This window comes from Antechinus flavipes, chromosome 4, assembly GCF_016432865.1.
Source record: "Antechinus flavipes isolate AdamAnt ecotype Samford, QLD, Australia chromosome 4, AdamAnt_v2, whole genome shotgun sequence".
Classification (NCBI taxonomy): Eukaryota; Metazoa; Chordata; class Mammalia; order Dasyuromorphia; family Dasyuridae; genus Antechinus; species Antechinus flavipes.
Genome location: NC_067401.1, coordinates 188958814 through 189030902, shown reverse-complemented (window position 1 = coordinate 189030902; position 72089 = coordinate 188958814). Strand labels below are relative to the sequence as shown.

General features: G+C 39.1%; 2 protein-coding genes across 5 annotated transcripts in view; one reads left to right on the top strand and one right to left on the bottom strand.

The window, feature by feature from the left end:
• Positions 1 to 6564, bottom strand: part of TRIM15 (tripartite motif containing 15) — a 17412-nt gene extending 10848 nt beyond the window's left edge. The window contains exons 1-4 of the mRNA XM_051996108.1: positions 5714 to 6564; positions 4867 to 4962; positions 1503 to 1733; positions 391 to 413 (exon numbers count right to left, since the gene is read on the bottom strand). Of these exons, the coding sequence (XP_051852068.1) occupies positions 391 to 413; positions 1503 to 1733; positions 4867 to 4962; positions 5714 to 6106 (743 nt within the window). The 5' untranslated portion in view covers positions 6107 to 6564. The remainder of the gene's footprint in view (positions 1 to 390; positions 414 to 1502; positions 1734 to 4866; positions 4963 to 5713) is intronic.
• A 21563-nt stretch (positions 6565 to 28127) lies between these two features.
• TRIM10 (tripartite motif containing 10) lies at positions 28128 to 48310 on the top strand. 4 transcript variants are annotated; one of them, XM_051996106.1, is made up of 8 exons: positions 28128 to 28319; positions 31332 to 31847; positions 35068 to 35163; positions 35518 to 35748; positions 37591 to 37613; positions 40552 to 40667; positions 41742 to 41774; positions 43840 to 48310. In XM_051996106.1, the coding sequence occupies exons 2-8, from the start codon at positions 31422 to 31424 to the stop codon at positions 44355 to 44357; spliced, it is 1443 nt and encodes a 480-aa protein (XP_051852066.1). In that variant the 5' UTR covers positions 28128 to 28319; positions 31332 to 31421; the 3' UTR covers positions 44358 to 48310. The 4 variants fall into 4 exon arrangements, with proteins under 4 accessions (XP_051852066.1, XP_051852065.1, XP_051852064.1 ...); XM_051996105.1 differs by lacking the exon at positions 28128 to 28319 and adding an exon at positions 28340 to 29922; XM_051996104.1 differs by lacking the exon at positions 28128 to 28319 and adding an exon at positions 29980 to 31186.
• The last annotated feature ends 23779 nt before the right edge of the window (positions 48311 to 72089 follow it).

Genomic DNA, 72089 nt, shown 5'->3' with positions numbered 1-72089 from the left:
ATCTGGGTTCTTATCTTGCTTTAGATATTTACCATGTGACTCAGGACAAGTCTTGTTAGATTTAAATTCAGAAGATCTTAGCTTGAATACTACATACTGGAATATGAAGAATATTTGACAGAGTCCTCTGCAATTGCAAGGCAGTCACATACCTGCTTTGAATTTAATTATAAAAATTCTCCTCATTTTTAAACCGGGAATGACAATACTTATATTACCGACTTCACAGGGTTGTTTGTGATGAAACCCCTTTTTAAACTTTAAAATACTATATAAATATGCGATATGACCATGAGAACGTCAGTTTGTCAGTATGTATGTGTGAATGCTCATTTAGGTTTGTATTTATGTTATATATGAAGAAAGTAGGACAGAGGAAGGAGGACTTACCTATTCTGGGTCATTTTGACATCCTAGGAAAAAATAAAATAAGAACATGTACTCAGTGTCTTTCCTCTTTGGGAGCTCCCATCCACCTTAAATAGTCTGTTCTCTCTTTACAAATCTACCTGTAAATCTTCTTCTTCAAGGAAACAAAAATCACAGAATCTGAGTATTGAAAGGGCCTTAGATATAATGTAATCCAAGCTTCTCATTTTATAAAAGAGGATACTAAAATCCAGATTACAGAAAATTCACTTTGAGATCATTGAAAGTGAATGGCAGACCTAGGACTAAAGCTGTCATTCAGTCTAGTAAAAGGGATGCAGAAGTCAGCTTGGACGGGCACTTGGGAGCCAATTGTTAGATTTTTCAATGTGAGTATTTACATTTCAGAAATTGGCAAACATTAAAAAACATAATTTGATTTATTGTTTTGTTGATTGTCCAGACTTAAGAAAGTGATGAAGAAAATCTTAATAATACAGATTAAATTTTAAAGCAGGATTTTTTTCCCCCTAGAGAGCCGGTCCTTTCCACTATGACATATTGCCTCTCCCTAATTTAATACCAGTCTTTTAAAATTTATGTCAACTTATCCTTTTGCACTTGTTTTGTGTTTTCTATGCTTTATATAATGTTCTTGGGGTGTGTCAAGTTTTCATCATTTTCGGAATTCCCTGAAGGGAGAAACAAGTTAACAGAACAACACATCATATATTTAGAGCTGGAAGGGACCAGAAAGGTCATTGAGTCCAACTACTTTTTATAGACAAAGAAACTGAAGCACAGAGAGGTTAAATGACTTCCCCAGAATCACACAACTAATAAATGTTTGAGGCAAATTTCAAATTCAGATTTACCAGACTCCAAGTATACAAGTTCAGGATCTGCCACTAATCCACTGTGTGACCTTATTAATCTAAGCCTCTATTTTCTTCTCTGTAAAACAAGATTTCTAGACTAATGATCTTGGTTCCATTTTTGATATTCTATGACCATTTTCTTCTTACCATTAATTCCTTCTTCACCTAGGACAAGGAACTAGGTTCCAAAGTACTGATAGAGTGACTGATCCACATTCTTATTCATGTGGATAAGAGAGAGGAAGTATCACTTACCTTTAGGAGTTCATTTGCTGACTGTTGGCACTTGCCCTCTAACTCCTTTATGTGAACACCCAACTGGACAATCTCTTCAGAGACTGTGTCAATGTAATGATCTCTCTCCTTCCAGATCTCTTTTTTTAGCTCCCCCAGTTTGTCCAGGAGAAGGCGCTGTTGCCCCTCAAGTATTTGCTGCAATTGTCCAAATGCCTCTTCCACCTGCTGCTTCTTGGATTCAATCTGGGTCTGCAGTGAAAAGACAAGGAATAGGAGAAGATGATATGTAATTGGGGGCAGGGAAGAGGGGGTGGAAATTGAGGGAAGTCGTAAGTCCTTATGTCCCAGAAAGTTTTCCCCTTAGGAGCAGATGAGAATGATATAAGGAAACCATTTCCAAATCTGAATCCCCAAATCACTGATTCACCTGTGGTTCCAAGAAACTGTAGCATGCACAGCAGCCACACCCTGGTAAACCCATCTCAGCAGATAAGCTAAACCAGTTTAAGGGTAATCAACAGGTCTCAAACTTGTCAGTGAGTTGGGGGATTCTACTCCAAGTCTGTGAAGACCTGGTGAAATAAGAAGATGAGACTAATTCGTTACAATGGTCATGAAGATGGCTGAAACACTTAGTGTTTCATCAGATCTCGAAGATGGCAGTCATCTACAGCATCCTAGGCCATCCCTACTCATCTTGACTTTTTGTCCTGCCACTGAACTTCAATGACTCTGAAAAAGAGAGTGAGGCTGAAGACTCTGTGCAACTTTGCCTCACTTGAATCCAATTTACTAACAAATCAAGACATCACCCATGATGTCATTGGTCCTCTTTGTGAAAGAGGGATAAATACAGTCAAGTGTGTATTGCTAAAATAGGAGATACTTTAGCTAGATTCTATAAAGGATTTACTAATCAATCTATGGTCAAGATTTGACATCATTTGTTCATCTATGCTAAAATTTTTTAAAGGTTTTTAATAACATTCTTTTGTCATTTTGATGGTCCTTTTGAATTTTTAATGATTTTATATGTACAATCTATTAACGTCATAACATCTTTGTGTGATATACTATTATATCTTTCCATTTCATAGTTGAGGAAACTGAAGTCAAGTGAATTACCCAAGATCACAGTATGTTTCAAACTGTAACAATGGGAAGGGAACAAACATTTATTAAGTGCCTACTATGGGCCAGCCATTGTACTGAATGCTTTATAGATATATTTCATTTGGTCCTCACACCAACTCTGTGAGGTAGGTCCTACTATTATTATCCATTTTATAGGTGAGGGGATGGAGGCAGGCAGAAATTAAGCCACTTTCACAAGTCACATAAGTAGTAAATGTCTGAGGTCATATTTGAACTCAAGTCTTCATGACTACAGGCCCAACACTTTAGCCACTGTATGACTTAATTGATTCTACTATTACAGTAACAGAATAGGCCAATTGCTCTTAAACACATATAAAGTATTTGGCTTTTTACATTCTGAAATATGAAAATATTTGGCAGGATCTCTTGTACCAAATTGTACCAAATAATTTTCTCAACCCCCAAAACTTTTATAACTGGTATTCTACTGTAAGTGGATAATTTATTTTAGTTTCAGAGACACTTTAAGTCTTTTTTTTTTTTTTAAATCTTTCAATCTTATACAATCCATAGTATTTAGACAGGATTTAAGGAATGGAAGAAATTTTCTATGGAAAGTGAAAGTATGGCACATATTTCACTATGGCAATGAAAATCAGCAGCTCATCTGCAACTTGTATGTCATCTTAATAGACATAGCTAATATTTATTTAGCACTTTCTATATGCCAGGTACTATACTAAGTACTTAACAATTATTTACTTTGATCCTCTCTACAACTCTGGAAGGTAGAGGCTGTTAACCCCATTTTACAGTTGAGGAAACTAAGGCAGGTATTGATTAAATGACTTGCCCAGGTCACACAGCATCTTCCTGACTCCAAGTCTGGTTGTCCTGATTGTGTCACTTAGCTTTATGGAATACAGAAACATAACAGATATCTGGAGTACAGAGAAATTACTTGTCATATAGTCACATAGCTAGTATGTATCAGAAGTAGGACTTGAATTCAGACCTTGCTGATGGCTTTCTATACTACATCACCAATCCAAAGTCTCTGAGAATATGAATACCTTAAGATACAACTAAGCAGAGAACAGAAGTCCAAATGACTAAAGCCTTAAAGAATGAAGGGTAGATATTATTTGCATTTTATAATGAGGAAAAGAAAGCTCAGAGAGATTGAGTAATCTTTTATGATCTATAAGAAATAAGCATCAAAGCTGGGATTTGAACCAAGGTGCCTTCATTCCAAATCCACAGGATTTAGACTTCCTAAATGTCATCCCAGAGATCTTTCCGCTTGACTAGCTTTTCCAGAATGAAAGTTCCTTGACCTCTTGCTCCTCATCTAAATCAATTGATTTAATTAGATTATTGGATTTAAAATCAGGAGACTTGGGTTTAAATCTCAATCCTACTACTTATTTGATTTGTGGCTTTGGAAAAGTCACTCTCCCTCTCTAGGGAGATTTACTCACATAAATTTTCTTATCTATAAAATGAGGAGGCTGGACCAGGAGATCTTTAGTTCCTTTTTTACCCTAAATCCTATGATACTGTCACTTTAATACTTTGTAAATATAATTTTATTTTTTTCCCCAATTACATATAGTTTTCAACATTTTTTTTTTAAAACAAGGCAATGACTTGCTCAGGATCATACAGCTTGGAAATATGAATGTTAAGTGTCTGAGGTTGGAACACTCAGAGCACACTGAGGTTTGAATTCAGGTCCTCAACTTCAGAGCCAGTGCTTTATCCATTGTACCATCTAACTGCTCCTTAGCACTTTGTTTCTGGACATCATTTTCTTTCTCTGTAAAATGAGAGTTAGACCAGGTGATCATAAATCCCCCTTCCAGTTCAAATCCTCAATTTTAAGGGTAAAGGGAATTTGTGAGAAAGACTGGTGATGTTTTTGAGCTTGAAGACCAGGGCAATGGCAATGTCAAATTTTCAGACTCCCCATTAGTATTGTAATAATAATAACAATAGTTGGTATTTGTATAATGCTTTAAAATTTGTGAAACACATAATATGCCTCATATCATTTGAGCTTTACAAACTTTATATATATATATTATTTCCATTTTACAAATGAGGAAAATGAAGTTTTAAAGAAGTTAAATGTTTTGCTCATAGTTATACAAACAATAAGAGGGAGAGATAGGATGTGAAGGTCATTCTGATTTCAGGACCAGTACGCCATCAAAAACAGGTTTTGATTGAGTTTGTGAGGGCAGCTTCCAAGAACAACAGCTGGTTGGCAATGCTTCCTTACCAATAACACCTGGAGTTTCTGTTCTTCTCGAGATTTCATGCGCTCCATTTCTTCTTTCTCTTCATGCAAGATCTCTAACCTACTTTTTAGTCGTTCCTGGTGGAAGCAAGCAAGAAGAGTTCTTGAATTAGTGATAATTCTTATGTATTTGGAAGATAGGTGTGGTGCTGAAATAATCTCAAAACCAATGGTGAAAGTTGTTATTGTTGTTTTTAACAAAATCTGGGGTGTAGTATGACTTCTGTTGCCTATTACTATGACTTTGAGTGAGATACTTTCTCTGTACCTCATTTTTCCTATCTACAAAATGAGGGGACTGAACTACTCTCCAATCACAGATAGAAGTAGTCATTTCAAGCTATCTTTAAAATCATCCAAGGGTATTATAAAATCATTAAGTCAAAGAGCTTCAACCTTGAGATAACCTCTCAAACAAATTGGATAATTTATTAATTTATGTACCTAGGCTTTCCTTCCAGTATTTCCTTCCTTCTCTCCACCTCCTACTTCCATCTCCACTTCTTTTCTAGGAACTTTTCATTTTGAAGAAAGATCTCAAAATTCTTCCAAGGTACCAGAAGTTAGTAATTGTGGTTCTTCTATTTGGGAGCTTCCTACGAGAGGAGAATATCTCCCCCTGTTTTCTTCCCTATATCTTGCTATTCTTATCTGACTAGGAGCTTTTTCAGTCTGGGGAAAGTGTTCCTTTCCTCTGGATTCCTTCCATCACTTGTACTCAGGACAAGACTCTGCTGTTCCTCACTGACTGGGAAAATGGGGGCCTCCAAGGTAAACCTAAGACTATCAAACCACCCTTACCAAATCAGGAAAAATAAGAGTTTCCTACCCTGTAGGGTTGAGTGGCTTCATCCAAGAGTACCACAGCATGAGCCTGGTGATTGGAACTCTCCCGGCAGAGCACACAAAGGAACTCCCCATCATTCTTACAGAAGAAGTAAATTTTCTCACCATGCTCATCACAGTGAGTCTCTCCTCCTTGGCCCAGGAGCTTAATGTTCTTTGTGGCCCAGCTCTGAGGCTGAAGGACCTCTGGCGGCTTCTTCTCCTTGCAGACTGGACACAGCCTAGGAGGATGGGCACCCTTTGGCGAGGGTGGTATGAGACAGAATCTGCAGAAGATATGTCCACAGGGGTAAGTCACTTGATCCTCAGGGAAGCCACTACAGATGGAGCAGCATACCTCCTCATCTACTATCTGCAAGGGGGCTGAGGGCATCATAGTTTATCCCAGCTTGAGCTCCTTCAGGCCTCTAGACCACCTTTTCCACAAATTCCTTCTCCTCTTAATCGATCTTTAAATAGTCAGTGAAGAAAAGAAATAGGAAGGGGCCTGAGTCTCTGTTTCCTTATTTGTAAAATGAGGGGGTTGATCTAGAGATGATATGTAAGGTGTCTTCCAGCTCTAAGGCCTATGATCCAACAGAAATCCGGAAAGAAAACTGACTCTGTCCTTTATCCTTCCCTACACCCCAGCCTCCAACAGTCACCTGAGAAAGTTCAAACTCCAGGGAATCAATCTTTCTTTACCCAGCATTCCCCAAGTTCCAGAAATGAAAGCTGTCTCCAAGTGAGTCAATCTCCTATTAAGATTTTATTGTAAGGTCTTTCTGAGAGATGGGGAGGGGAGGGTGATGAGCGATGCAAGGGAGACATAGTTTTCTGGAATGCCTCACCCTGATGATGTGTGTGTGTGTGTGTGTGTGTGTGTGTGTGTTTTGGAGGATGGGATGTGGGGCAGGGGAGGAGATCTAAAGAACAGGAAAGGGGAGGAGAGGAGAGACTCTTTGTTTAATTTAACAAACAAGTGAGAGGCCATAAACCTAAAACAGGAGGGAGTGCCCAGGACTGCAAAGTCCAAAAGATGATGATTTGCTTCCGGCATTAGGGGAGGGCCTCACTGCAGCTCGTTACAGATTTGGAAAGTATATAGAGAGATTAGCAGCTCCTTCTTTTCTCCTTTCAACTTCTACCTCCCTTCCTTTACCTCCTATTTTTCCCTTCCCCATTTTTTTCTCTACATTCCATGTCTCTTTCTCCCACCCCTACAGTTTTTGTAACACTTTATAAAAGGTGGCAAAGTACAGTGAAAAGAGTAATAGTAGTTATGGCATCTCTGCTTCTGCATTTAGTCTGTTGTGATATATTTTGAGAGAAATGATTATCAATAACCAATGATTTGAGGAAATCTAGAGTTCCTCTCCCACCTTTTTCTAAGGTCCTGATTTTAAAAGCAATCTCTTGAAGAACATTACTGATAATGAGATTGGACTAATTTAATGATCTTGGTCAGACCCCACTTGGTGGGGAAGCAGTTTTGCTCTACTCTAGTTGGGTGGGGATAAATTCTTTGAATAAATTGCCTAAGGTTGGGGATAATTTAGAAGTAAATAACATAATCAAAGTTTTTTGAATTGGATCTCATCTTTATAATATTCATTCTCTCATTAGTTATTAATCAATCAGAGTTGATTTGCGACCTTGTGAACAACCTTTTCTCAATGGGCATATAAGTCTGAGCTTGCCACCATGATAATCTTTGATCTAAGAGAGAGGTGCAAATGATGTATTTTATTAATAAAAATACTGGCATTGTTAATAAAACTATTAAAGTACTGATAAATTATGTCTTTTGAACTTTTTAAACATCACAATTGTTTTGAAGGAAGCATATACAGAAAATTCTGCTTTATACAGATAAGTTGGGAAAGGTAGGTGGTATGCAACTCACCAATAAATCTCAGAGATCTCTCAGGATGTAAGAAGAAAGTTTATTCATTTCTCATGAGAAGCAGGCAGTCATTCTCACCATATGGAGAGGTGAAAGTGAGGGCTCTGAGCACAGACAGAGAGGCATTATATAATTTCCCTAACACAATACTGACCCTCCCCACTGTAACCTTACATTCAAATGGAGAAGCAACCCCTAGATTCAAATTTACATAAAGACAATCCTTTTATTGACTCTGAGACAAGTGCTTTCAACTTATGAGAGATAAGGGTTGAGTCAGTCCACTCCACACCTTCCCAGACCTGCTCCTCTTCCCTATATCCTGGAAACTGTTTGCCAATGAGGAAAGAAGGGGAAAATTGGAACCTGATCCCATAGATTAGTTAATTTATAATTTGTTTTTTGAAGAAATATCAAATTTTCCATTCAAAGGGAACATTGTTTTAATAGGCAAATAATGTCTTACTATTATGAAAATAATTTTGATCTTAAAGATTCCCCTGGTCTGGGGCACCACCAGTGAGAACCATTGGAGAGTGGTGAGAGTGTCAGACTTGGTTTTAGGATGGCCTCCATTCAAATTCTCTCTAACATTTATTAATTGAGTTATCTCAAGCAATCACATATACTCTCTAGACCTTGGTTTCTTCTCCTATAAAATAAGGAATTTAGACTATCGGGCCTCTGTAATTGCATTCAGCTGAACACTGGGTCTGAAAACCAGAAGATCTGAGTTCAAGTCATGCCTCAGACATGTGCTATGTGACCCTGGAAAAGTTATTTAACCCCATCCAGCCCCAGTTTCCTCAACTAAGAAATGAGGACTAATTTCTCTAATGAATATTGATGCAAAAATCTTAAATAAAATGTTAGCAATGAGATTACAGAAAGTCATCCCCAGGATAATACACTACGACCAAATAGGACTTATACCAGGAATGCAGGGTTGGTTCAATATTAGGAAAACTATCAACATAATCAACTATATTAAAAATCAAACTAACAAAAAACACATGATTATCTCAATAGATGCAGAAAAAGCATTTGATAGAATCCAACACCCATTTCTATTCAAAACAGTAGAGAATTTAGGAATAAATGGACTTTTCCTTAAAATGATCAGTAGCAGCTATTTAAAATCATCAGCAAGCATCACATGTAACAGGGACAAACTAGAACCATTCCCAAGAAGATCAGGAGTGAAACAAAGCTGCCCATTATCCCCATTATGGTAAAGGGATGAAACTCTGAATAAGTGCACTTGAATCAGACAACCAAGCTCTTAAGGCTAATTACCTTTTGGACAATTAGCATTGGAATATTAGCATGTTTGGAATTTCTCTTCTCACAGTTAATGCTAGCTCAATGCTTGGGGTTGAGAGGGTAAGAGGGGTAAGGAGAGATTAGGGGGTGGAATGAAACAAGTCAGAGTCACTTTGGAGGTGAATAAAGAGAAGGGAGGTTGTGGAGAGCTTGTGGCAGTCTTGTCCATCCCCTTTACTTCTCCCCCTAAAAACCAAGGACTTTTGCTTATCCTGATTCTGGCTGATTTTGAGGCCTCCAGGGAGCTAGCTTGGACTTCACATTTGGTGCCCAACATGTGAACCAAGGACCCTAATTTCACTGAAGAAGTCCCAGGTGACCAGGAAATAGGGTGAGTATTTTAATAGACAAAAAGGGAACTTACTTTATTAAGAGCTAAACTAGTAACTCTCTCATTTTCTAGCTGAAATGCGGCAGATATTAGGAAAAGATTTTCCCCCACTTCTACCCCCAACCCCACCCCAAAGGAGATCTATAAGAAGCATACTCAGACAGATAAAGAGACAGGGTTTAATTGTGACTTGGGAGTAGATTGATGTACTCCTGGATACATTAGAATGTACGTCCCCTTGGTTCTTCAAGGAAGAAGGCAGATAATTGGAAACTAGTAGGAGATCAACTATGTGAATATTAAAATGATAACGGTCCTGATTCAATTTCCAAAGAAACATTCTATGTATACAACATAATACAATTGGCCTTAAAGAATCCCATAAGTTATAGAAAAAGGAAAAGTTTGAAGAATAGCCAGATGAGGAAGTGTGAGGAAAAAGAGCAAGACAAAGGACAGATTAATGGCAATATTGCCAGAGGGCATGAGGACTTAAGTGAACTTGAAGGGTGTGGTGATTCTCACTCTCATAGCCAAGCTTCAACCCCGCCTACACTGGAGCAGGATGGAAGGAGGAGGAAAAGTAGGAGGGGCAGTGATATCACCAGCACCTCCCTCCCAACAATCACCCCCTCCTATGACTAGATTGCAAAAGGCAGTACTTAAAGCCACAGAAGAAGAGCAGAATACAACAGTTTAACTCTTCAGGTCAAGAAAGGAGAAGATACACTTCTTTTGATTTAGAACTACTCAAAGACTTGAAAAAGATTTGTACTCTTTATGGGGCTATATCATCTTATGTTAAGATATATTACGAATTTGGCTTAGGAAGTATTAACCCCTAGTGACTGGAAATCTATTACAAGGGTATGCTTAGAACCTGGACAAAACTTGTTGGGGCTTTCTGAATATAGTGAGCTCTGTAGGATACAAGTCCAATGAAATAGTCAAAGTGGAATTAATATTCCAATCACCTATGACCAACTAACAGGTGTAGGTTCTTATGCAGACATTTCAGTACAGATTAATTACCCCATAGCAGCATATGAGCAAATTGCTTCTGCTGCTATCAGAGCATGATGTTTTATCCCAGGTAAACAGGACAAAGGAGAGGCCTTCATGAAAATAGCACAAGGGCCCAATGAACCCTTTGCTGATTTTGTGGGTTGTCTGCAGACAGCTGTCATACAAACTACTGGTGAAAATGCAGCAACAGAAATTATGATAAGGCAACTCACTAAGGAAAATGCTAATGAGGTTTGTAAAAGAATTGTACTAGGACTACACAAGGATGCTTCTTTAGAGGAGATCATAAGATGCTGTGCCTCAGTGGGCACAAATATCTTTTATAACCAGGCTATGATGCAGACTTCCCAAGATCCAAACATGGGAAGACAGGGTCTCTTTTGGCAAGGGACTTCCAGAGAGACTCGTCAATGCTTTCACTGTAGTAAAGTAGGGCATCTGAAAGTTCAATGTAAAGTGAGAAAACAGGGTAGGAGAACAAGACCCAAAACCCCATGTCCAAAATGCAACAGAGGCTTCCATTGGGCATCAGAATGTAGACTGATTCAGGAAAACAGGATGAGGGGCCCAAAGCAAAAAATACTTGGGGCATGATGGCAGCCAATGTTACACCCAGAGAGTCTTTAGAAGTTCAATAACTAGACATGACCAATCAGCCAGGAAGCAACCTGATGGGAGAAAGGGATTACAATTAGGGAGAATAGAGTTATATGCAGCTGGGACTACTGAGATACCCCCTGGAGAGGTGAAATCTGTTCTTCTCTAGCCTTTACCCCCAGGAACAGTAGGCTTGACCATTTTACCTCCTGAGAGTCCTTACAAAACAGAGTCCATCCATATACTGATGTGGGAAACTGGGGAATGTGTAGATAATATCCCAGTCACTAATGTAGGTCAACAATGTGTGACTTAACCGGGAGAAGGTAGTAGCATCAGGTTTACTGATACAGACTCCTAATAAGCAATCTGGTGATAGTTGCCCAGATTCTGACTCCAAGCAACAAAATCCAGGAATATACTAGACAGCAGCTGTGACAGATGACCAACCTATGCTCACTATCTATATAAATGGCATACCATTAGAAGAATTGGTAGACACAGCTGCAGATTGTACAGTCATTAGAGGTGCCAACTGGCCCAGTCTCTGGCCAAAGATTAAGTCAGATACCTACATGTCTGGTGTAGGAGGATCAATAGCAGCTGAAGTTAGTGCTACCCCTTTGAGATGGATTTTTGAAGGTGAAACAGGAGTTTTTACTCCTTTTATAGTTGAAAAAATCCCCATCAATCTAAGGTGAAGAGACATTTTACAACAATTAGGATTACAAATAAGTACTTTGGTTTTTTAGGCAGGGCTGCTGTTGAAGGCCTGCCAACCCTTTCACCTGTTCCTATCCAATGGAAAACTGATACTCCAGTGTGGATAGAACAATGGCCCTTAGCTAGCGATAAAATTCAGGCCTTATTAGATATAGTACAGGAGCAACCTGACCAATGACACCTATAACCTTTTCTAAGTCTTTTCTAAGTCTAAGAATTTCCCTGTATTTGTTGTAAGAAAGAAATCTGGAAAATGGAGGATGTTGATTGATTTAAGAAAAGTAAATGAACAGATGGAAATTATGGAAACACTTCAGCCTGGACTTCCATCTTCTACTCAATTGCCTAGAGAATGGCCTCTTTGAGTTATAGACATTAAGGATTGTTTCTATTCTTTCCCTCTAGATAAGGAGGATATGAAAAGATTTGCCTTTTCAGTGCCCAGCATTAACTTAGCTGAGCCTTATAAAAGATGTGAATGGACAGTTTTGCCATAGGGAATGAAAAACAGCCCTACAATGTGTCAAATGTATGTTGCTGCTGCTCTTACTCCAGTAAGAAAAGCATTTCCAAAAGTTATGTTGTTACATTACATGGATGATATATAAGGATGTGTACCTGAGGAACAAATGTTAGAAGCATGTCTACAAAAGACCATGGAAACACTAAGATACTACAAATTGCACATAGCTCCAGAAAAAATTCAAAGACATGCTCCTTTTCAATATTTAGAATATGAAGTATATCCTAAGGTGCTCATAGTACAAAAACTTTCTTTAAGAACAGAGAAGCTAAATATCTTAAATGATTTTCAGAAATTGATAGGAGATATCCAATGGATGCGACCAGTGTTAGGCTTGACCACCTATCAATTGTAACCATTATATAACATTTTAAGGGGAGACAATGCTTTAAACTCACCACGTCAGCTTACAAAAGAAGCTCAAGAGGCTTTGAGAGAAGTTGAACTGGCTTTATCCAATGTGATTGAAAGAGTCACTCAAAAACCCTTGGAAATATCAGTTTTTGCTATACAAGAGGCACCCACAGCAGTCCTTCATCAAGGAGACAGTGTGATAGAGTGGGTGAACCTCCCAGCACAACCAGAACAAAGTCTTATTCCTTACCCAGTGCTTGTGGCTAGAATTTTATTAAAGGCCATTAAGCAAGCAGTACAATTATCTGGGATAAGATCTGAAAGATATACACCTTTTATACTGATGTACAAATTAATGTATGCTGTGAAACCATCCCACAGTGGCAAATTTTATTAGCCATGGCTTCAAATTTTACACACAGGTCTCCATTAAATATAACCAGACTATTACATAATTGACCCTAGATTCTTGAAGAAAAGGTTTCTAAAGTTCCTCTTAAAAGGACCAACTATCTTTACAGATGCATCAAACATAATATTTATGCTGTATACACTTGTGACTTAAAATATAAAGAGAGTAGTCAGAACTCCTTTTCAGTCCAGTCAGCAGAATTAATTGTATGCAATCATTCTAGCTCTTACTTATTATCCAGGAGATATAAATATAACATTTGATTTGGCCTATTCAGTAGGTGTGGTACAAAGAATTGCCATAGCCCAAATAAAATTTGTAGCCTCTAATATATATTAGCTCTTTAAGGACCTTCAAGAGCAAGTGAGAAAGCATCCAGGTAAAATTTATATCTTGCATGTCCACTCTTATAGTGGACTTCCAGGTCCTGTTTTTCATGATAATTCAAAGGCAGATAGCCTTGTAACCATGTTGGCCAATACTCCTTTATTTCAGGCAGCCCAATAATCTCATTCTAAATATCATCAGGCTGCTCGAGCTTTAAGTTTACAATTTGGAATAACAAGAAAGGAAGCTAGGAGCATAGTAAAAGCCTATACAGCTTGCCCTCCTTTCTACGCTCCTACGCTCCCTCCAGGGAAGAACCCTTCTGATTTGAGACCCAGTGAAATTTGGCAAATGGATGTGACCCGTTATAAATCTTTCAGTTGTCTGTCTTTTATCCATATTATGATAGACGCCTTTTCAGGATTCACTTTTGCAAAACCAGCAGCTAAAGAGACAGCCTGAGTGGTTACTGAATTCCTTATATAAGCATTTGCAATTATGGGTGTGCCACAAGCAATAAAAACAGATAATAGACCTGCATATACTTTTAAACATTTTGCACACTTTTTGCACAGTATAAGATTTTACACACCATTTGCATACCCTTTAATCCTCAAGGACAGGCAATAATAGAGAGGAGAAACAAAGACATTAAGATGCTCCTCCAAAAACAAAAGAAAGGGGAAGCCACAGATAATCCTAGAGAGCTTCTAAATCTAACTCTTTATACTATTAACTTTTTGATTTTTGACAAAGATGCACTGGCTCTGGTAGACAAGTTTTATAATCCACCAGAAGGGCAGTGTCCAGTGCGAGCAGCTCCATTATCTTTAGATAATTGCCAGGTGATGTGGAGAAACCCAGAAAGTGGCGAATGGAAGGGACCAGATAGGTTAACTGCTTGGGGAAAGAGGTTTGCTTGTATCTCTATAGATGGAGAAGGAATCAGATGGGTGCCTTGTCCATTGGAGGGAGACAGAGCAGAATCTTGAAACAAAGGAGAAGACCCAAGAAACATCGGATGGTTCCATTGCTGACTGCCCACCACTGAAAGAGCATGGCAGTTATGGCGTTTGACTCATTGACTTCAAAAATTGTTGGACTTCCAAACTCTCAGGAATCATTGGATTCTCTGAGACATGATAAGACTATTGTAGGACTTGGAAATCCTCAGGAATTATTGGATTTTCTGAGAAATGATAAGACTGTTGCAGGACTTCAGGATCTGCAGGCATCATTGGATTTCCTAACACATAAAAAGACTGTTCCAGGACTTCAAAAACTTGTGGGATCATTGAATTCCCGGACATGTGAAGTAATGGACAATAGATTGGTTTTGGACTATGTCTTGGTTGCTGAAGAAGACATATGTGATTGTTGTTTACATACCCTCCTTTCTAGTACTTCTGGAAACCTCTTACAACACCATGTTGATTTATATTCTTTGTTATATCATTACTTGCATGTACAATTCATGTTTGTCACACCACATTGAGCTTGCAACGGCTGTTGGGAGAGTCATCACTTCTAGCTTGTGCTTTATTGCTATGTGCTTGTGTAATACCTCCCATGCTGATGGGTTTGTGCATACTGTTTCTAATAAGACCCTTCAGCCCAGAAACCCACAGCAATATCTGGCTGGACTCCCTACTTCCCTTTGGTGTTTTTCATCTCTCTTCCTGAGAAGTCAGGTAGGGCATGATTATCTCTTTTTATTGCTTTCACCTCCCTTCCTAAGAAGTCAGGGGGGACGTGATCACCTCCTTTTCAGTGTTTTCATCTCCTTTCCTGAGAAGTCAGGGATGGCGTAACCACCTGTGTTCTAAAACAAAAGAAAGTGAGAGATGTAAAGGGCTGAAACTCTGAATAGATGCACTTGAATCAAACAACCAAGCACTTAAGGCTAATTACCTTTTGGACAATTAGCATTGGACTATTAACATGTTTGAAATTTCTCTTCTCACAGTTAATGCTAGCTCAATGCTTGGGGTTAAGAGAATTGTAAGGAGGGATTGGGGGTGGAGTGAGACAAGCCAGAGTCACTTTGGAGGTGACCAAAGAAAAGGGAAGTTGTGGAGAGCTTGTGGCAGTCTTGCCCATTCTCTTCACTTCTTCCCCTAAATTTCAAGGACTTTTGCTTATCCTGACTCTGACTGATTCTGAGTCCTCCAGGGAGCTAACCTGGGCTTCACACATTATTATTAATATTGTATTAAAAATGTTAGCTTTGGAAATAAAAAAAAAGATTTAAAGTAATTAGAGTAGGTCATGAGGAAACCAAATTATCATTCTTTGCAGATGATATGATGGTATACTTAGAGAACCCTAAATGATGAGGAGAACCCCCAAAACTTTCTCTCTGATTTTGGGGGGAATGCTAAGCTCTTTCCTGAGAGACCCACCCCAGAGAATCAAGATAAAGTAGTTTCATTCTGTTATCTGGGTGGGATTAGTTGAGTCCAGAACCACTCCTACTTAGTCAGAGCTGGAGATCTAGATTTCTATAGACCTCTATTTAGTTGAAAATTAACTCAGGACCACTCCCAGTAAACTGTTTCAATCTATTGGAAATCTAGGCCTGGGGCAGTAATCTCATTCAATTGAAACTTCTATTGAAACATTTTGTTCTGATTCCAGCTCAAACTGCTATAAGCCCCCACCAAGAGCTGTCCGTAGCTTCTAGCCAAGGTTTCAATTATAAAAAGGGGCAGCTGGGTTCAATCCTTGGCAGCAGAGGACCTCAAAGCAGGAATCATGCCTGGCCAAGGGACCTCCCTTGGCATAGCTATCTGCAAATAGGTTAGGATCACAGGACAAAATAGGCAATAACTATAGCAATCTAGTGTTTGACAAACCCAAAGACTCCAGCTTTGGGGATAAGAACTCTATCTGACAAAAACTGATGGGAAAATTGGAAACTAGAATGGAATAAATTAGGGCTCGACCGAAACCTAACACCATATACCAAGATAAGATCTAAATGGATTCATGATTTAGACATAAAAAATGATATTATAAGCAAATTAGAGGAACATAGGATAATTTACCTCTCAGATCTGTGGAGAAGGAAGGAATTTGTAACCAAAGAAGGACTGGAATTCATAAATGAACACCAGATAGATAATTTTGATTATATTAAGTTAAAAAGTTTTTATACTGTAATGCTGGAGAAGCTGAGGCAAGATTAGAGAGTTTTTAACATTTTATTTATTGGAGAGCTTAATTAATTGGATGAGACTTGCGTCTCAAAGTATCCAGTATTGAATGTGAGATTCCAGAGATTCTTTATAGGACTTTAGTGATAAGGGCAGAAAGGGGGCGGGGGAAGTGCTCACTGGACATTCTGATAAAGTTGGGAAGGTGAGGAGCCAGGATGTCTGAAATAAAAGATCTTCCCCCTTATTTGAGATTAAACATTTACAGTTTATGACCTTAGAGTAGCCAGCCCTAAGTTCTATCAGTCTTAATAGTCAAGGGGGCTGGGAGGAGGTGGGGAGAAAAGGGAGAGGGGTGTTTGCAACCAGGGGGGACTGAGGCAGAACAATTCAAGGAAACTGAGGTAGAACAATTAGTGAAGCTGAGGTAGAACAATCAAAGGAAACTGGAGCAACAATACAAACAAAACTAATGCAGATAAGATCAAAAAGGAAGCAATAAATTGGGAAATCATTTTTACATTTAAGGGTTCTGATAATGTACAAAATCAAATGGATCCATGGTTTGGTCCCAAGGCTGAATGAGACTATCGTTTCCAAGAATCCAGCAGTGAATGGCAAATACAAGATTCTTTTATGGGCTTACAAGAACGATGACATATTTGGGGAGATACCTGGATGGGAATGACCTAATGGGGGGAGGAAACTAGAATGAGGATGACATAATGGAAGCAGGCACCTAGGATGACATAATGGAGGGAGGTACTGGAGAGGCTCCTGATATTCTAATATCTAAAATAGATAAAGACCTTTATCTCATCAAACATTAAGAGGGAATGATTATAGCCTAAGATCTAAGATATAAGACCTTTATCCTAACATTAAGAGGGAATGATTATAACCTGAGGCAGAGTAACTAAATAGGACAATTAGGGAAACTGGGTCAAGACAGTAAAAGGGAACTGTGGCACAACAAAAAAGGCTTCATTTCTAAAATATGTAGAGAATTGGAACAAATTTATAAGAATCTAAGCCAGTTGATAAATGGTCAAAGGATATAAACAGATAATTTCCAGATGAAAAAATTAAAACTATTTTTAATCATATGAGAAGGTGCTCTAAATCACTATTGATCCGAGAAATGCAAATTAAGACAACTCTGAAATACTATTACAAAGATTGGCTAAAATGACAGGAAAAGACAAGGAAAAATATTGGAGGGGATGTGGGAAAACTGGGACACTAATACATTGTTGGTGGAGTTGTGAATGGATCCAGCCATTCTGGAGAGCGATTTGGAACTATGTTTAAAAAATTATCAAACTGTGCATACCCTTTGACCCTGTAGTGTTTCTATTGGTCCCATATCCGAAAGAGATCTTAAAGGAAGGAAAGGGACCCACATATGCAAGCCCCTTTTCATAGTGGCAAGAAATTGGAAACTGAGTGGATGCCCATTAATTGGAAAATGGCAGAATAAGTTATGGTATATGAATGTTATGAAATATTATTGTTCTATAAGAAATGATCAGGAGTTTGATTTTAGAAAGACCTGGAGAGACTTACATGAACTGATGCTTAGTGAAATGAGCAGAAGCAGGAGATCACTGCACATGACAATATCAATATTATCAATTCTGACTAATGTGACTCCAACAATGAGATGATTGATGCCAGTTCCAAGGATCTTGTGATGAAGAGAGCCAGAAAGAGGACTGTAGGAACTGAATGTGGATCATTCATCCTCACTCTTTTTTTTGTTGTTCACTTGCATTTTATTTTTTTACTCATTTACTTTCCTTTTTTTATCTGATTCTCTTGAGCTGTAAGATAATTGTATAAATATGTTTATACATATTGGATTTAACATATATTTTAACATGTTTAACATATATTGAATTGCTTACCATCAAGGGGAGGGGGTGGGGAGAAGGAGGAGAAAATCTGAAATACCAGGCCATGCAAAGGTCAATGTTGTCAATGTGTATGTTTTGAAAATTAAAAAAAAAAAAAAGAAATTAGGAAAATAATAACACATACTTCACAAGGTTATTGTGAAGAATAGATGAAGTATCACTATACATAGCACACAATTTGTACTTTTCCTTCTAAACTCTGAATGTATAATTCTATAATAAAAAGAGCTTCTGTTTAAATAGCACTCAGTAGGTTCTAGGCACTGTGCTAAGTGCTTTATGATTATTATATCATTTGATCCTCATGACAACTATGGAAATATAGGTGCTATTATTAATCCCATTTTATAGATAAGAAAACTGAGACCAATTGAGGTTTTGACTTGCCTAAGGACAGATTTGAATTCAATTTTCCCTAACTTCATGCACAGTGTTCCCTTATCTATTGCACATGTGAGTTACTATGATTCTGTGTTAGGGATCCAGAGGGATTAAGTGGGGAATATTTTTGACCTAATTAAATTCCACTTTATTTCCCTTGCATTCTCTTTTAATTAAATGTTTCCTGCTCTGATTTAATGAAGTGTTTCACATATTTTGGCAGAGAGTTAGAGCTAAGGGCTTGAATAGATTTGAATAGATGCCTACCAAACACAGAAACTTGAGGAATCTTAAGAGTTATGTAGGGAACTGTGGAAGGCCTTTGGTGCAGTTAGGGGCTTATTGAGAACCTATTTTTAGAAAATTTGAATAAAGCTCGTTTCACCAAACTAAGGCTACTATTAGAGATTTAGTAGAGATTTTTTTTTGTCTAGACTATAAGATGATATGAAAATTTTCAACACAATTCTGAAAGGCTAGATAAATTATTGTTATACTGTTTTGTGCATCAGTCTTTGGAATTTTATTGCTCATTGCTGAAAAAAAATTGTGAAATTATCATAATACATAGTCTATGTTAGGAATGGACTGAATAGTCACTATGGCTGTTCAGTTATCAGAGAAATGGGACAATTGGTTTTATATGTAACACAGGCTACTCTGGACCTAATGTCTGAATACAACATACTTTAAAACCTTCTTCAAAGCTCTGACTATTAAGTGATTAAATGAACCTGGCTAACTGAACCCCTACAATTGGTATTTGGTGAGTTGAAGGGTTTCTCAGCTCTACTGTTTGGCTGGGTCTTTGTAAATTACTTTCTTCCAAATTTATCCATTTAATCATTTAATAATCAGATTTGCTTTTATAATTTTTATGCTTTTTAATTATATTTATTTATTATATATTTTAATTAGACATATCCTCTATATTATTTATTATATAAATTTTTATATATTTAAAAATTTTTAAGTTTTTTTTTTAATATTTGTTGATATATTTAAAGCATCAAGAACATATAAACATTCTCCCCTGGCAACATTTCAGAGTACAGGGACTATTTTTTGCCTTTTTTTTTTTTTTTTTTTTTTTTTTTTTTTGCCTTTCTTTGCATCTCTTGCATTTAGCTTGATGGCTGGCAAATGTTTAATTAATATTTGTTGCATGATTGATTCATTCCAGGGACATAATCTCCTCTACATCACAATGAGACTGAAGTCATTAAGGAGGGAGGCAGGATTAGGTTTACAATTTAGCTTTATTCCTAAATAGTATTAGTCCCACCACGTTCCAAGTACAAAATCCTGAGCATGCTTCCCTGGGCTCTGGCTTCTCAGGTTTTCCTTGCTAGTTTGGTTGGAATATCTGTCCTGAAATCCCGGACTCTAAAGTCCTTTTGGCTTAAACTCCTAGGTCTGTTATTCCATTTCCTCTATCTCAAACTAAAAAGAACAAATGAAACAAGACCAAAACCCAGGACCCATTTCTTGAGTCCACAGAACCTGAGAGGTAGGGGCAGGGAGAAGATGGTCTTTCTCTCCATCTAGCTCACTACATGGAGAGATAGAGAGAGAGACAGACACACAGAAACAGAGATACAGAGATAGAAAGAAAGAAAGAGAGACAGAGAGAGAAAGAAAAAAAAAGAGAGGGGGGCGGTGAGGGAGACAGAGGGAGAAAAAAATTGAGAATAAGATTATCATAGACTAGTTGTGTAACTAGTGGAACAAAGCTCCCTCTAGAGGCCAATGCAGGATGTCTCCTCACAGAGGAAGTTCTTGATATTTCCATCATAGGTTGTCTGGACATGTGTGAAATTTTACATTGTGGAATATTGCTTGTCTGTTCCCTTCTAATTCCATCATTAAGGATATTGTCTGGACATGTGTGAAATTTTACTTTGTAGAATATTGCTTGTCTGTTTCCTTCTAATTCCATCATTAAGGATAACATCAGGCAAATGTAAGTTATTCTTTAAAAAAATTTTTTTTTAATTGTAGCTTTTTATTTTAAAAATATATACATGACTAATTTTTCACATTCACCCATACAAAATCCTGTGTTCTCATTTTTCCCCTCTCTTCTGCCCCACCCCTAGTCAGCAAGTGATCCAATACATGTTAAACATGTGCAATTCCTCTATACATGTTTCCACAATTATCATGCTGCACAAGAAAAATAAGATCTAAAAGGAAAAAAATGAGAAAGAAAACAAAATGAAAGCAAACAACAACACAAAGAGTGAAAATACTATGTTGTGGTCCACATTCAGTTCCCACTGTCCTCTCTCTGGGTGCAGATGGCTTTCTTCATCACAAGACCATTTAAGGTCTGAATTGAGGTCTGAATCACTTCATTGTTGATGAGAGCCATATCCATCAGAATTGATCATCATATATTCTTGCTGTTGCCATATATAATGATCTCCTGGTTCTGCTCATTTCACTTAGCATCAGTTCATATAAGTCTCTCTGAAATCATCCTTTCTTACAGAACAATAATATTCCATAACAATCATATACCATAACTTATTCAACCATTCTCCAATTGATGGGCATCCACTCAGTTTCCAGTTTCTTGCCCGTTTTTGCCTGAGAAATTTTTATGCAACCCTGGATATATAAGGTGTATAAAATATATACATAATCAAACATTTACTGATAACAAATCTTAATTTTGCAATCCCCATATTCAGTTGTATGACCCCAGATGGGGTTGCAAACCTACAGTTTTTTGTTTTTTGGAGAGGCAATTGGAGTTAAGTGACTTGCCCATGATCACAAAACTATTAAGTGTTCAGAGGCTGCATTTGAACCCAGGTCCTCCTGACTTCAAGGATTGTTCTCTATCCCATGCAACCCATAGTTTAAGAAGCTTTGAAAAGCTTCATTTTACAGATAAAACTTCAGAGAAGTTAAGCCTCTTTCTTTTCTATAGGTTTGTAACTCCTGTTCAAAAGCTTAGTGCTAGAACCCTTTCCTTATTGATAAGAGATGAATGCTTTGCCTTGTGTGAGGCATGGGATGAAGAAAATAAGAATCAAGAGAATTCAGATCAAAGTCAATTCCTCTTTGGGACTCAACAAGTTCCAAGTCATTTTTAAGTATTTCTGTCTTTGAGTTTCAAGAAAGAAGATGGAAAAGGCCAGCCTCATTTTAGGTTGCTGAGGGAAAAGACTCTGGGAAAATATGAAAGGCGCTTATGGTCTCCATTATATGTCTACCCCCATCTTGCTATAATAGAAACTACAGAGAAACATCTCTCTTGGTTGAGCTGAATAATCTTGCTTCCAATGGAAGTGCTCCTTCACTCCAAATTGTCTATATTTATATTGTTTATATACTCTATATTGCATACAGCCTCCTATGTAGGATGTCTACATACACTATCTCTGATTTCTATTTTGCTATGATTTGGATACTTTTTTTTTTTTTTTTTTGCTATTTGTTATGTGTGTTTACTATAAAACTGAGAAGCCAAGCCTTGGATATAGAGCTTGGGGTTCCCTTTACCTCCAAAAGAACAACATGCTTGAAAGTTAGATGAAACCTGATCATATCTTCTAGATGAATAATATGTAAGGGAATAGATGAATATGCTTCTAGCCCAGTATTCCCTTTCCCTGAAGAGAGCAGAGAGGTGGCCTCCAGCTCCCACATCTTGCTTCCTCTCGTGGCAGGAATGAAAGTCTCCCTTGGAGAAAGGTGAGGGGAAAGAGGTAGAGCTAAATGTTCTGCCTCCCTTTGAGTCACACAAGGCTATGGCTCTCTGTGGACAGGCCCCCTCTATGTGGGGTTTACTTTTATCAAATATAGTAAATGGCAGAAATAACATCTGAACTCAGTGTACTTTGACTCAAAACAGCCCTCTTGTCTCTGTACCACACTTCATCCTTACACTTGCCTTACTTGCCTTAGAGGGGATTGTTGTGAGGAAAATGTTAAGGACCATACCTAGGTGAAGGGGCAGGTCAATTCTCTGAGAGCCTCCACAGCTGTGAATCATAAACTTGAAGGAGTTGCAAAGCAGCCTTTGCTGACGCAGATGTTCTTTGTGGACTGGGAATGAAATAAATTGGAGGCAAGAGGGAAGAGGAGAGAGGTCAGAGGTCAGAGAATGCAACTGCCTCTCAGTCTCCTTGTATCATCATCATCCTCTCACATGAAGAGATCCATTCTACAGGTCTGAGTTAGACCTCCAGCAGCCACTGGCAGGTGGCTCCTGTATCACAACAGGAAAACACTTTATAAACTTTTAAAAAAGTCAAGTACTAGTGTTGAGGTTGCAAAAGGGGACTCCAAAAGTTTGGGGCTACTGACCGGTGTTGCAAGGTCTCAAAAGAATTTGCAGGCTTGAACCCATATCCAAATCAAGGGGCAAAATTTATTGTAATTGTAACACCAATTGCAGCAGACTAAGTTCCAAAAGAAATTAGCAAAAGACCTAAGAGCATGGGATAGATTTATAGGGCAAAATTGGTCAGAGATTCATGTTACTTATTTGCTAATTTTATGGCTTTCAAGTAGGTTTGAGGGGTGGTCTTATTCACTATTGTCTCAGGTTTGGCTATTGTTGACCAACAGATTAGCTATCTGACAGTCAGTAATGTTTATAGGACTATTCTAAAACCAGAAAAATCTGAAATCATTGACAGATGTTGGAACAAAAGCATTCTTAGGTCAAAGGGCTTCAGGATTACTAATATATCTTTCCTAAAATCCAAGGGAATATATATTATTACATTCCTAGGCCAGAGACTTAACTCTTAGGTCAGAGGGCTTTAAGATTACTAATCCTCTACAATTATTGACAGACAGGATTCTTAGAACAGGAGCACTCCTTGGTCAGATTACATCATATTTCCCCTCTCAAGCAGTTGAATACAAATTCATTTGGGACAAAGGGATGGAGGTTTCATCTTTTGGAGCTGCTTCATGCTGATAGAGTGTAGAGCTCTCCCTGCCTAGTGGGATCCAGACTGAGGTGGGGAGACATATGACTTGAAGATGGAGGCAGCAAAATTCAGAGGCATCCTGGGTGTCAGAATCAGTTAGTCGATGGTGTTCAGGGTGAACAAATAGTTAGAAGTTCATAGATTGGAGTCTGGAGGAAACAAATCTTACAAGTAGGTTAAAAATGCAGAGGCCAAATATGAGCAAAAAAAAAAAAAAGAATAATTAAAAATGGAGTTAGTACAAGGTTTAATAAAAACAATAGCTAGAAACCCTACCCAGAGGAAGGCTGGGGTGGCTTGGGGTGGGGGTGGGGAGAGATGAGGCTGTCATGAATGCCTCCCATCCAAACATCTTTTCCTAGGATAAATACCAAAGAATGTTTTTTCCCCCTAAATCCCCACTTTTGTCTCCTTGAAGGAGTGGGGGCAATATTTGAAGCAGTGGCATTATATACAATGAAAGGAGTACTCAGAAGACCTGAGGTGCAAACATCATAACAGATCCCTCAGAAACATCAAAGTAGAATGGAAAACCCATTTTACAAAGAAAAGCACTTCCTGTAAGTTCACAGATGGCACCTGAAGTCAAGTTTTGTAGTGTTTTTCTAGTTATGGGCACTTCAAGTTGTTCCCAAGTGTGGTGTTCTTCCTTTTTATAATAAATGATTGTTCTCTGGGAGCAGGTTTCTTGGGGAGGTTTTCTGGAGGCAGCCTTAGTTTTAGTTCAACATAATAATCACCCCAAATGCACCAGCTGTTAAAATCCAAACATTTATTTTCTCCTTCCAAGTCTTGTCTTTTTCCTTGGGCCCAGTTAGCTTTCTTAGAGGCCTCTCTCCCTCCTTGGTTCCAAGAGCTCTTGTTGCTAATCCTTTGCTTCTGCCTCTCCCAGCCTCAGCCTCTCCTCTTCTGAATCCCCAGAAACTGACTGACTGACTGAAGCTCTAAGAGGTTCTTTATATATGATCTCTTAAAGGTGGGAACCCAAAGGTTGACTTCTCCTCTGAGAGAGTGGGATTGTGGGTTTTTGACTTGTGAATCTCCCGAACTTGTGAACTCCAATGTGTGAGCTAATGTGTGAACTCTCAAAGGTGTGAGTTCTAATGTGTGAATTCTCCCAAAGGTGTAAATCCTAAGCACACAAGCATTATTTCCATCAACTCTAATGAGTTAACACTTTGTAAGGATTCTAACACCCAAGGATGATTATAATTATATGACATTATCAGGTTAAAATTATTCCACTAGGGGGATAAGGTAGTACAAATAGGATGGCATCCAGGGTGGGGATGGGGCCTTTGCAAATAATAATGCATCAGGTCACAGATGTGGCTCCCTTGAGGATGCTGAGGGCACACCCCTACAATCCTGAATGCCCTCATACCCACGGAGTTCCCTAGCCTGATGAAACACTATTGTGTTAATCTCCCCACTGAAGGGGCACCAAGAGAGCTAGAGAGAAAACACTAAGAGAAAAGTTCTCAGGCTTGGAGTGTTGTTAAAATTACACCTGGAAAAAGTGGAAAATGAGGAAGAAAGCTAATCTTAAGTGCCTCAGGCATCTTTTGAGTTATTTGAAAAGTGAAGGCTGGGCCACTGTGGCTCTACAAAGATCTGAGCAGGCCAAAAGAAGTTCCCACTGGCTTGCCTCTGGGATTAGAGGCTGGGCTGAGGGTGTTAGAAACCATCCAGAAGGGGTGTGTCCCCTTTCTTCAGCAACTAGCTATATGAAGGAGTAAAAGAGTCGCAGCTGAGGAAGTAGAGGTGCCATAGTCAGAGGCAAAGGGGCAGCAGCACAAGCAGCTGAATCTGCCAACCTGTTTCCCTTGACCTGATGTGAATCTTCCTTCTGGTCCATGGACAGCTTGCATATTTCCCTTGCATATTTAAAAAGAGAAATTTTTTTGCTGTCAAAAGTCCCCTTTCTATCTAGCTCCATGGATGTGCAAACTATGAAAAATTTGGAGTTTGTATAGAAGTTCACTCTCATTCCTTTCCCTGGTTCCGAGAAAACGAGACTCATCTGTAAACCATTCACCATCTGGGTTGTAATGTCACCTGACTGAGGGTTGTCAGGAAGCAGAGTGGCAGGGTTGAGGGTGTGGCACACTAGGAGAGTCAAGTCAGACGCATATAGCAGGAGAACATGATATCTGCTATGCCCCCTCCCCCAGCAAGCCACTGATGACCTTAGGCTTCAAAAATGCTCTGAACCTGATGGTGAACTTAGAGGCTTCCTCAACCAGAAGGGCTGTGGAAGCTAGTTCTAAGGCAGGAGGGTCACCCCAAAGACACCAAGTTTCTTTGAGAAGAAAGCAAGGGCTCTGGAGTAGGGTTCCAAAGACTCCTAGGATCAGGCCCTGCCTTCCATCAATGTACAGTATGAAAGGCTTTAGGTAAGGCTAAGGCCTGGGCAAGAGATTAGTTTAACCTTCAAGGTCTTTATCAGACTGGCAAGACTGTGTGGGCCTTTAGACAAAGAAACTCCATAGCTCTGGGTAAGGGAAGGGAGGTGGAAGTTAAGGGTTTCTATGGTTGCAGCCAGCGAAGCCTCCTGGTGAGATTGCAGATCAAGATATCATCTAATCCATACTGGCTATGTTCACTGGTGGAGGGGCTTACGTTCCCCTGGATTTGCCCCTTCAAGGGCAGAAAGAACTTGTGAGTCTTTGTTCAATGACACGCAAAAGAAAGCATCTTTAAGATCTAGAGTAGAAAACCATTGGGTTCCCTACGATACTTATATTGAGCTCATGGCTTCTACTGACCATTTGTTCTGATTATAGAAATTTGGTATAAGATAAAAAAGACATGATTATAATAGTATCAAAACAGGGCCTTCAGGCTTCAGCCTGAGAGCACATCTATGACAGGATAAAGCATCCTTAGTTAGAGCTGTTTGACAACTGACCATATAGTAATAATTCTACCTCAGACTCAGACTCAGGAATAATTATGTAGGAAACAAAAAAACAGAACTGGGAAACTGAGTCAGAAGGATCCCATCTTAAGCAGAGATTAAGGGTGTCCTTCCAACTCTTACCTAGATAAGATGTTCACCTAAACATTTCAGGAAGGCATTCTTTGAGTAATTTATGACATTTCTCTTGAATGTGGGCTATTGACTCAATGATCAGGCAATGAAATTTAGAACTCAAAATATCAATTATTGCCACAATTTATCTCTAATATCAAATTCAACCAATTGCAGCTTAGAGTGATATCCATTATTTTAAAAGTTTACTAGGATTTACATACACACTTAGGAGATTTTGTTTAACATGTTTTATATGTTTAAACTTATCTTGATGCAAAGGATCAATCATTAAACAAGCTTATAAATTCTCAGTAAACACATTCCTGATTTAGAAACTATAAATCCTAAACAGGCTTATTTCTCAGGACTGATGACTTTGCTTACCCTGATGGTTTCAAGAAAACTGACAAGGTTACAAATTAAGGGGAGTTGACACAGACTCCAGGGAAGGGACTGAGTTTGCTGTTGCCCATTCCAACTATTCTTAGTGTTTTTGTGGTCTATGCTGTTTGATACTTCCGTAGGTCTGTAAAGGGGGAAAAAGTGTTGCATACTTCATACTTGGAGGTGACTTGATAACATGATGACAATAACTCCAAGTAATTTAGTTAACAATTTTAGGATTTTCTTACGTAATAGCCAAATGGTCTTAGCTGTAATTTCTATTCCCTTAAATAAGTTTCCCCTTTTGTTTTAGGGAGAAAATGAGACAATTCTTAAAATTAAGACAGAACAGATTTTAAAATTGACTTAATTTTAGTTAATGAGATTCCATAGATTCTGATGAAATGTCTTAGGCAAACTGAATTGCAATTTGGTCATCTTCCAATTTATGAAAATCATTTTTCTTTTCTCAGGGGAAAAAAAAAGGTTAAGGTGCCAGTTTTTATTGACAGGGCTCTCAGAAGTCTGACTCTAGATAACTTAAAAGCAGGTTATTTGCAGCCAGAATTAACAAATTGCTTTTCTGTTTTCCTAAAATTCCAAAATTATCTTATTAATATTAGTGCAAATAAATTATAATTTACATATCTTTTAAGGGCTTTAATTAGAGCTTCTTTAAAATTGTTTTTACTACCATATTGCAGAGAAATTTTCGAATTACTTTACTCACGCATAAAAATCATTTATCTGTTGGTCACATCTAAAAAACACATAAAGTTATCAAATATGAAGCAATTATATCCAATAAAGCAGTTAACATTCATATAGCCCGTTTTATGCTAAGCACTTTTGCAATCATGTGGTCTTCACAACTATTATTTCTCTTTACAAATCAGGAAACTGGGCAGAGATAAAATAATTTGCCACAAATTACATAGCTAATACATATCCACAATTGAAACAGAGAATGCTGATCTTACCAAATGTAGAGGCAGACTGGTTTTCTTATCTCACACTGCCATGCTGGGTGGTGCCAGGGGTACCCAAATTCTTCTCAGGCAGATCCTGGACAGAACCTGCTGAAAGATGGGGTGACTGGTGCTAGGATATACCTGTGATGGTAGTTTCAGGTGCCAGAGCTCAGGGAATACTGACCATGGAGCCCGACTCCCACTTCATCTCCATTCTCTCAAGCTGAGTTGGGGAGGTGTTTGAGCAAGGTTGTGTAGAATCCCCAGGCTGCTTCCCCTATTTCTACAGGTGAGGCAGAATTTGAATTTCCTTATAATTCTGAGATGAGAAGAGTTAGCAAAAAGAGGGACTTGGGTTATATTGATGTTGTTAGCAATTCCCAGAAGTCAGGACCACTCCGGGGAATGGAGTGGAGAGGGTCCCTTAATACCTTCTAGGTTGCTTTCCCAAAGGAGCAGAAGGGAACTCTGGACAAGATAGGAGTCAAGGAGAGGTTAGCAAAAAGTTGCTATTTAGGTTTATTTTTCCTTTCCTTTTCTTTTCTTTTCTTCCAAAATGGGTTAAGTTTCTGGAATTATCCCCAGTGTTTCAGGTATTTTTCTTGCCATCTTAAAATGACTAATTGTCAAACTACTATTTAATCATTGCTTTCAAAACTTTGAGAATCTGATAAGATATTATTTTAATTTTAATTAGCTAACTTTATTTCTGTAATTGGCCAGACCTGTAGTCCACTGAAAAACTGTTAGGCTTTTAAAGAAATTTTTCCAGCATTCTAACTATAGAAATTTTTTTTTTTTCATGCTGGTTGCATTTTAAATCTTTCCTGGGAACAAAATCTAGCTCACAGAACAAATGTGACACAGATTTTCTACACAAAGATATAGATATAAACAAAATGACATGAAAGAGAACTGTTCCATCTTTACCAAAAGTCATAAAATTTTGCCAAAACCTATCCTATAGCACTTCATCTTCTTTGGTGTCCCAGAGAAGGTGAGAGGGTGGCAAAGTTAATTTTCCCAAAAATTGCAAAATTTCCCAGTCTGGGCATCCCAGTCGAGGAAAATTTACTGAGAATAGAGCTTATGACAAGCCAGACAAGCCTTCTTCCAATGGCTTGGGGTATACCAGCTATAGGTTTAAGGGAGAAAAAAATTGGGAGACTTACCTTGACAAGGAAAGAATCAAGCCAGGGGAAGTCACACTTTCCCCATATTGGGCCATCAAATGTTTAGGTTGGGAAAGGGGACTCCAAAAGTTTGGAATGTCACACAAACCAGTGTCACAAGGTATTTGAAAAGAATTTGCAGGCTTGAACCCATATCCAAATCAAGGGACAAAGTTTATTATAATTGTGATGCCAATTGTAGCAGACTAAATTCCAAAAGAAATTAGCAAGGGACCTAAGAGCATAGGATAGATTTTTAAGGCAAAATTGGTCAGAGCTTCATGCTACTTATTTGCTAATTTTATAGATAGGTTTGAGGGGTAGTCTTATTTACTATTGTCTCAGGAATTTGGTTATTGCTGACCATTAGATTATCTATCTGACAACTGGTAATGTTTGTAGCACTATTCTAAGGCCAGAAGACTTTGAAATCATTGATAGATTGTTAGAACAAGAGCACTTAGGTCAAAGTGTTTCAGGATTACTAATATATCTTTCCTAAAATCCAAGGGAAGAAATATTATTACATTTCTAGGCCAGAGGACTTCCTCTTAGGTCAGAGGGCTTTAGGATTAGTAATCCTCTACAATTGTTGACAGACAGGATTGTTAGAATAGGAGCACTCCTAGGTCAGATTACATTACTAGAAAGACTGTGTCTGAAGAAAGGATAATAATGCCACATTGGTCTGAATACAGGTTGTATTTTCCCTCATACCTGGTAAGTTGAAGATCTAAATGCAGTCTAAAATTGTATTTTTTTTCCTAGCTAATACTTCTCTTTTTTCTTATTTTTCTCTCTCCCTAATATTTTTTCCTAAATAAATCTGATTTTAAGGATATAGCTTATATTCAGGTATGGTGAATATTGATAACAATATCCTGATGTTAACAATAATTATTTATATTAATATGTTACTTTATAACAGGGGTTCTTACCATAAGGACCAAGAATTTTTTTTCAATTTTAATACCTCTATTAGATTATTACTGGTGTCTTTTGTCATCTATGTATTTAATTTTATCCATTTGAGAGCATTATTTCAAGAAAGAATTTTTTTGGCTTCAAAAAAATTGGTGTCTTCCCCCTCAGACACCAAAAAGGCCCATGAAACAAAAAAAAATTAAGAACACCTGACTTACAGATATAAATCCAAAATCCATTCTCTTCTTTAATCCTAACATTAATGTTGCAATATAGGTAATTACAGTGATTTTCACTCCCATTTTACATATGAGAAATTTGAAGCTCATCAAGGTTAAATAAATTGTCCTTGCTCACTCAGCTCATAAGTGCCCAAATCTTTCAACTCCAAGACCAAGATCAAGGTTCCGGTAAATATCTAGCTATCTCCTCAAGAACAAATTCTCAAATCATCTCACTTTCCTTTTTCGTGTTCGTGACTGTTTATGCTACTTGGTCCCATACCCCACCTCCTTTCCCAACCTAATTGGCTTCACCTCAGAACCTATTTGGAAGCCAAAACAAGTTTAATCCCTTGAAAACACCAGGGATTAGTTCCCTTATCAGAACTCCTTCACACCCCTTCCATACAGTTGACAGCTGTCAACAGCCTGAAGCTGTTGATATAACCAATCTTCCTGGAGACATCTGGCCCTCTTGATGGGGGCTGGGGTTGGGAGAGGTCAGGTTTGTCATTACCCCGTGTGAACCAGTTTTCTCCCCTTTCCTATTGCCCCATGCATTGAACAGGAGATATTATTTTTGCAGTAGATAATCTTTGCTGAATTAAATTTGGGCTTAACTTCTCTAGTCATGGTTGTCCAGACTGACAAAGGGGATGGGGAGCACTAGATCATGGAACCCAAAGCAGAGAGCAGTTAAGGTCACCTCTAAAGTCTCTGCAAGTCTCTGCACTACTACTTCCCAGTTGTTGACTAGCATGGTGTGTTGGCTTGGGTTGAAGAACAGGACAAAGAAAGCCGGAATCCTGAAGTTCCAGACAGAAAGTGGTCACTTCTGTGTATGTACTGTCTGTGTGCTGTGGGATAAATATGTGACTGTGTTGAAATTTATATGTGATTATGTGCATAAATGTGTGCACATCAGTGTTTGTGTAGAAATGTACACTTGAGTTGTGTTTGAAGTGTTTTTGACTGTGTTTTCAGGAGACCTAGTTCCTATCCCCAGCCAATCAGAGAGAAAAAGGTAAGACTAAGGACCAACCCTGAGGGCAGTAAGGGGCTACTGAGATCATTATGGCCTCAGCTACTTCCCTAACCACCCTGGAAGATGAAGTCAATTGCCCCATCTGCCAAGACATTCTGAGAGAACCTGTTACCATTGACTGTGGCCACAACTTCTGTCGGGGATGCCTTACACGCTACTGTGAAATCCCTGGTCCTGGTCCTGGTGAGCAACCCACCTGCCCCCTCTGCAAGGATCCCTTCTGTCCTGGAGGACTCCGGCCTAATTGGCAACTGGCTAGTGTTGTGGAAAACATCGAGAAGCTAAAGTTGGCACCTCCTTCAGGCCTGGAAGAGGACCTCTGTGAAGAACATGAGGAAAAAATTTACTTCTTCTGTGAAGATGATGAAAAGCAGTTGTGTGTGAAGTGCCGGGAAGCCCTGGAGCACAGGACCCACACTGTGCGTTTCCTGAAAGATGCAGCCGATCCTTACAGGGTAAGAAAGATGGGAAAGGGGTGTTACCATGTCCAAGAGTCCCAGGACCATATTTCTGGGCTTTAAGTAAATAACCCTGGAACTAGAGATAGATGCTGTCTAGTGCCCGTGGATAGTCATCTCTGTTATCTTTTTGTGGATTATTTATAATGACTTAGGACCATTTTTCCTACCTTCTCCTCCTTCCCTCACCTCCCTGTCCATTTGGATGCTATGCTCCCAGAAGAAGAATTGGTCATAGAGCACAGTAATAATATATCAGTGCATTTACATAAGTGACTGTTTATAAGGTGTATTTGAACAATGTGCTATGTATGCCTGTATCTGAGTGTATAACTGATTCCAAAAGAATCAATGTATGAGTTTGAGGTTGAATAAATACATTTTTTGTGCTATGAATATACTTAAGATTTCTATAACCCTCAATGGTTACAAAACATTTTTGTGTTCATTATTATGTGGAGGCAGCATAATATGAAGTGTCCCAAATATTTTAGTAAAGACTCTTGGGACTCCCTATACATTGGAAAGAGCATGGGCTCTAGATTCAGAAAATCTGGATTCATATCCTGGCTCTGTTAATTTATTGTGTGGCTTGGCAAGTATCTTTACCTCTTGGTCTAGATTGTTCATCTGTAAAATGAGAGAATTGGACTTGACAATCTCTAAGGTCCCTTTCCAATTGTCAGCCTTTGATTCTACAATTTTATTTGTTTTTTCTGACTGTTAAAGATTATTATCCTTATTTTAGGGATGAAGAAATTGAAAATCAGACAGATCTGTTGAATTCCACAAGTTCACACAGCTAGCATGGCTGAGCTAGGATTCAAAGCTAGATCTTTTGAGTCTGATTTTAGGACTTTTCCCATTACATTATGCCCATAGAATCATGGATTCCTTCATTTTACAGATGAGGAAATTGAGACCCAAGTGACTTGCCCAAAATTATATAGACTGTAAGTTAAAAGATCTGGTAGTTGAACCTAATTACCCCATCTCTAAGTCCATTGTTCTTTCCCCTCTACCACTCCAAATGATTTTTGTTTTTAGTATGTGTATGCGTGTGTAGTTGTAACTTCTCTGTTAATGAGGGTGAGAGGGATGTCTTTTGCTGAGGTTTAAAGAATACCTGTTGGGAATGTTGAAAGAATTTCTGCTCAGGAAAGGACTGGACTAAACAAGATCTATGATTTCATTGGTGTAAGGAACTCTCACTTCTTTTTAAATTATTCTGCAATATTACTTATCTAAGTAGTCCAACTAATCCACATTCTGGCTTCAATCAATTATCCAGGATTATTTCACATTATCTCCTAATAAAATGTATATTCTTTGAAAACAGGGACCGTTTTTTTTCTTTTGTCTTTATTTTTGTATCCTCCATGTACCCAACAGAGCCTTGCACATAGTAGTAATTGTGTTGACCATTCTCTACTGAGGATCAAACTAGAGGAAATAGGCCTAAACTTCATTGTGATGAATTGAGGTCAGCCTTTAGGACAAGCTCCCCAGTAGGGTAGGGTGCAAGGTAGATGCAAGGTAGAGGTTGGGGGATGGGACCCAAAAAGGAAGAGTCATCTGAGGGAGAAGAACCAAAGGAAGATTGTGACAAGGGTTTGAGGAAAACTGGGCTAGTGACTAAGGGTCTGAGAGAATCAGATTTGAGAAAAGGAACCCAGGCTTTGAAAGTTCTCTACAAAACTTTGGAAATTTCCATACAGTATTTTGAATCTTATAGAATATGAATCTTGGCCAAAACTGTTTAATTTTTATCTTTGTTTCTACAGATGCTTAAAGCTTTTTGAGTTGAATGGGAATATCTGATTAAGAATGTTGATGGAATTTTCTTGTTTGGGACTATTTAAATATGTGATTAATTAGTCAATAAGCTTTTATTAAGCAATAAGCTATGTGAAGTACCAAGCTAGAGTGCTTGACTTGAAGCCAGGAAGACCTGAGTTCAAATCCAGTCTTAGACACTTATTAGCTGTATGACCTTGGGCAAGTCAGTTAGCTCTACTTTAATCCACTGAAAAAGGAAATTGCAAACCATTGAAGTATCTTTGTCAAGAAAACAGTATTGATGTACTATGATGAGAGAGAAACAGAAAGGGGGGGGGGTGGGAAGAGAAGGAGAGAGGGAAAGAGGCAGGAAGGGAAGAAAGAAAATAGAAAATCATTTTGAGGGAGGCACTGGGAACATCAGGAAAGACCTCATGTGAAAATGGTGTTTAAAAGGAACTTTGAAGGAAACTAAGGATTCCATGAAATTGAGGCAAAAAAAAGAGAACATTCTAGACATTAAGAAGAGACAATGCTAAGGATGGATGGGGCCTATATAAGAGGAACAGCAAAAAGATCAGTTTGACTAAATTGCACTTAGATGCTGAGAGGAGTAATGTGCCATAAAACTGGAAAGGTAGTTGAGGGCTATGCTTTCAAGGGTTTTAGATATCAGACAGAGGGATATATGTTTGATGCCCGGGGGCCACTAAAATCTTGTCAGGAGTCAGGAGGAGTCAGGAGAACCTTAATTGTCATTAAAATTGTGAACTCGGGTGACTGGAAAGATGGTGATGCCCTTGACAAAAATAGGGAAGTTTAGAAGACAAGTGAGTGTGGGGGAAAGATTATGAGTTATGTTTTAGATGTAGTGAGTTTGAGGCACTTACGGGACATCTTGTTTGTAATGTCTTATAGGAAGTTAGTGAAGTGGGACCACTTCTAGTGAAGAGAGGATCTAGAACATTTTCTTGGGGAACACCTACATTTTTGGGTCATGTTATATTTATCAAAGGAATTTGACAGGAAATGGTAAAATAGAGCATAGCATTAACTAGCATTTACATAGCATTTTAAGGTTTGCAAAGCACTTGACATAGGTTATTTCATTTAATCCTCAAACAACCTTGGGAAGTTGGTGCTATTATTATCTATATTTTATAGATGAGGGAACTGAGGCAGAAAAAGATTAAATGACTTGTGCTCAGAGTCACATAACTAGTAAGTATCTGAAGCAGGATTTGAATTGAGGTTCTCCTGATTCCAAGATTCATAATGTAGACACTGAACCACCTAGCTGCCCTTCAGAAGAGAATCAGAGGAGAATAATTTAACTGTCAGGGCCTGCCTAAAGGGAAGTGGCTGAAAAAGATAACTTCTCTCACTCTCAAAGAATTCTTCTGATTTTTCATTCTAAGTACTCCTTCCCTCTTCTCAGGAACAAATCCATAGTTGTCTAGAATCTTTGAAGAATGAGAGAGAAAACATTCAAGGAATCCAGTCCAGGGAAGATCAAAGAATCCAGATCTTATTGGTAAGTCATTAATGCACCATCCTCTCTTTCCCTCTAGTGAAATCCTGTTAGCGATTCCTTCACAATGACCTCCTAGGTCATTTTATGTCTTCTTGTTACCTCTAGACCATACTGCATTAAGCAAGGGAGAAAGGAGATGAGTTCTCTGGGACTTTTACTTGTGTCTCCTGCAGGAAAGTATCAGTTTGAATATCAGTATTAAGGAACATGAGATGGTAGAGATGGAGGAGATGGGAATGAAAGAGGAAAAGGAAGAGCAAGAAAAGGAAGAGGAGGAGGAAGAGGAAGAGAAGGAGGAGAAGGAAATGGGTCATTTCTTGAGGATCTTTCTGTTCCCTCTCCCTGCTCCTCCAGACTCAGGTGGCCACCAAGAGAAAAAAGGTCATCTCAGAATTTGAGCATATGTGCCAGTTTCTGGAGAGGCAGCAATACTTAATTTTGACCCAGCTGGAAGAATTGGATGGAGACATTTTGAAGCAGAAGAATGAGTTCGAATCCCTTGTCCAGAGTGAGATCTCCCGTTTTAATGCTTTGATATCAGAATTGGAGGAAAAACTCAAGCACCCAGAAAGAAAACTGCTGAAAGTGAGCAATGTGAAAACACTTTTCCCCATCTATGTTATTTGGATAGGCATTGGGGCACACTGCAAAGAACATTGTGTTTAGCGTTTTAAAACAATAACAAGTCACTTAATTTTGAGCCTTAGTTTCTTCTTCTGTAAGATGTATATAATATTATTTGTTGAGGTAAAGAGAAACAAATAACCAAGGGAGCCCTTTTCTGGGAATTTTTAAAGAATCAATGAAAAAGCATTTATTAAATACCTACTTCACAGTCAATAAACATTTATTAAGTGCCTATTTAATAAGGCTAAGTATTAAGGCATTGTGCTTAGTGCTTTGTAAAGAACTATAAGAATGTGAGTTATCATTACCTCTTATTTTTGTCCCTCCTGTACTTTATTTTTCCCTTCCCTCATTTTTAGGGCCGAGGTAGGACCATTAAGTTCAGGAAAACAAATTATCTTGACAAAGATATTGGAGTGGTTTGCCATTTCCTTTTCCAGACCATTTTACAGATGAAGAAACTAAGGCAAACAGGCAGGATCACACAGATAGAAAGTATCTGAAGCTAGATTTGAGCTCAAGAAGAGGAGTTTCCTGATATGAGGTTCAGCACTCTCTCCACTGTACCACTTAGCTGCCTGGTAACAGAGGAAAAGAATGACAAAATGCTCTACCTTGTGCAATAGTCAGTCACTTTATAGATATTCAGGGTTTCAGAGCTCGAAAAGACCTCACTACCTCTTTCAGCAGTGAAGATATGTTGGACCTGCACGTAGGCAGTAGGAGCACGGGTAATACCATACCTTCCCAAAGGTAGGAAGACCTAGCAAAAATAATAGGTGGAAATTATGGGAAAAGGAAATGAAATAGTTGTTTGAAAGCCAACTACTAAATTTTCAATGTGAGCATTTTACTCTTCAAAAATTGATAAATGTTACAAATGAGGTCTTAAGTTTGGACAATCAGGTGGTGCAGTGAATATGATGCTGGCCCTGGAATAAGAAGGACCTAAATTCAAATTCAGCTTTAGACAATTGCTAGCTGTGTGACCTGGATCAGGTCACTTAATCCTGTTTGCTTCAGTTCCTTGTCTGTAAAATGAACTGGAGAAGGAAATGATAAACCACTCCAGTGTCTTTGTCAAGAAAATCCCAAATGGGGTCAAGAAGAATCAGATACAAAACAACAATAATAAAAGGGCCTAATTTATTATTTTGTACATTATTATCACTTAATAAAGTGATAGAGAAATGTTTATAATGCAAATTAAATTTAAGAGTATATATTTTTTTCTTCTGGAGAATTAGTTGTTAAAAATGTATACCTAGAGAGAGATTAGGAATAAGATTTCTCTTCCCCTATCTTCCTATCCCAGCCCTGTTCCTGATTCCTGGAATGATGAAAAAAGAACAAAAGAAAGCTCAGAGAGAATCACAAATAAGTCAACTTTGAAAGTTACATATTTAATTTTTTATAGTAAAAAGAAAAGCAAGCTCAACATAATGGAGATTTACATTTGATATATGATGCTGGCCTTTTCTTCCACATTGAATGTAGAAGTATTATTTTTGTTATTTAAGTTAAGAATAAAAATAAAATAAAATGAGGAAAAAAGCCTCATAATGTAATAAGTTCAATTGGATAACTACTAAACTCTAGTCAGACATATTATAGGTGAGATTCATGCTTCAGATAATAAGCCCTAAATTAGATGTGACTTTTGGAATCTCTTCTAATGATGGGATCCTATGATAGTGTCCAGGACAGTTGCCCCATGACTGTGGGGCTCAAGTTTTCTAGTAACCTTAAGGAAAATGGCAAACATGAGAACTGAATGCTTGGTATTTCTCTTTCTTTTAGGACATCAGGAGTACCCTGTTCAGGCAAGTGGGATTCTTCCCTTCTTCCTCTCATGTACAAATACTACATACATACACATGAATTGTATACATATATGTATTATACATATGCATTACACTTATACACACACACTTTTAATTTAAAAAATTTATCATCATTATCTGGTTCAGACCTGTGATTTTATTGGGAATTCCCAATGAGGAAACTATCTACCAATCTAACTATTTTTTGAGAATTGCATAGAGGCACTGTGGGCTTGCCTAGCAGTCAGTACAACTAACAAAAAACAAACAAAAAACCAAAACTGAGTAAAAGCCTACTATGTGCTAAGTACTAGAGAGGTTCCTGTCCTTAAGTTGTTCACAGTCTAACAGACTGAATAAAATACCTACACAATAACTGAAATACCAAATAAAATATGAGAAAATCATGAAAGAGCTATATAGAATGTTGGATCTGGAAGATTCAAATCTAGTCTCAGACACTTCTTAGCTGTGTGATCCTGGGTAAGTTACTTAACCCTGTCTCAGTTTCTTCATCTATTAAATGAGCTGGAGAAGAAAATGGTGAACCATATCAGTATCTTTGCCAAGAAAACCTCAATAGGGACATAAAGAGTCATACACAACTGAAAATGGTTGAACAATAGCAACAATGAAAGGGTACAAGGAAAGGGCTATGTAATGTCTAAGAAGGAACATACATGCACTAGACACAAGTAAGCTCATACTATATACATTTAAAGAGCTATATAGAAGTATTCACATATTCACATAGAGAGAAAGTTGAGTATAGTGAAAAGAATCCTAGAGGTTTGAGTTCCAGCCCTGATATTCATTAGCTATGTCTCCTTAAGGTAAGTGACTTCCCCTTTTTGAGACTCAGTTACCTCTCTAGAAAATGGGAATAATAATACTTACACAGTGCTGTTATAAAGGAAAGTATGTTTTAATTATTTTTTGAAGCTTTTTATTTTCAAAACATATGCAAGGATAATTTTTCATCATTGACCCTTGAAAAATCTTGTGATCCAATTTCCTCCCTTTCTCTCCATCCCCTCTCCTAGATGGCAAGTAATCCAATGTATGTTAAACATTGTAAAATATATGGAAATCCAATATAGGCATATGCATTTATACAATTATCTTGCTGCACAATAAGAATCAGATCAAAAAGGGAAAAATGAGAAAGAAAATAAAATTCAATTATGGAACATTATTGTTCTGTAAGAAATTACCAGCAGGATGATTTCAGAAAAGCCTGGAGAGACTTACATGAACTGATGCTGAGTGAAATGAGCAGGATCAGAAGATCATTATATACTTCAACAATAATACTATATGATGATCAATTCTGATGGACATGGCCCTCTTCAGCAATGAGATGAACCAAATTAGTTCCAATAGAGCAGTAAGTAACTGAACCAGCTACACCCAGCAAAAGAACTCTGGGAGATGACTATGAACCACTACATAGAATTCCCAATCCCTCTATTTTTGCCTGCCTGCATTTTTGATTTCCTTCTCAGGCTAATTGTACAATATTTCAAAGTCTGACTCTTTTTGTATAGTAAAATAACTGCTTGGACATGTGTATATATATATATATATATATATATATATATATATATATATATATATATATATATACACATGTCCAAGCAGTTATTTTACTTATACTTCAACATATTTAACATGTATTAGTCAACCTGCCATCCAGGGAGGGGGTAGGGGAAGGAGGGAAAAAGTTGCAACAAAAGGATTTGCAACTGTTAATGCTGAAAAATTACCTATGCATATATCTTGTAAATAAAAAGCTATAAAAAAAGAAAAACAAAACAACAACAAAAGAAAGAAAATAAAATTCAAACAAACAACAACAAAAGAAGTGAAAACGCTATGTTGTGATTCACACTCAGTTCCCACAGTCTGCTCGCTAGGTGTAGATAGTTCTCATCATCACAAGATTATTGGAACTGGCCTGAATCATCTCATTGTTGAGATGAGTATGCTCTAATTCTTAAAGTGCTATTTAATGTGAGTCATTAGTATTGTCATGAATCTATATAATAAGAAAATTAGCATATAGTAGTGAAGTGTCCAGGTGAGAGAAAATACAGGACAGCCAAAATAATGAAAATTTAAGAGTGTTTATTGTCACTGGACAGGACTGAGTCCTGTCAGTGACCAGGATCACTATTAAGTGGTTTCAGAGACACATATTTATAGGAAAATTCTACAAAGGAATTCTTTGAAGCATTCAATATAATAATAGGGTTCTTTTCCCAGACAGGAGGCAAAGGTTATCACATTTAAGAATTACATTCCCAGATAGGCAGTAAGACAATAGTTCTTTAAATTTTATGTTTGCCAAGTTGTCAAGATCTGGGGGCTGTGTGTGCCTGCAAATGGAAATAGAAAATACCATCTGCGTTAGGGAGTGAAGAGCTGGCAACATAGTTGTGACTGCAGACAGAGCTGAAACCAAAATAATGTTCTCACGATCTCAGGAGTGCATAAGCAGGTTAGGGACAGCATCCATTTCAGTAGATGGAAACCTGAGCTTGAGCCAGGAAGACCTGGGTTCAAGTTCTACCTAGCTGTATCTCCTTCTAAGACGATAAGTTACAAAGATAGTATTGACCTGTCTTGGTAGAGGGACTTTATTTACTTGGAAGTGAAATCATATACCTATGAAATCATAAATCCACTCCTTGTATTTATTGCATATATATTGCATACACACACACACACACACACATATATTCCCAACTTTTAAAAAACCTCAAAGAGAAAATGAGGTTAATCCCAATTAGGGAAGGCATTTTGGAGAGAGTGTCCCTGGACTTGAAACTCCAGAGTTAAAAGAAACTAGTGACCAGCTCGGAGTGTCCAGAAAATTTCTAATCAGGAAAATCTCTATGATTTCATTCTTTTTCTTTTTTTGTGTGTGTATTTCTAGATGTGAAACTAGAAAGTGCAAGAAACCAGAAGCTGTGTCACCTGACTTGGGGGAGAGGATCCGGGATTTCCCTCAACAGGCCTTTCAACTGCAGAGGGAAATGAAGATGTTTCTAGGTAAGAGGATCTACTTATGCCCCAATTCCAGGGGAGTTTGAAAAACTGTCCCAAATCTCAGATTATGCAATCCTAAATAATGTAAAATTATTTTTTGATAGATAACACTTGGATTTGCTTCCTAGCTCCACTGCTGATATGCTGGGTGATTTTTGGTAAATTGCTTTACCAGTTTGGGTCTAAATTTGCCCATCTACTTATTTATTTGATAGGGACAAGGAGGATAATCTCTGTTTCCTTTTACAAAGATGATGTGAAGGGAATATAAAATGACGGTTAAGGTTTCTGAGGGGGCTGGGATGGAGTCATGTGATAATCAATAGCAAAATAAGAAGGAAAAAATTTAACTTTCAATAGTAGGAAAAATCAACAGCATTTATGATAAATATTGAGAATCAAAAATGCTATACTTGGAAAAGATCTTAGATACCATCTAGTTCAAATGCCTCATTTTACAGATGGGGTAACTCAAGGCCAGATAAAGGCAATGGTTTTCCCAAAGTTGTGCAGCCAATAAGTAACAGAGCCAAAATTTGGATGTAAGTTTCTTAACTTCTAATCCAGGGCTCTCTTTATTATATTTTACTGCCTCTAGTAATATTGTCTCTTCTCTTCCTAATTTCCTCCTATCTTCCCTCAGTTCCTAATATTGACTCTAGATTATTATCACCTATAGTCTGTATGTGCAAGCAAATATTTAATAGCTAGGCAAAAGATTGAGAGTGGGAAGGAGAGGTGACCAGAATATATGCATATGTAATTTTAAGTTTAATCTTAAAATTAACATTTTCTCTATCATTTTATTAAATCTATACAATCAACAAAATAATAAATCAAGTCCTGAGTTGTAGAAATTATTGACTTCTAAGCTGTATATATTCATACTGAAAAGTTAGCAATTGACTCTCACAAATGAATTAGATATTGCTCCAGCACATTTCTGCATGATCCTCTATGAGCCTCTTTCACTAATTCTCTACTTCTCAGCATCTGTCAAGAGAAGGGTTGAACTTTTTCTAAGTTTTTACTTAAATCAGATATAAATCCCAACTTCTTTTTTTCCCCTTCCTACAGAAAAACTACTCTTTGAACTGGACTATGAACCAGGTGAGTGTCTTGGGGCCAAAAAAAAATGTGGACATATATGTTAAGATTATCCTGGTGTCCCCAAACAAGGAGAGAGAATTGTGCAGGAGTGCTTATATGTTAAGGAGATAACTAAAGAAGAAAAGACAGTTTTTGCCCTTGAGGACCTTCATGGTGAGACTACATATGTGAAATAGTAGAGATAATCCTGCTAGAGTTCAAATTTGGCCTCAGACACTTATTAGCTTTGTGATACTGGGAAAGTCACTTAACTTCTGTTTGTTTCCTCTTCTATAAAATGTGGATAACAATAGCATCTCCCAAGGTTATTGTTATAGTAAAATGAGAAAAAAATTGTCAATTAGTTAGCACAGTCCCTGGTACAGAATAAGCACTATTATTAAGTTTGCTTTTTTACGAAATCTATCAAGAAAAAAGTATCATTTATTAAAAGGCAGCTAGATAATGTGGTGAATAGAGTAATGCCCCTGAAGTCAGGACCTGAGTTCAAATGTGACCTCAAACATTTCCTGCCCATGAGTCCAGGGCAAATCTATTTGTTTCAATTTATTTATCTGTAAAATGAGCTGGAGAAGGAAATAGCAAGCCACTCCATTTATTTTTGCTTAAAAAAAAAAAAAAGAACAAAACTCCAAATGGGATCACTGAAATGACTGAGCAATAACACTTTGTTGAATTGAATGGTGAATCCAAGTGGAATGAGTGTGTCTTAGGGAAGGCTTCCTGGAGGAAAGCTTTAAGCTAAATTGGGAAGACAGGACTGGTCTTAAATAGATAGGCAGGGGGACAGATGTGAGAAAAGAAATATATTAGGAATAGTCCATTTAAGTGAATCATGGACTTGCAGATCAGGGCTTGAAACAGGGATGTGCTGGTGTTTAGTAACTGGCTATCCAGAGGGGGAAAAATATTCATGACACACTTTATCACTTTCTTAAATCTACACAATCCAAAGGACAAGAAATTAAAAATAAATTTAGTGTTTGTCAATTTTCAAAATGAAAATTTTTCTTGTTGAATCATTTTAGTGGTGTCTGACTCCTTATCACCTCATTTGGAGTTTTCTTGGCAAATATTGGAGTGGTTTGCCATTTCCTTCTCCAACTCATTTTACAGATGAAGAACTGAGGCAAATAGGGTCACATAGTTAATAAGTGTGTAAGACTAGATTTGAATTTACAGAGTTTTCCTAGCCTGAAATTCTATTCTCTATATAACCTAGCTGCCCAAGGTATTAATGTTCATGTTGAAAATTTTAACAATTGACACTCCAGAGCTGAATAAGCTAATTCTATCTCACCTCTGGTGACTTTGCTGACTGTTTAGTCTAATACCCTTTATTTACAGAAAGACCTAAAGACCCATTGTTAATAACTGATAAACATTTATTGAATCCTTCCTCTGTACCAAGCATTGTGTTAAGTGCTGGGAATATGAATATGAAAAAGGCAGACCTTGCCCTTAAAGAGTTTACAATCTAATGAGGGAAAACCCATAAAAGAAAATTGAAAAGGGGAAGAGAAGTACTTGGCATGGGGACATAGTGGAGAATCCAAATAAGTCTAATATGAGTGCAGTCACTTTGGCAATGAGGAGATGGCACGCCTGTTTCCAGATGGAAGAGTGCTGAATTTAGAGACCTGGGTTTGAATCCCAGGTCTGCTACTTATAATTTGTGTATCTTGGATAAATCACTTTGCCATTCTGGGATTAATTTTCTTTTGGAAAATAAGAAAGTTAGATTAAATCAGAAAGTTAGATACCAACTCTCCTGGGTAAAGTGACTTGTTCATCATCAAAGGGCAAGTCAGTGGGAAAGTTAAGATTATACTTCAAGTCTATTGATTTCCAGATCAAGTTTTCTTTCCAAGAAGGACAGACTGCTTGAACAAAGGGAAGGTCTCACAGGGTGTGTTGGAAAGTAATAGTATATTTAAAATGATAGAAGGGGAAAGGGTTTCTGCCTAGGCCATAGCAAGAAATTGTTGCCAAATGCAATTTTTGCACCTTCCCCCATGCAGTTATGACATCAATGCAAATTGTATGCATTTTTTTTCCCTCCCAGCTCATATACTTTTAGATTCCGAGACATCACATCCCAAGCTCCTCCTATCAGAAGATCACCAGCGGGCCCAGTTTTCCTACAAATGGCAGACCTCACCAGACAGTCCACAACGTTTTGACAGGGCCATCTGTGTCCTAGCCCAAGTTGGATTTGTGGGAGGGAGGCACACATGGGTGGTAACTGTGGACCTGGCTTATGGGGGTAGCTGTACCATGGGTGTGGTGAGCCAGAATGTCCGACGGAAAGGAGACCTCAGGCTTAGGCCAGAGGAAGGGATATGGGCACTGCGACTGGCCTGGGGTTTTGTTTCAGCCTTGGGCTCCTTCCCTACCAGGCTGTCCTTGGAAGAGAATCCCAAGCAAATCCGTGTCTCCCTTGATTATGAGGTGGGCTGGGTGACATTTAGCAATGCTACCACTCAAGAGCCCATCTATACCTTCACTGCCTCTTTCACTGGGAAGATCTTTCCTTTCTTTGGGCTCTGGGGTAGAGGATCCAGTTTCTCCTTGAGTCCTTGAGAGGGAAAAGACCCTCTGGTGAGTGAGGTTGGGGTAAAAGGGGTCAAGAGTGTGTCACATATAAGCTTGGTCTTACACTTGTGAAATGGGGGAGATTATGTCCTAGGTCACAAGTGAATAGCAAAAGAGGAATTTTAACCTTGCAAATCTACTAATGACTCCTAGACATTTTCCATTGTCCTTTCCAGAGAGGCTCAGGTCATGGCTATTCTCCCTCCTAAACCAAGCTAGAGAATTTCAAATCATTCCCCCAAGCCTACCTGTGACAGGGCAGTCAGGAGTTTAGTGGTGCCATCCTATGTACCCAATAGTCCCAGACCCCACTGATTGCCATTCTGGATGGAGACAACCTGAGAAGAAGATAGGGCAAAGAACCTTGTCCAAGACTGATGAGCTGAGAATATGAAACCAAATGCTTTTGTCTTTCTTGCTTATCCTTTTACCTCTGTGCCAGAATCACACATCCCTTGGGGATATTTATTCTGTCTCTTACTCTCTTCCACCCTTGAGCTACTTACCAGCTAATGCCAATGAAAGGAAATAGTGAGGAGAATGAATCAAAGATGATCAAGTGGTAGGATAAGGGAAACCATTTGTGAAATCCTGAATATAGCAAGGGTTTGTGTTTTAAGATTTATGAACTCCAGACAATGAATGGCAAATGAATTCAACTTTTTTTTTTTTTTCCTAACCTGGACAGTAAGGGTTATCCAAGGGGAAGGGAGGAAGGGAGATGGAAAAATTCAGAGTAGAAGAAGATCAGCAGTGGGAATAGGATTGAGTTGAAGTAGTGAGAGAACTTTGAGAAATGGGCTTCCCTATGGGATTCTGGAAAGGGGTTGTAACCACATGTGAAATGTGTGCAGAGTAATAGTGACTCCCAAAAATCTGCTTCACTCTTATATATGGGCTAACATTTTACTGCATGAGTTGATAGGAAATAGAATAATCATTAGTTTTGTCATCTTTGATTTCAAGAGGGATTTGAGTACTATAGCATAAGGAACTTCCTAGTTAGAAGAACTGAGGAAGTTAAGTGATATCTTTGCTTTCAGTGTATCCATCTATAGTGATTTTACTAGGCTCTTATTTAGAGATGAATATACATGAGATGATCCAGCAATAACAGAATCTACCTCTGTTGATAGTGAAGATGGATTCTGATTAATTTTGACTCTCCGTAGTCTACAAGTAGCTAGTCCTCTCAGTTTCTTCTTTCTATTTAAAGTCAGTTCACAATTATCCAATTTTGATTTATTTGTAGCAAATCTTATTTATATTATTATTTATTTGTTTAACTGCCTTTATTAAAGCATTCACTCATATTGCAAACTCTATAAAGCACAGTTTTACAGAAGAAACTGAGCTGTTTTGTCCAGTAAGTGTCCAAGGTCACATTCAAACTCAGGTCTCTCTGACTCCTGATCTGGTGCTCAATCCACTGAATCACTTTGGACTAGAGTGGGAGGGGCCTGATGGAGGCTAGAGATGGAGCTAATCAATTAAGAGACTACATGTTGTAATCCAGGAAGGAGGAAACAAGATTAAACAAGGTTGATATTAGTGGCAATTGAAAAGAGGGCAAGTGTTGAAAAGATAGGGGAAGAAGGAATTGACTTGAGTTGGAAACTAATTGGATGAGCATCAGAGTAGAGATGAGAGCAGGATGCTGTCACACATGTCAAGCAGCTATTTCCTCCAGACCAGACCTAAACAATAACAACAATAGCAACAACATAACTCTCAATCTCTCCTCTTCTAACAGGCAGGGAAGAAGTGAGCTGCCAATATGCAAGTCATGTTCAGGCTGCAACTTTGACTCCATTTAAGGGAATGCTGTCCATTCCATGATGAATAAAGAAAGGTGAAGTCAGAATGAGATAAGAAATTGGCAGCTTTCCAGCTCTTTGTGAGTCAGTTCTCCCTTGGGGGTTTTCTTTGTGTAATAATAATATTAATAATAATAATGACTATGATGATGTAAGATTATCCAACTGTACCAGTGTATGTAGAACATTAAATATAAAAGAAAACTAGAAAGCAATTTATCATTCTATATGAATTTCCACTGAAGAAGAGAATGAGAAAAAAATAATTTAAAAAATAACTCACATTTATATAGCAGTTTGAGGTTTGTAAAACACTTTCCTGACAGCACCCTTGTGATAACATATGTATATAACAAGTATTTTTGTAACTATTTTACAGATTAGGAAACAGAAACCTAGAGAGAGTAAAGTAATTTGCTTAGGGTTAATGTAACTAGTAAGGGCTGAAGTCAGGTTTTCTGTCACCCAAAACAGTATTTATTCCATTAAGAAATGTTATTTTTGTTGGGATATACCCAGGACATCAATATACCCAAGTTCTTAAATAAGGTCAAAACTGCATCTAGTAGTCAAAGAAAAATGAATTTGAATTTACATCATTTTGTATTATTTTCTTCCTGGTGGTTTTTATTGCTTTCAGTTATAGGGATTAAATAGACTAAGTACTATTTATAGTTCTATCATTAGCTGTACAGTTTCTTGTTTTAAGCAGTTCAATTTGGAATGGTCAAGTCCAGGTAAATGAATTCATGCTCATCACAAAGATGATCTCTGGTAAGGAGAAAAAATATTTGGACCCAGAGCATAGGCCTCGAGAGTTTTAAATGACTTGCCTATGTTTATACAGTGTTAGAAGTAGAAGTAGAACTTAGGACTTTCTGACTTTAAATCCATCCCTTCATTTTTGTCATGCTGCCATAACAGAGAGTTTTATTTCAATGCATCCAGAATCAGAGTCAATAAATATCCATGATAGGTCTATTATGTGTCAGTAACTGTGCCAAGCACTAGGGATACAAAGAAAGGCATAAGCCTTTAGGAAGCTTATAATCTAATATTGGAAAACAACAAATAAAAAGAAGCTGAAAGGGGGCAAGGAAGGTAGTATGGGGACACAATTAAGTCCTACAACTAGCTTAATTGTGGTGTTTTTCTTCTTTAAAATAAAACTATAAGATGGTTCTCTCTGGGAGAATAGGTTTCTCGGGGGAGGTTTTCTTGGAGGCAGCCTTAGTATCAGTTCAGATCAATAATTACTCCAAATGCAGCCAGCTGGTAAAAATACAAACGTTTATTTCTCCTTCCAAGTCTTGTCTCTTTCCTTGGGCCTGGATAGCTAGATTCTTAGAGGCCTATCTTTCTGCTCGGTTCTGAGAGCTCCTGCAGCTTTGTCCTTTGTCTCTGCTCCCTTCAGCCTCCAGCCAGCACAAAGATGAATCTGTCTCTTTTGCCTTCTGAAGTAATTCTCTCCTGGCTCTAGCTCAACTCCGACTTGTGGCTTCTTCTGACTTGACGCTCCCCTCTCCATGTAATTCAGCTGAATTCTGTCCGAGAGCCTCTGTCTGTTTCTTATATATGAGAGAGAGGAATTGTGGGATATCTCCCAGCGTGCTCTCTGGCCCTAAGAGCTTCAAGGGAGGTGTGAATTCACAAAGTAATCTGATATATTATATATGTTTAAATATATGTTAAATCCAATATATATATATATAAACATATTTGTACAATTATCTTGCTGCACAAGAAAGGTCAGATCAAAAAGGAAAAAAATGAACAAGAAATCAAAATGCAAACGAACAAAAAGAGTGAGAATGTTATGTTATGATCTGTAAGGGGTTGCCAACCCTCAGATATCTTTGGACAACCCACACGGAACGTGATTCAAGTAAACTGAGGGCGTTGCTGTAAGGGTTGAACAAGAAGAGGCTGGGAGGAAGGAGCCCCACACCTGTGGACAACAACGTGGAGCTAAGCAGAAGGAGCCTTGCCCCTGCTGACTACATGGCATGTCTGATATGGGCATGAGATGGACATGACAGATTGGCTTAGAGAGCTCTTGCTATGCTGATGTAACTAAGGCTTTAAGGCTGCTGGTAGAAGCTGGAATAAACGGAGTTTGCATCACCTCTGTTCCCTGTCTCATCATTATTCACAGTCTCTGCATTATTAGGCCTCGAGTTTCTGCTGGTCAGAGCAGGCCTCACTTATCTGTAAGCAAAGGGACCCTAGGGGGCCCTGAGAATCGGTGCCCAACATGGCCAAGAACAAATTGAATTACAATGGAGTGGAGGGCAAAGAGATTCTTAGCGAGAATAAAGATGTACCTGCACACCTCAGAGGTGCCTCACGGTTGGGGAAGGGGCCTGTGTGGGAAGACTTGGGCATCAGCCTCTGAGAGACAGATAAGGAATACTTCAAAATCGTGAGTAACCTGCTGGTGTTAGCAGTGAGGCAAACGTTTTGCCATGGGACACACACTCTCTAAGAGGGAGGTGGAAAAAGAGGAATATGCCTGAATTATTCACAAGAAGGCTAAGGATGTGGGGGCTACTATACATTTAAAAATCATTTGAGAATTTATAGAAAAAGAAGCGCTGGGAGCCATCCCAGAAAGGCATCACCTCATTTATTAAGTGATCAGAAGCACTTTAAGAGGTACAAACCGCAATCCATTAAGAATAGATAATGAAGTGCAAACGGAGAGTCATAAAACAAATGAGGATTGTAAGACGGCCTTATTAGGAAGTAAACAAGAAAAGGAAAAAGGTGGATGTGACGAAAAAGGAAGAGATAGCAAGAAGCAGGAAGTAGATGTGATGGAACAGGAGGAGGCAGGGATAAAATGCATGAAGAAGTAAACAGAGGGACATATGACCTTGAGAAAAAAGATAAGACAAGGGAGGAGAAGGCAAACAGAGGGAAGGTTGTCTCTGTCTCCACAGCATAGCCTTCTCCCTCATCCCCCGCCTTCCCTGAGGAGATATGTCTCCTATCTGCTCCCTCTGTACTCCCTCATGAAGGCTTTGGAAATTCCCAGATAAGTTTAAGACAGATACAGAGAGCTAGAAGGTACGAAAAAAATGAGGATCAAATACAATATGATGCAGCAGGATAGGCAGCTGTGTTCCAATATTTATGCCCAAAGAACATTTAGCAAAATTCAAGCTTCTGGGAAGAAGATAGAGGAGTTCAAAAACAGATTTAAGCCAGGAGGAAGTTATGGGATAGTAAGAACAAAGGAACTTTGTTAATGTGAGGAAAGTGAGACATCTAGTAATTTACATACAACAGGGCAGAAAGACAGGGAGATGTCTGGTGGTCTGCATAGAAACGAGAAGAATAAATTTGTAGGAGGCAGAACCGCACCACCTAGTGGAAAAACTCCTGTACATAAGATGATTCAGAAGCTAAGAGAACAAGGAGATCATGATACATTGGGGGAATTAGGACTGATTATTTGGAATTGGAGATTACTCTGGTGATGCTCAACAATTAAATTTTGCTATAGAAACTTATGAAAGGCTTGCCTATTGTGTTGAGAGAGCTTATGATAAACTTCAAAAGGCAAGCTCAACACAACTGCAAATTTTAGTGGGGCCCCCCAGTGAGGCCGTTATAGAAACTCCACAAAGACAGTAGATCTCTTCAGATCCCATATGGATTGATCAGTGGGCCCTTACAAAAGAAAAGTTGATGACCTTGCATGACACAATTCATGAACAATTACATTGGGACATATTGAAGAATCATCTAGTGCTTGGAATTCTCCAGTGTTTGTTATAAAGAAAAAATCGGAAAATGGAGAACACTTATAGATTTGAGAGCAGTAAATGCAAATATGACCACTGGTGCTCTTTAACCAGGCCTTCCATCACTTAATATGATACCAAAAGATTATAAATCATGGGTTATTGACATCAGAGATTGCTTTTACAGTATTCTCATCAACGTAAAAGATAGACATAGATTTGCATTTTCTGTGCCTTCCATCAATTTGACAGAACCTTCACACAGATGTCAGTGGAAAGTGTTACCTCAGGGGATGAAAAATAGTCCCACCTTATGTCAGTGGTATGTAGATAAAGTTATTCAACCAGTTAGGCAGAGATTTCCAGAAGCAATCATCATACATTACATGGGTGATATATTAGCTGCACATTTGAACCCTGATATATTGGAAAATACATTAGAAGAGACATTTAGGGAGCTTAGGAAAAACAAATTAGTTATTGCAGAAGAAAAGACACAAAGAAATACTCCCATAAATTGTTTGGGTTATCAGATATATGACACATGTATAAATGTGAAAGCACTAAAATTTGATTTGACAAAAGTGACCACTTTAAATGATTTTCAAAAATTAATAGAGGAAATTCAATGGATCAGAACTAGATTGGGTATTACCACCAATAGATGGCACTCTTTATGATATTCTGAGAGATTCATCTGAATTACATTCCTCTAGGGAATAGACTCCAGATGCAGTGAAATGTATTCAATTAATTGAAAATTTATTACAAAGTCAAATGACAGAAAGGATTCAGGAATAGAATGATGTTGAGGTCTCTATACTTTTTATTATAGGATTACCAATAGGTTTTATACATCAAAAAGAAATTATGTTAGAGTGGGTGCATTTACCACAAGTTAAGAATAGTTTGTCAAACTTATATAGTATTGGTGGCCAATACTATTCATAAAGCTATTGGGAGAGTTCGTGCTTTAACAGGAAGAGATCCTGATACCATTCATACAAAATATATTTCACAACAAATAGAACAATGTATACATGAGTTGTTTGAATGGCAATCTATTATAAATCAAAATTTCAAACATGGCACTATGCTTTTATTTGCAAAGTTTTATAACATGTGTCTATGGACATGAAAAAAAAAAGCCTCTGCTATCCCTTTATTGGGAATTAACATCTTTACTGATGCTACTAAAGACAGGAAAGCTGCTTTATACATTTTTGCATTGAAACTATTGGATAAATTCCAAACAACGTTTACATCCACTCAGCAGAATGAGATTTTTGTGGTGATCAAAGTCTTATGTTATTGATTCCATTATTAGAAACATCATATGTCCCCAACAAAGGGGATGTCATAACTCAATTGACTCTTGAAGCAAATTAGTCATTAGAAATAGAAGGTCTCAATTTCACATGATGCAGTCAAATCGCATAGCAATTTACCTGGTTCCCTTTCCGAAGGCAATGATATTGTTGATAAATCTCTTACAACTTTGTTGTTGATACATTGCCTCAAGATGCCCATAATAAATTCCATTTATCTGCTAGGTCTTTAAGACACATTTATGGTACTGGCAGACAAGAAGCTAGGAATATAGTGAAAAGGTGTTGTCAGTGTGTACCTTTTATGCCTCCTCATCATATAAATCAAAGAATCCAAAAGGAGACAGTCCTAAAGATATTTAGGAAACAGATATCACTCATTTTTCCTACTTTTGGGAGGCAGAAGTATATTTATGTATGTGTTGATGCTTTTCCAGGATTTATTATTGGAACAGCAAAGAATGGAGAGGCTTTAAAGGATGTTAGAGAACATTTGTTATATTGCTTTGCTAACCATGGTGTTTCTACGATTTTGAAAATTGATAATGGCCTTTCATATGCTTTGAAAGGGTTTCAGGAATTTTGTTTTGAATTTGGTGTCAATCATATTACAGGAATTCCACACAATGTTATGGGTCAAGCTATTATGGAAAGAACAAATTGATCTTTGAAAATTTACTTGCTAAAACAAAAAGGAGGAGTTTCATATATGGTTTCTCCTGATAATAAATTACAAAGAACAATTTATACTTTGAATTATTTGAAATTTGATGATAAAGGGCTGTCTTCAGCCATGAAATTTAAAATTGAAACAAAAGACTGAAAAAATAAGATGATAAAACAACTTATTAATCATGATGATAAATTGGAAACTATAATGGATCCTCAAAAGGCTTTGGCAGGATGAGAATAAAGAATGGCATGGTCCAGACACTGTACTAACCTAGGGAAAGGGTTATGTGTGTGTAACCACAGATATGGAAGAGCGTTGGATCCCAATAAGGAAAATCAGGATTGTGGATGCCGACAAAGATTTCACAGGGTCAACAGATAAGACAAAGATTTCTCAAAAAAGCTGCAGCTCTTCAATTAAACCATGGCAACAAAGACAGTTTTCAATGTGCATGGAGGAGAGGTTTTTTACTTTTTGGACTTGGAGACTTGATGGGATAGCTGTCCCTTTTAGCCATACCAGCCAAATGTGACACCATTCATCATGTTTGATAGGTATAAAACACAATCTAACTATTTATCATAAATATCCGGGGTTTTTGACATTTCTTTTTTTTTTTTAATTATTCTTTAAATAGGTTTTTGACATTTCAAGATTGTGATACACATCATTGTCATCATACTATGCTTAAAGATAAGGAATACACTGAAACACTTGTACCATGCTTTATCCACCTGTTTCCCATATAAGTGCCTTTTCACATCAATTATATGTCACCAGTAGGGGTGTAGCAATAAAGGATTTGGATAGATTCTCATTGTAGGGGGACAGACAGTGCAACTGATTCCTATGAATATAAAAAATAGTGATTATACTAATAACACCTCTCTTACAACACAGATATGTTTGGGGAAAGATCATGTGATTTTAGTGGATCACATTGGGAACCAATCACAATTAATTGTGTATAGGACTGGAATATTCAATTTTACTTGTTTAGATTGTAAAGTTTGGCAATATATAGGACGTGAGATTACTGGGTAAGTTTTTATAGGAACAAGGCCAAAATATGCTATGACTGTGATAAAAGCAAAAGGATGGTTTCGAACTCCTGGGAATGAGATATTTGAATGGAAGAACGTATAGATCAAGTAATGATTGGAACAAAAAGATGTATTTCATGTGTGGTATTGGGAATTACATTACTCATTGAAGCCATTTTGTCATCCACAGTATTAACTGTGGCTGTATCTAACACACAAAACTCAGTCAGGCAAACGCATGAAGTACATAACCTTATGAAAAATGTATCTGAAGGACTCAGAATACAGTTGAAAGTAGATAAGGCGATTTATGGTGCTATTCATACCTTACAGGAGGCCACACAATTATTGGATGAGGATGTGGCATATTTGTAATTACTGCAAAAATTACAATATGATTATCATTATAATACCTTTTACTTTACACCAAAGAAATATAATGAAACTCATATGGAATAGGAACTGATAAGAGCTCAGTTGCATGTTACTTTGGAATTATCTAGATTGGTGCAATTGGTGGCTGATATTGATTTGGAAGCTGATGCTCAAATGTGGTCTGATGTGATAGCTAACAAGATCTGAATTTCTTTTACAAAGCAGACCTTGAGGTACTGTGAAAAGTTTACTCACTCCAATGGGAACTAGTCTTGCTGGATGTTTAGTTGTTATAACTGCCTTTATATTAATTTTGAAATGTACTCTGATTACTCTTTTTTTTTTTTCTTTCTTTTTGCTGAGGCAATTAAGGTTAAATAACTTGCCTAGGGTCACACAGCCAGGAAGTGGCAAATGACTGATGCCAGATTTGAACTCAGGTCCTCCTGACTTCAGTGGCTATCCACTGCACCACCTAGCTGCCCTACTCTGACTATTCTTAGGGATTCTGTCACATTTGCCACATTGGAGCTCAAAGATGTAACCTTCAAAAACAAAAAAGGGGGATTTGTAATGGATTGCCAACCCTCAGGTATCTTTGGACAACTGCATGGAATGGGAGTCAGGTAAACTGAAGCAGTTGAACAAGATGGCGCTGGGAGGAAGGAGTCCCACCCCTGTGGATAACAAGATGATGTTGAGCAGAAGGAACCTCACTCCTGTTGACCATATGGCATGTCTAAGATGGGAGTGAGATAGGAGTGAGAGTCCTGTTAGTTCAGTATGATTGGTTTAGAGAGCTCTTGCTATAATGACATAACTGAGGCTTTAAGGCTGCTGGTAGAAGCTGGAATAAATGGAGTTTGCATCACCTCTGCTCCCTGTCTCATCATTATTCACAGTCTCTGCATTATTAGGTTTGGAATTTCTGCTGGTCAGAGCAGGCCTCACTTATTTGTAAGCAAGGGGCCTTAGGGGGCCCTGACAATGTTCCACACAAAGTTCCCACAGTCCTCTCTCTGGGTGTAGATGACTCTCTTCATCATGAGATCATTGAAATTGGCTTCAATCATCTCATTGTTGGCAAGAGTCACGTCCATCAGAATTGATCATCTTTTAATATTGTTGTTGTTATGTAATTGATGCTGTTCTAGTGGTAGAGTAGAGAGTTGTGGGAATCCCCTTTTGGTTGGAGGCACAGGTCCTTCATGAAAGAATTCACAAACCCAAGATCTGTTTGTGGCAAAGGGAAGTTTATTTTTCACTAAGAGGCTCTCTCTTAGAGGACAAATCTCTTGAAGAGGTTTTTGCAAAGAATGAACAGAAACCTATTTTATGAGCAGATCTTGGGGGAAGTTTGAACTGATTATCAGACCAGGATCTCCCAATTGAATGAAAATCGCTTTGAAGGCTTTTTCAGCCTGAATGGGGGATCTGGTTTCAATGGGGGGTGATTTCCAATTGAATGATACTGGCCTGGAAAATATGCCTCTTCTTAGAGTCTCTGGAGCCTGGGAGTCTTCTTTTGCAGATCAAAGAGGACATAATTTCAGGGATTATTTTACACAATTTTTACAGAGTTCACCTGCGTTACAATTTTTTCCTGGTTCTACTCATTTCATTTAGAATCAGTTCATGTAAGTCTCTCCAGGCCTCTAAAACCATCCTCCTGACTATTTCTTATACAACAATAATATTCCATAACATTCATATACCATAACTTATATAGTCATTCTCCAACTGATGGGCATTCACTCAGTTTCCAATTTCTTGCCACTATGAAAAGGGCTGCCCCAAACATTTTTGCATGTTTTCCTTATTTTTATGACAAATTCTCATATGTTGTAATCATGTCCATCTTAGGCTCTCAGCATTTCTACATTCCCAACACTGTAAATACTTTTCAATGTAATTGAAGATTCCTGTAGTTTTTTTTGGCAGTCATACCACACAATTGACTCATACTGAGCTTGCAAGTCAGAACTTTTTTAGAATAATAGCAGTCTAATAATGCTTCCTCCACCTTGTAGTTGTGAAAGTCATTTTTGTATTCAAGTTTAGGATTTTACATTATCTATCCTGAATTTTATCTTAAGATTCAGCCCAAATGTTCTATGCTATCAATATCTTTTTGGATCTTGATCTTCTTGTTGGTAAGGATCAGATTGAGAACATCAGTTATCCTCATTGCTTCTTCTAAAGAAGGATTGAAATAGCCACTAAGTTATGGCAGTGACCTTATTCAGTTCTGGAGAAATCTGGACTCTGATAAATAAGAGTTCTATTCCTTTTCTCAAACTCCTTGGCTCTTTATATTCCCATTCTGGTGCCTTTTTTACTAGAGGATTGGATTTGGGATCACATTTAGGGTTTCCTCAAAGTAGCTGATAGAAAAATATTCAGTAGATCACATGAATCCCAGAATTTAAGAGTTCAAAGATCCTTAGTTGCCAACAAGTATGATCCATACATGCAAGGAACTCCCATTATTACATATATGCAACTTTTCTTTGAACACCTTTTAGAAGAGAGATTCCATTACATTTCATGGTAGTGCACTCCACTTTTCTTTTAACTTACATCCACTGATTCAGGCTCTTCCCTCTGCAACTATACAGAATAAGTCTAATCTCTCTTCCACACAACTTTAGATACTTGGAGACAGCAATTATATTCCCTCTGGGTTTTCTCTTCTCCAACTTAAACATCCTTAGTTCCTTCAATTGATGTTCATATAACACAATCTAAAGGCTATTCTGATTGCCCTGCTCTGAACATTTTCCAGTTTGTATCCTTTCTAAATGATGGCATCCATTATGGGAAAGAAATATTCCAAGTAAAGTCTGAAAACAATATAGTACAGTGAATCTATTATCTCCCAAGTGCTGAAAGGTATACCTCTTCACAAGTTCCATTCAACGTTCCATTAGGTTTCTTGACAACCATATCACATAGCTTATACAGACTGAACTTTGGTATCTTTTTCAAAATAACTGCTTTCTAATCATACTTCCTTCATTTTGTACTTGTAAAATTTATTTTTGTACTCAAGAATAGGAATTACATTTGTCCTTACTGAGTTTCAGTTTTAGATTTAGCACAGTATTCTAGACAACTACTTCTAGCTTTATGTCATGTAAATTTAAGGAGCATATCATCTAATGCCTTTGTCCCAGTCACTGAAAAAAATATGGCACAAGGCCAAGCACAAATCCCTGAGGCACTCATTCCAGGAGATTTGGAACTTGCCATTTAGATGAACCATTAACAACTACTCTGATTCTAATTTCCATGTTCTGAATATATCTAATTGCCAACTCTCTCTCTTCTCTCTGTCTCTCTCTCTCTCTCTCTCTGTCTCTCTCTCTGTCTCTCTCTCTCTGTCTCTCTCTCTCTGTCTCTCTCTCTCTCTCTCTCTCTCTCTCTCTCTCTCTCTCTCTCCCCCTTTCTCCCTCCCTCCATTGTCTCCACAAGAATAACATGAGGTAATTTGTAAAACAAACAAAAACCCTACTAAAATCTAGGTAAAACATATCCATAGCATTCTTCTCATTTACTAAGCTAGTGGTCTTATCAAAAAAGGAAAGGAAGCTAGTCAACCATGATCTGTTCTTAATGAAAACATGATAGTTCCCCCCCCTCTGCCTTTTCTAATTGTTTAACAATTTCTTTAATGATCCTCTAGAATTTTCCAAGTAATTTAAGTCAAGCTCCTTGAGATAGTTTCAGATTCTGTTCTCTTTCCTTTTCTGAAAATTGAGTCATTTATTTTTCTCTAATCTTGTGGCAGCTTTCCTATTTTCCATAATCATTTGAACATCACTGACAATGGCTCAGAGATCACATCTACCTATTCTTTCAGTATCTGATGATGTAGTTTATCAGAGTAAGGAGATAGGAGTAGCTATCTTTTTACTTAGCTTGGATATTCACTCTCTATTATTCATTTTTGGTTTCTTTTTTCATCTTCTGTTAAAAAAAAAAAAGATAGCTTTCCTTAGTTAAAAAAAAAAAACAAATAAAATGTTCTGTTTTCTCTCTGTTTGCAGTTACAATGCAAAGTTATCTCTTGCAAAGGTTCTTTCCCTTCTCTGGTCCTCCCTTTTCTCCCAATATGGCTTTTAAATTCTTTAAAAATATCTCAAGCCTGCAGCTTGTAAAGAAAAAGCCAAAATTATTTTTGAAAAAAAATGCTGCCCCATTTTTACAACTTATCTGGCATGGAACAATCAAGATAGATTATGAAGAACAGACCAAGAAGCTGTTAGAATTAATGAAAAACTTATTCTAAGCTCATTATGAGTTTTAACATATCTAAAGCCAGGGCAGCTATGTGATGCAGTGGATAGAGCACTATCCCTGAAATCAGGATGACCTGAGTTCAGATGTGGTCTCAGATATGTAACACTTCCTAGTGTGTGATCCTGGACAAGTCACTTAACCCCAACTGCCTCAGCAAAAAACAAAACAAAACAAAAAAACAACATACCTGAAGCTATTTTTATAAGACTAGGTTACGCTCATATTCATCCTCTATTACCTGATCTTGCTTCAGTCTTCTGTTTTCATCTTTTAAAAACCTAAATTAATTAGCAACTTCCCTGTGCATCCACAAATACCCCTCCTTTGACTCCTTTGAAATCTGCTCTCCCAAATTCTAAAGTGCATGGCAGACTATTCCTGGATTTTTTTTTTCTTTTTTATCACAAACTTCTCCCCAGGATTCTTTACTCCATTTGGGATATGAGATAACATATACAGTGCTTTGCAAATCTTAAAGTGCTGTATAAATAGTAGTAATAACAACAACAATAACAACTATAACTAGTTCTTCCCTATTAATGAGAATCAGACCCAGGATAGAATTCCCCCAAATTTCTCTAACTTTAGAAGGATGATCTTACTATTGATGGGGGTAAACCCTGAAACTGTATCCCCTTTAATTTGTAAAAGAAGGATGATTCGGGGTCTCAGGCTCTTCCCTGGGAAAGGTCTACCTTTTCCAGACCTTCCCCAAGTTAAGTGATTTTATTCAGTGAGAGATCTTGGTCTGATAATTCAAGATAAGTACTCTCTTTTCAACTGGAAATCTAAGCCCTAGGTATTGACAACATTGAAGGAATCTTAATCAATTTTGAATGCATGCCCTAGCCTCAGACTGCTAATAAAAGACAACTCTGAACTCCGAATCTTTGCAGAAATCTGAAACAGGATTATGCTTTGCAAGGAAACTCTCTTCTTGGCAAAGCTGCTGGCCAGGACTCTTGCTCACTGTGAAGACATTCTCAGTGTTAATCTTTGTTATTTCCCTAACAGAACCTTTTACCCACTAAGAAGTCTGTTTCTCTGAATTTGTGACCAAAGAAGAAGTAGAGCTCATTATTGATCACAAAATAGATAACTTTGATTATATTAAGTTAAAAATTTTTTCCACAGACAAAACTAATGTTGATGGAATTGTGAATGGATCCAACCATTCTGGGAAGCAATTTGGAGCTTTGCTCAAAAAGTTATCAAACTGTGCATACCCTTTGATCCAGCAATGTTTCTACTGGGCTTATATCCCAAGAGATCTTAAAGGAGGGAAAGGGACCCACATATGCAAAAATATTTGTGGCAGTCCTCTTTGTAGTGGCCAGAAACTGGAAACTGATGGATGCCCATCAATTGGAGAATGGCTGAATAAATTATGGTATATGAATGTTATGAAATGTTATTGTTCTGTAAGAAACAACCAGCAGGATGATTTCAGAGAGGCTTGGAGAGACCTACATGAACTGATGCTAAGTGAAATGAGCAGAACCAGGAGATCATTATACACAACAACAACAAGAGTATATGATGATTAATTCTGATGGATGGGGCTCTCTTCAATAATGAGATGATTCAAACCAGTTTCATTTATTCAATGATGGAGAGAGCTATCTACATCCAGAGAGAGGACTATGGGAAGTGAGTGTGGAATACAACATAGCATTTTCACTCTTTCTGTTGTTGTTTCCTTACATTTTGTTTTCTTTCTCAGTTTTTCTTTTTCTTCCTTCTCAATCTGATTTTTCGTGTACAGCAAGATAACTGTATAAATATGTATACATATATTGGATTTAACATGTATTTCCACATAGTTAACATGTATTGGACTACTTGCCAACTAGGGAAGGGAGTAAGGGGAAGGAGGGGAAAAATTTGGAACAAAAGTTTTGCAAGGCTCAATATTGGAAAAATTACCCATGCATATGCTTTGTAAAATAAAAAAGGTTTTAATAAAAAAAAAAAAAAAAGAATTCTGACTTCTTAGCAAAGCTGGCTTCTCAGTGCCAAATTCCTAATGAGGAGTTTTGCCCACTAAGAGAGCTTCTTCTTAGTGAATAATAAATTTCCCTTTTCTGACACTCAAATTTTGGGTTTGCAAACTTTCACATTGGACCTTCCTGGAACAGAGAGAATTCCCCACTCCAATTCTCACATCTCTTCACTACCACCAGCCTCATCATTTGCACCTCATCACTATCAAAGTGAGTTTAGAAATCATTAATTGCTTTTCTTTTGGGAGAGAGAGGAGAGAAAGAAGTATAACTGGGGGGATGGAAATAAATGTGGTGGAAGGGATGAGGGAGAAAAAGGAAGAAAAGAAGGATCAAGTCCCACATTAACATTAAATCATTCTTGTATGTCAGATTTGTGATACCTTCTCTTAACTTCATCTATTCGCTCTTTTTTTTTTTGCTGAGGCAATTGGGGTCAAGTGACTTGCCCAGGGTCACACAGCTAGGAAATATCAAGTGTCTGAGACCAGATTTGAACTCAGGTCCTCCTGATTTCAGGCTGGTATTCTATCCACTGCGCCACATAGCTGCCCTTATTCCCTCTTTCTGTCCAATTTTAATGATAAAATCATTTCAATTTCTCCCTCTATTGCTCTTCCCCTCTCTGGCTCTCATATTTCCTCACTATTGACCTTCTTAATATATAGCATCTTCCTACCCTCCTTTTCATATCTTGTTTCTTTTAGATCCATATACTTAGAACCATAATCCAGGCAAGGGTTTCAGGCTACCAAGATTCAGTGATACCTATGGCTCAAATTTCTTGCATTACGACCTCTTATATTACCTAAATTTGGGTATTTATGTAGAGGCATTTGAGGATCTGTGTTTTATTATTGACTTTTTTAGATTTTGTGTCCTATAAATGATGGAATATTGTCCTATGAATGATGGAATATTTCAAATACTCCTTTTTTGCTTTGTGGCTACTTTCTATGGTATATAACTTGGAAGATATACTTAGGTGACTTTTTCCTTTCTCATTTCTTTTAGTTCAAAATGCTTTAAAATAGATTTTTAAGACATCTGGAAAACATATTCTTATCAGCTGTTATCAAATACATTCTATTTCAGGTAAGGAATCTCTATTTTTTAAGTCATGATCTTGAAATGCAAACCCAGTTTTAGGCACAACTTAGCCAGATATTCACTTCCCAGATTAATTTTTCTCTTCTGAATCCCTTGCCTTCCTTAGATAATGGTGGGGAAAATATCATCTATGCCCCTTATAATCTTCAGTTTCTTGTCCAGACTTCATAATTGTTGGCTATATTTTTTATTTCCTGTCATTGATGTATATGCAAATCACCAGAAATGGGTAGTTAATATCTAATTTGGGTAAATCTTGAATGGTTCCCTCTTATGCTTTGGATACATGCTCTAGGAAGATAGTAGACCTCTTTATTGCTATTTTAAGGTGGATTTATAGCTGTTTCAATATCCCTAAATAGAGAATCATAAGCGTGGGCTTCCCTCCACAATAAAGACGACAAGGGGGGGGGCCTTCACAAAAATAACACAAGGGCCAAATGAACCCTTTGCTGACTTTGTGGGACGCTTGCAGACAGCTATCACAAGAACAAATGGAGAAAATCCAATAACAGACGTTTTGATAAGGCAGCTTGCTAAGGAAAATGCTAATGAGGTTTGCAGAAGAATTATACTAGGACTGCGCAGGGATGCTCCTTTAGAGGAGATCATAAGACGCTGTGCCACAGTGGGCACAGGTGCCTTTTATACCCAGGCTATGGTGCAGACTTCCCAAAATCCAAACATGGGAAAACAGAATCCCTCTTGGCAAGGGACTTCCAGAGAGACTCGTAGATGCTTTCCAGTGTGGAAAAGTAGGGCATCTGAAAGCTCAATGTTGGTATAGAGATAGAATGGGAAAACAAGGTGGGAGAACAAGACCCCAAACCCCATGTCCAAAATGCAACAGAGGCTTCCATTGGGCCTCAGAATGCAGACAGATTCAGGGAAACGGGATGAGGGGCCCAGCCCCAGGGCCCAAGGCAAAAAACACTTGGGGCATGATGGCAGCCAATGGTGCACCCAGGGAGGGCCTAGAAGTCCAGTATCCAGACATGACCAATCAGCCAGAAAGCCATATGATGGGAGAAGGGGATTACACAGTCAACCAGCCAGGAAGCAACCTGATGGCAGAAGGGAATTACAATTGGGGAGAATAGAGCTGTATGCAGCTGGGACAACTGAGATACCCCCTGGAGAGGTGAAATCTGTTCCTCTCCAGCCTATGGATCCCCTACCTCCAGGCACAGTAGGCTTGACCATTTCACCTCCTTTTTGTACGTACAAAACAGTGTCCATCCACACACTGATGTGGGAAACTGGGGAATGTGTAGATAATATCCCAGTCACTAATACAGGTAGACAATGTGTGACTTATCACCCAGGAGAAGTAGTAGCATCAGGTTTACTCATACAGAATCCTAATAAGCAACCTGGTGATAGTCACCCAGGTTCTGACTCCAGACCACAAAATCCAGGAATTTATTGGACAGCAGCTGTAACAGCTGACCGACCTATGCTCACGATCTATATAAATGGCCTACCATTGGAAGGATTGGTAGACACAGGTGCAGATCGTACAGTTATTAGAGGTGCCAATTGGCCCAGTCACTGGCCAAAGATTAAAGCAGACACCTATATGTCTGGGGTAGGAGGATCAATAGCAGCTGAAGTTAGTGCTGCCCCTATGAGATGGACTTTTGAAGGCAAAACAGGAGTTTTTACTCCTTTTATAGTTGAAAAACTCCCCATCAATCTGTGGGGAAGAGATATTTCACAACAATTAGGGTTAAAAATGAGTACTTCGGTTTTTTAAGCAGGGCTGCTGTTGAAGGCCTGCCAACACTTTCACCTGTTCCTATCCAATGGAAAACTGATACACCAGTGTGGATAGAACAGTGGCCCTTAGGTAGCGATAAAATTCAGGCTTTATTAGATATAGTACAGGAACAGCTTGAACAAGGACATTTACAACCTTCTCTAAGTCCTTGGAATTCCCCAGTGTTCGTTGTAAAAAAGAAATCAGGAAAATGGAGGATGTTCACTGATTTAAGAAAAGTAAATGAACAGATGGAAACTATGGGAACTCTTCAGCCTGGACTTCCATCTCCTACTCAATTGCCTAGAGAGTGGCCTCTTTGGGTCATCGATATTAAAGATTGTTTCTATTCTATCCCTCTGGATAAGGAGGATATGAAAAGATTTGCCTTTTCAGTGCCCAGCATTAACTTAGCTGAGCCTTATAAAAGATATGAATGGACAGTTTTGCCACAGGGAATGAAAAACAGCCCCACGTTGGGCGCCAAATGTAATGACCGCGTATTTAAAGTCAGCCGGAGTCAGGAATTCAGGTTAAGGGAAAAATCTTCAATATTTATTGAAGTGAAGAGGTGAATAAAGATTGTTATAGCAAATATAGGCAAGAAAGATTGCAATAGCAAATATAGGCAGTTGCGACAGGAAGCCAGCTAAGAGAGAGCGACGTGAGCCGAGCCAACCGTGGAGCCAACCGTGGAGGCAACCGTGGAGGCAACCGTGGAGGCAACCGTGGCAATGGCCGTCCCAAAAGTCTCTCCTCCCCTTCCTTTTCCACTCCCCTGCCTCCACCCACCAAAATCATCATTTCCTATACAACACATCAGGACTTGCACAAAGAGTGGGTGGGGGCCATTCTTTCTCCAAGCTTACATATTAATAGAGTATGGTCCAATTACTATTTAGCCTCATGTGCTTGGGACCTCAGTGCATCAACTCAAGCCTCAGCCCATTACAGGTAGTTAATATCTAATTTGGGTAAATCTTGAATGGTTCCCTCTTATGCTTTGGATACATGCTCTAGGAAGATAGTAGACCTCTTTATTGCTATTTTAAGGTGGCTATATAGCTGTTTCAATATCCCTAAATAGAGAATCATAAATTAATTACTATTATTCTCTTCCTCCTTGGATATTTACTAGAGATCTTTCACTTGATGGTTTCAATGGTTCTTCTTTCTCTGTCCTTTGGGGGAAAAACCAACTTCTTTTTCCTAAGAACTTCCAGCTCCTTCCTCTTCAGGAAAAATCTAAACTCTCTTTTTAAGCTCTAATTATACAATTTTTCCCTTTCTTTTTTTCTGTCTGTCTGCCTATCTGTCTTTCTCCTCTCTCTGTCTCTTCGCAATGGAAGTCACTTCTTATTCTCACTAATAACCTTACATCATATACTTTATATTTGGAGAGATATTCCTTTAGAAAACAGATAACAGATATTGTTAACAGATGAAACAATTCTCATCTTTTTATTCAGTAATTTTCATTTATGTTTAAAGTCTTCATCACCTAATTTGAGGATTCTCTTGACAAAGATACTGGACTGGTTTATCACTTCCTTCTTCAGCTTATTTTACAAATGAGGAAACAGACAAATAGTATTGTTTCTTTCTTGGGGTCATATAACTAATAAGTGTTTGGGGCCAGATTTGAATTCAGGAAGACCAGTCTTCCTGACCCCAGTGCCAGAAGTCTATCCACTGCACCACCTATCTGCTACAATTCACCTCCAGAAGACAGAAAAAAAGATTGTAGAAAAACAAACATTTCAGACAGTGCAAATTTCTTTTGCTCTTCATAATTGTTAAATCCTTCACTTTTTTTAAAAAAAAAAAGACTACTTCTGGGTGTCTTATAGCCTAACCCTAATCACCTTATCAGCCTATTATTTTACACACAAAAGAAATGACCCAAAACTCAAGCAAGCCTTGGCAGAAGACTTAAAAACTAAACAAGCAATAGCAATCAATATTTACTGTTAATACTGCTGAAAAGGTTAAGACTTAAAACCATCAAAAAATAAATCTTTATCTTTTCCAGTTCCTAAACTTCCAGGACCAATTTTCTCTTGATTTGACATCTGTTGGCTATGCCATCTCCTAGTGGCTGAGTCACTTCATTGCAAGATATTATTGCCAATGAGTGAGAGGAAAACTCTCACATCAATGAACTCTGGAAGAGGAAAAAGTAATTTCCTCTCACAATGTAGGTCCTTCTTCCAGAATTGACTCTCTTCTCAACTGCCAAGGATAACTTCCAAGTCCATTCTAACCTTGTAAGGCCAGCAGAAGTATGACTAATCCCTTCTAGCCAATCAAGATTCAGAAGATTGATTGAAGAACTTCATACCTCAGAAAGGAATAAGGAAATATAAAAATATTTCTTTGTATTTTTTTTATACTGTCCCATCAAACTCTGAAAGGGGTGTGATCTTACATTTCATTTTCTCTATTAAGTGTCTTTACATGCCATAATTTCATTAAGTGGGTTAAGGGGAATCAGTTTATCAAGAGTTGATTAAGATCATACTTATTACGTAAATGCTCTCCATATTTGGGTGTGATTTTACATAATTTTACAGGGCTCATTCAGGTCATACAGAGTTTACTCTAGTCATCTCCCCCCTCAAGCAATAAGCACAAATTCTTTGGGAAAAGGGTCGAGGGTTTCAGGTCTTCCATAACTACTTCCTGCTGAAAGTGGTCATAGAGCTGGCCCTAATGGGAGGGTCGTGCTTGAAGGAGAGAAATGAGATCTGAAAAGAGCAGCTGCAGCATCCAGTGAATATTGAGTTTGCCCATCAGTTGTCTCATGATCCCCAGGTCACAGAAATTGGAAGTTTGTAGCTTGAAGCCTTGAGGAAAGAAATCTCATGAGCACTCTGAAAATGCAGGGGCCAAATATGAGCAAAAGGATCATAATCAGAAGAAGAGTTAGTATAGGGGCCAGTAGGGACCATATCCAGGAATTCTACCCAGAGGAGGACTGGGGAAGCATGAGAAACTCCTCATGGATATCTTGCATCCAGGCAGTTTTCTGTAAGATTCTTTCAGTGTGCAACTGGACTTTCTTTGAATTGTTAATGTACATGCAACAAGAGATGTTGACCAGAGCACAGACACCTTCGCTAGAGGCCAGGAGATAATCTAAGGTCATTCGTTATCTAAGATCATGTTGGCCAATGAGTCCAGAGATTCCTGGATCTCCTTCCGAGAATGCATCATTTCATTAGCAAGCTGGTTGATTGTGGCCTTTAGGCTGGAGAGAATGCTTTCATGTTCTAAGTATCCAACCCAGGGAATTAGCATCCCAGCCCCTTTCTTCAAGTACCATGGAACATTTTTCCAAAATCCCCACTTATGTCTCCTCAGAGGGGTGGGGGCTGGGTCTGAAACACTGGCATAATGTACAGTGATAGGGGTAATCAAGTAGCCCAGAGTAATGTTTGAAAGGAGTCAGGCACCTGGTAGAAAGAATCACAGGGCAGGGGGAGGGTCCCAGTCAGAGGCATTGCTCTTAATAGGCCCTTTAGAGACATTGGAGTGGAATGGAGAACTTCCTTTGCAGAGGAAAGCACATCCCTTGGGTGCACATGCTGGAGTTCTTGTTCTTCTTTAAAAATAATATAATATGATAGTTCTCTCTGGGAGAAAGCAGGTTTCTCGGGGAGATTTTCTGGAGGCAGTCTTAGTATCAGTTGAAAGTAATAATCGCCCAAATGCAGCCAGGTGATAAAAGTTCAGATCTTTTATTGCCTCCAATATAGCCGGTTAGCTTAGAGGCCTATCTCTCTGCTTGGTTCCAAGAGCTCCCTCCGAATGTCTCCAAATCCAAAGGTTTGTCCTTCAGCCTCCAGAGCCAGCACCAAGTTGAATCTGTCTTGCCTCTGAGAGAGGGCTTCTGGCTCTCAATCTCCCAGAGTGCTCCTCTCCGACCCCAGTCAATGTTCTGAAGTAAAACTCCTCACTCAGAGAGGGCTTCTGGCTGAACTCACTTGACGCTCCCATCTCAATCTAAATTCAGCTGAACTCCCGACTGAGTCTGCTTCTTATATATCATCTCCCAAAGGTTGACTCCTCCTTCTGGAGGCACACCTAAGGGAGGTGTGAATGCACAAAGTTACAAAGTTTATTTTGTGAATCTCCCATACTTGTGAACTCCAATGAGTAAAGGTGTGAACACAAGCATTGTATCAATTAGTTCTACTTAGTACCTTGTTTCAGGTTCTGGCCCAAAACATCTCCTTATAAGATCAGATCAGTGATACTGAACCATGCTAAGTTAGATAATTAGTGTCTCTATCAACTCTAATGACTTAACAGTTTGTAAAGATTCCAACATGCACAGATGGTACCTGAGGTTCTGTAGCCGTCTCCTGGTCGCTCCCCACCATGGGTGAGTGTGGGCTCATAGCATTGTATCGATCAGAATGTTAGTTTTCAGGAGGTTATGGAGGAGCTTTAAGGAAGGAGCCATAGAAGCATTGGGAAGGAGCCTGCAGGATAATCCCGGGACGGTTCCCCACAGTTACCCCGGGGGAGGGGGCACCTGGCCCATGACCTCCTGTGCAGCTGGTGCCCGTTGCAGAGGAGAAATTGCGGCAGGCTGAGAGAGATCACACTCGCACCCACAGTGTGGGTGGTACAGGCCAGTGTCCCCACGTCAGGGATATAGACGTGGCCATTATGGGACTCAGTGACAGCCACTGTTTCTGGGGTGATGTGTAGATGTGAGATCCTTCCCAGCCAGGAAGCAGGGGACAGGGGGAGTTCCCCTGGGGGTTGGCTAGCAAAAAGGGGAGGGGTCCAGGGAGGAGACGGTGACACGTGGGAATGGGACCTTTGCAAAGAGTGCATTAGGCTGCATCTGTAGGCCCCCTGGGGTGGGGATGGCACCCCCAGCAATCCTGGACACCCCATTCCCTGCAGAGTCCCCTAGTCTGGCCAGAAGTTGTCACCCCACTGGCAAGGGCCCACGGAGTAAGAACCAGGACAGCTGGAGAGAGAGCAGCAGGAGTGGAGTCCTCATGATGAGAAGGGAAGGAGATTAGAGGAAATGTCACCCTTCCTTCTCCAGATTTCTCAGGATTCTTGTGGAAGAGAAACTTCAGGTCCTCTCTGGGCTCATGGGAGTACTCTGGGGTATCTGAAGGAGAGGAACAGAGGCAGCATTTTTAACCCTAGAGATGTGAGTCCAGCTGGGGGCCCTTCCAGTTTGACTGAGGTTGGAGTGGTCAGAATGACCCTGTCACACCAAGGGGGTCGGTCCCCCAGAACTTCCAGGTTTCAGGTACTCCATGTCCTGGGGACTAATGGGGGGGGAGGGGAATGGGGGGGTGTTGGGTGGGGGGTGATCTGGGCCTGAGCCTGTAAGGGCTGAGGGAAGTGCTCATCTGCGTATTCACAGAGGGCCGTGTGAACGAGCCAAGGACACATCGAGAGACCAGGGGCTGCTGTGGAGCCCCAAGGGTGTCTGCGGTGAAGAAAGGCGGCCATACAGGGGTTCCGAGGGCCCAGCTTAACCGTCTCCTGGGGGCGATTCTGACTCGAAGTAACCCCAGTGAAAGATTCTTCCTCCAGTCCTCACTAGTCTCTAAGCACAGTTTAGTGAGGACTCGTTTGATCAATGATTCCTGAGGGTTTTCAAGTCCTACAACAATCTTATCATGTCTCAGAGAATCCAATGATTTCTGAGGGTTTTGAAGTCCAACAATTTTCTATGTCCATGAGTCAAACACCATAACTGCCACACTCTTTCAGTGGTGGGCACAATCAGCAACAGAACCACCCGATATTTCTTGGGTCTTCTCCTTCCTTTCAAGGGTCTGCTCCGTCTCTCTGTGATGGACAAGGTGAATATGGCTTGTTGGCACCCCTCTGATTCCTTCTCCTCCTGTAAAAATATAAGCAAATCCTCTTCCCCAAGCAGTTAACCTATCTAATTCCCTTCTATTTACTATTTTATGGATCTCTCCACATCACCTGGAGATTATCTAAAGATAGTGGAGCTGTTTGCACTGTTGTATTATAAGGCCTCCCAACTGTAATCCTGATTGCTTTTCTGTTGGTTGATAATATCAGAGTCCTGAATTTCTAAAGACTCTCTGGGTGTAACCTCAGTTGCTATCATGCCCCAAGTGTTTTTTGCCTTGGGCCCTGGGGCTGAGCTCCTCATCCCGTTTCCCTGAATCTGTCTACATTCTGAGGCCCAATGGAAGCCTCTGTTGCAGTTTGGACATGGGATATTGGGTCTTATTCTCTCACCCTGTCTTTTCATTCTATCTCCATATCTACAATGAACTCTCAAATGTCCAACTTTTCCACACTGAAAGCATCTACCAGTTTCTCTAGAATTCCTTTGCCAAGAAGGACCCTGTCTTCCCATGTTGGGATCTTGGGAAGTCTGCGAGCGTGTGGTTTATTTTCTCCCCCTTCCCCGGGGCCTGAGGACCAACCGGAGGGAGAAAGGGTGCGCCCGGTTTCCTCCACAAGAGCTTTATCCTGGGAGCTACAGGAGGGAACAAAAGACTCAGTCAGCGGGGAATTAAAGGGGCTACAGTCAGTGGGGAAAGGGCAGCAGCTTCAGCAGCTGAATCTGCAGCCTGTTTCCTCGGGCCTGAAGTGCATCTCCCTTCTGGTGCCCTTTACAGAACATGACTGAGACCTCTCTGGGCTCACGGACAGCTTGCAATGGATGCTGAGTTCCTCCCGCATGTTTAGTGGGACAGTTTTTCGCTGTGAACAAGCCCCTTTCTTTCCAAATAGCTCCGTGAGCATGTGAGAAATGAAAAGCCCATTTGGAGTCAGTGTAGATGTTGCCTCTCATCCCCTTCCCCAGTCCTAAAGCTCTGGTCAGGGCTGTGAGCTCTGCCTTCTGAGCAGAAGTCCCAGGAGGTAACGGGTTAGCTCCAGGGGGCTATGAAGAGACACCACTGAATAACCCGCTTTTCTCTCCCCATTCCCAAGAAAGCATCTGTGACCCACTCCCCGTCTGGGTTCTCAAGGCGGGTGTCCCTTATGTCGGATCTGCTGGAGTAGCAGAATCTATAATAACTTCCTCACCATTGTGGGCAATCTCTCCTGGCTGAGAGACGCCGGGGAGAAGAGTGGCAGCATTTAAAGTGTGACAGACTCGGAGAGTCAGGTCAGGGGTATCTCGCAGGAGGGCCTGGTACCAATGAGCTTCCTCCTACTCAAGAGCCACTGATGCCTTTTGGCTTCTAGAATGCTCTGGACTGGGGGGGGGGGGGGAGGGTTAAAACCTCTAATGGCTGACCCAAGGTCAGTTTGGAGGCTTCCACAATTCTGTGGCAGCCACTGCTCTGAGACAGCAAGGCCATCCTAGGGAAACCGAGTCCAGCTTCTTTGAGAAATAAGCCACAGGCCTGGGATCAGGACCTAGAGGCTGGCTAAGGACTCCCAAAGCCTGCCCACCTCTCATCCACATAAAGGGTGAAAGGTTTCTGTAAGTCAGGGAGGGCAAGGGCAGGGGCAGAGGTCAGTTTGGCTTTCAGGGTTTTAAAAAGCCTTGGCCTGATCAGGTCCCCAGTCCAGAGGAAGGTTATCAGGGCCCTGAATAGAATCATAGAGGCAATAATCCCAAAATTGGGAATCCAGATCCTGCAGAAGCGGCCATGCCTAAAAAAGGTTCACGGTTTCTTCTTTGAGGCGGGTCTGGCAGGCTTAGGATAGATAGCCTGTTTCCTCTCCTCAGAGAGCAAGAGGTGGGGTGAGATTGTGGCCCAAACATTTGGCAGACTGGCAGCTATGTGGGCCTTTGGTAGGGAGACCCTGTAGCCCTTTGAGGCTAGAAAATTTAGGGTCTTTGTGGCTGCAGTAGGGACTCTTCTCTGGTGGGACTGCAGAGTAAATTATCCTCCACATATTGGATAAGGCTACTGCTGGGCAGCTCCAGTTTCCTTAAATCTTTAGCTAACTTGCCTGCACAGGTGTGGACTATCTCAAAAGCCTTGAGGCAGAACAGTCCTAGTTAATCGGTGTGGGAGTTGCCCTGGCTTAGCCCATTCAAAAATAAAGAGGAATTGGGAGTTGATGCAAACGAATGCAGAAAAAGGCATAAACCATTGTGTATTCCCTGGAATCTGGGTGAGGATCACATATGAATTGGGATGGATTGGGATGACTACTTCATTAATTGCCCTGTGATCCTGTACCATGAGGTAATCTCAGTTTGCTTTTTTATCAGAAAGAATCAGTGTTGCAGGGAGACTGGCAGGGGATCAGGAGTTTAAATTTAAGAAACTTTTCAATCAGAGGTTGTAATCCTATTCTGGCTTCCTGTTTAATTGGATATTGGTGTCTACGATTAAATACACTAGGCTTCGAAGCTTAATGAGGTCTGGGGTCACGTGCATGGCTCCTCCTGGGATGTCTTGGTCCCACACAGAGGAGTCTATGTCCTCCCAGATTTCGTATGGAATATGAAAAGGTCTTGAAAGGAGTACAAAGAAATTATTTAGAGGTTTGAGCAGAGGGAATTGGGCCCCCAGCTTCACCATCCAGTCTCGCCCCAGCAGTGGGGTGGGACAGGAAGGGCTAATTAAAAAGGAATGTGGAAACAATAGGTCCCCGAACCAGCAAGGCAGGGGGAGGGTTTCCAAGCAGTTCCAACCCGTCAATTCCCATCATCTTATGGGGGGACGGGAAAGTGGGACCTGAGTGCGAGAGCAGAACAGGAAGAGAGGCCCCGGTATGAAAGAGAAACGAGATGGGCGTACCTGCTATGTCCAAAGTGATCCTGGTTTGGCAGTGGTGATGCAGTAAGGGGGGGCCTGGCCGAACCCTGGGCCCTGTCAGCCCAGGTCCTGAGAAAACCGGAGGGCTAGGCTGGAGGTGGTGGCCTTACCTCTCTTTGGGCAGTAGCTTTTCCAGTGTCCTTCCTGTTTGCATCCAGGGCAAGGGCCTGGAGGATGGTTTTTCAGTGGGCAATTCCTAGCCTAGTGGCTGTGCCTTTTGCATCATCTTTGGAAATAGCAGCGGCCAGAATCTGGGCCTGCTCTTTGTTCTTTGCTCTGGCCCTGTGATCCTCCTCTCAATTCCTAATATTGAATACCCCAAAGGCAACTTCCACTAAGTCATGGGAGTCTGGGGCCCTAGAGCTAATTTCTGTAGCTTCCATCTTATGTCTGGGGAAGACTGATTGATAAAATGCCTGCCGAGGACAGGGGTCCCCTCTAGAGAAGTGGGGTCCAGATGAGTGTATTTCCTCATGGCCTCTACCAGGTGGACCTGAAAGAGGGTGGAGGTTCTCCTGAGCTGCTTGGGTGATCTCTCTAAGCTTGTGGTAATTCACCTGCTTTTTAATCCCTTTTTTCATGCCCTCAATGAGGCAGGTTAGGAGATGACCCCTCCTCTCTCTGTCCTTGCTCCCTTCCTGATAGTTCCACTCAGGGTCTGAGATGGACGCGGCTATGGCCCCTGCTTGATATCTACCAGGGAAGGAGGCAACCATGTCATCCCCAAACTTCTGGGCCAGGTCCCAGATCCTCCTTTTCTCCTCTATAGTACAACAAGAATAGATAATGATATTAATATCTCCCCAGGACAGAT

Bases quoted from the DNA above. Each gene is read 5' to 3' on its own strand.
- TRIM10 (XM_051996106.1), top strand. From the start codon at position 31,422: ATGGCCTCAGCTACTTCCCTAACCACCCTGGAAGATGAAGTCAATTGC. The intron at 31,848-35,067 runs GTAAGAAAGATG...CCCTCTTCTCAG, and splicing joins ATGCAGCCGATCCTTACAGG to GAACAAATCCATAGTTGTCT. The intron at 41,775-43,839 runs GTGAGTGTCTTG...TTTCCCTCCCAG, and splicing joins TGAACTGGACTATGAACCAG to CTCATATACTTTTAGATTCC.